The 72,089-nt window shown below is 37.4% G+C and overlaps 1 protein-coding gene across 1 annotated transcript; it reads right to left on the bottom strand.

Moving 5' to 3' along the window:
- Window positions 1-20,559: 20,559 nt before the first annotated feature.
- On the bottom strand, window positions 20,560-67,167 carry rnf2 (ring finger protein 2). Its single transcript, XM_028811368.2, has 7 exons — window positions 67,100-67,167; window positions 55,741-55,840; window positions 52,274-52,434; window positions 35,571-35,786; window positions 30,671-30,943; window positions 28,177-28,348; window positions 20,560-21,761 (listed from the first exon to the last, which is right to left on the bottom strand). Exons 2-7 carry the CDS (start codon window positions 55,825-55,827, stop codon window positions 21,660-21,662), a joined length of 1,011 nt encoding a protein of 336 aa, XP_028667201.1. The 5' UTR covers window positions 55,828-55,840; window positions 67,100-67,167; the 3' UTR covers window positions 20,560-21,659.
- Between the last annotated feature and the right edge of the window lie 4,922 nt (window positions 67,168-72,089).

Below are 72,089 nucleotides of genomic sequence, written 5' to 3'. Positions count from 1 at the left end.
TCGGGTGCTAAACAAGGTGGCACCAGTTGATGCAAAAGTAAAGTGGAGGTCTTTGACAAGTAGTTCTGTCATCCTCTAATTCAGGGTACTATTTAATGCCTCCTTGTGGTGGCCTTGCAATTGTTATATCTGTGTCCTGGAAGTATTAATATTTAATTAAGTATACTATGAAAACAATATATAATACATAAACCTGTATATATCGAGTAAAAAATGAGGGGGATAAATCACTTTCATTTTTGATCTCAGCATCCAAAAATTTAAAGATCACATTAAATTATCAAAACAATTTTTCTCAACCAATACCTGTGATATTTGAAGTGATGCCCTTCATGTGAATACATTTGTTGGGCAAGGTTTTCATCCAGTGCTCTTAAAGGTAACTGCACAGTAGCTCATTGACTTCTGTTTTTTTTTTTTTTAACCTCTGATTATGCAAAACACATTGGTGAAAAATGTATCAACCTATATGAAATTTGTTCTTTTTTAGGAAAGGGTTGGGGGACAAACACTTTTTTGGATACCAGGCCCACGCTAGAAAACCCACCCTTCAAGGTCACCCCCCCAGAGCTGCGAACCCCAAAGTTACATACTGGGTTTCAACTTGCGTTGCTACGTGTCATTTGAAGACATGCTTTAATTGTTTCTACTTTATTTATTCCATGAAATGACTGAAACTGGGCTTTCTTCATCCCCCTCCTTGAACAGAGACTTTTTGTCCATGCAGGAGCATTTACTAGGCCTTATTGAACTGAAGACATAAAAAAGGGGGACTGACTGGCATAGCTAGTAACGAAACGCAGAGCTCAGTCCTTTGCCATCTCTTGGACTCTGTACACTATGGACCAGTCCTGCCTAAATCAACCTGCATCTATGTATTGGCGCAGTGGGAATCAGATACAGGGGCTTCAATTTGGCGGCGCGTAAAATTTTGAAGTTGATGCGGCCTGTGGGCATTGACCAAGGGTTCTATTTTTGTTGTGTAACACATCCTATTCTTTTGCATAGGGCAGTGTTTCCCAAACTTAGTCCTGGGGAACCCCTGTGATTCTTGTTCCAATAGGATTCCTAATCAGTGACAACACCTGATAGCACTGATCTCATTTAATTAGCCATTTTCTTTTTCTTTTATTTGAAATTCAGAAAAGCATAGCAGCATGATATTTACATTTATAAGACATTTAGAAATATTTCTGCTTTTGCTATAGATTTAAATGCTTAACTCTCTTTTGTGGATTTCATTATACTTTGCCCTTTCTCTGTGCAGTTTTCCCCCCTTCTTTGTATCTTAATAATGACAATTTAAAACAAGCAGATCAGACACCCAGGCAAACAACACTCAATAATCCAAGGCTGCAACTAATTTAGAGTCAGACCCACTAATGGCTCTGAGGCTAGGGATCTGCACTGGCAATTGGAAGGTTGCCAGTTCAAATCCCATAAATGCCAATAGGGACTCTGCTCTGTTGGGCCCTTGAGCAAGGCCTTTAACCTGCAATTGCTGAGAACTCTGAGTAGTGAGAAAAGCGCTATATAAATGCAAAGAATTATTATTAAAGAATTAATTAGTAAATAATTGATTAAACAATTAGAAGACCTAGAAAAGTTGAATGAAAATCAAGATGAAAATACTATTAAAAGAAAAAAAATACATTATTCCTATATAACTGCTTAGTACATTTTTTATTTTTAAGCAAACTTAGTTTTCTAATTTCTATATTGCTCCCTAAACACAGAACTTGGGAAATATCAGTTCACTTAATTAGCCCAGGAGTTCAATTAAAAAGCTGGTTGGAACAAAAACCTGCAGCCACAGGGGTTCCCCAGGACCCGTTTGGGAAACACTGGCATGGTGTATATTTAGTCGCGCGACTCTTTAATTGACGCGTTCCTATTGTTTGATAAGTGCAGGACTTGTATATCTTTCCACGCCACAAGCCGCTGAGAATGGGTGTGTCAGGAGTGGGCTATGAAGCCAGATCCTGGTTGTAAAGCCAGCTAAAACCCAGATTAATGAAGAAGAGCACTGCTTTACGTTAGGAATATGGGTTTCACTTGCCAAGTGACACGTTGATTAGGAAGATGAGCAAAACAAATGAAAATCATTATGTGCCTACACCAGAAACTGAACCCAAGTCAGCAGATTGAAATCGCAGTATCCGTCAATAAGGGCGTGCACAAAAAGGCGACCTTCAAAAGGGCGCGATGAATAAAAGCGCACATAAATAAAGGCGATCTTCAAAAGGGCGACCTCAATTGAGCGCCGAATAACTAAAGTATCTATCTATCTATCTATCTACGAGCATAAATAAAGGAGTGCTTCAAAAGGGTGACGTCAATTGGGCGCAGCGAATAAAGGCAAACGCAACAAAATTATTACAGAAAATTTATTAGATAAAGGCAATGATTGAACGTAAAAAAAGGTGAAAGCAAGAATATTAAAACATCCAATTAATGCATGAACTTCTGACGAACTACTTCTAACGCTCTCTATATATCGTTGTTTTCAAAATTACAGAAAATTAGATTAAGGCAATGACTGAACATATTTCGTTGTTTTCAAATTAGATTAAGGCAATGACTGAATGTATAAAATGGTGAAAGCAAGTTACACTTGAAGCTGTAGATTATGTGCAATCCTATATTCAGTGCATTTCCAGATGTGTTTCCCGTTGATAGTTTTCTCCTTTCTGAATGTATAGCCTTCGACTACGAGTAGATCTGCACCTTTGTTGCTCTTCCCATATTCCAGAGCCATTTCAACTAAATTATCTACGAACGCCTTTATTTGCCGGCGCCTTTATTCGGCACTCAATTGAGGTCGTCCTTTTGAAGCTCGCCTATATTTACGGGCGCCTTTATTCGGCACTCAATTGAGGTCGCCCTTTTAAAGGTCGCCTTTATTTACGTGCGCCTTTATTCGCCGCGCCCAATTGAAGTCGCCCTTTTAAAGGTCGCCTTTATTTACGTGCGCCTTTATTCGTCGCGCCCAATTGAAGTCGCCCTTTTGAAGGTCGCCTTTTTGTGCGCGCCCTTATTGAATAGCGCGGCACCAATTTTATGCGCCACGTGTCTATCAATGAAGGCGCTGCGAATAAGCAGCCAACGTCTGCTTCGTATTTGTCCGGGCACAGAACTCGACTAAAACTCCACAAACAGACCCTACAGCGCCCGTCTGCAGCAATATAAACTTGGCGGGGCTCACCTGCTAGATGCTGCTAAGCCAATCATGTGCGTTCTATTCCCCACGTTGCTACCACGTGGTTTTCTTTAAACGTTTAACATCCTTGATGAAGTTGTGTCTGACAAATTGAATCTTTGACGTTTAAGCAAAGCACGGTTATTCTTCAATAGTCCAGGTATGTTCATATTTCAGTCTCGTTATGTTCATGAAATCCTTGTCAAAGGGGCTTTTCCAGAAGGCAAAATGTGGGGGTACCAGTGCTTACAATTAGTTTTGGACTTCAAAGCCAAGTCCTGACTCGACCATTCTTCTTTGCTGGCCGATACTGCCCGTGCCGGCATAGAAGCTTCTGCCCATTATCACGTGTTAAAAAGATTCACGTAATGAAATCCAATCAAATACAATGAATATAGGGACGCGTCAATCGCAAAAAAAAAAAAAAGATTTGCGCGACGATACTGAACCCCCTTTCAAGTGATCACCAGCTGCGCCAATTTGAATATGTTAATGGTGGACAATTTAAAGAATGCTAGTCCATATGTATACAGATGTCATGAGATTAGTAAGGAGGTAATTTAGAGTATCCTTTCCGGCTGTGTCGTTTTATGTCTTCAGTACGTCAGTCTCTAGGAAAACTACCGGGAACACGTGACAATAAGAAAAAGAAAATGAGGGAGAGGAAGGGGAAGAAATTAAAGCTCGACGTCAAATAGAACAAAGTAATACAAAGGAAAAGCAGGTTCGTCGATCTATTGAGGTAATGTGAATGGCTTTAGGGCTTGCACCCTATCCAAGAAATATTTGACCCCACTCCTGAATATTTATTAAAAAATCATAGGTTTATACATTTTTTTTTTTGAAATTGCTTAACATAAAGATCATCAAATAACAAAAATGACCTGATTTAAAATTAGTGTTTGTCGAAAAGAGTAAAATATGGCATATTTTTGCTTGAACAACAATACACTGAGGTTCTGGAAGGCAGCTTTAAGAGTGCTGGATATAAACTGACAACAAATGGCTTCACATTAAGGGCATGACTTTGAGTTTTACAAGTATAATCTGAAAAAGAAAGCTTTTGTTTTTTTCCTGTGACGTTTACGTGTTTTAGGGCAATGAGTTACAAAATGAAAGCCCCTTTTCTCCATTGTGTGATTTTTTTTTTTTCCCCAGAAAAACTGTTTTTGACTGTCGGTTATAGTTTTATTATTTCACACTGGAATTAATTTATATCCGTGTTATACTTTAACGATAATTGAATTATTTGTTTCTAGTATTAAAATTTATGTTAAAAGCAGTTTTTTGAACAGTTGACAAATGCAATGAGCCCTGTTGGTTCATATGTGGGGACATAATGTTTCGTTGATTTGGTCATATGCAGAGGAGAGATACTGAGTATATTGGGAGAAGGGTGCTAAGGATAGAGCTACCAGGCAAGAGAAAAAGAGGAAGGCCTAAGAGAAGGTTTATGGATGTGGTGAAAGAGGACATGCAGGTGATGTTTACTTTCTCTATTGTGTTAATTTTACAAATGATATTTGGTACAAGTTGCACACCCGATTGCTGTGGACTGGTTATTAATTCACAAGACAATGAACATACAGCTGATCACTTTTTTTAAGTGACGCTGTAATATTTGCGGTGTTTTATTTAATGGCAAGACGACCGTTGCCAGTTCTGCACATATTACTTTCATCTGCTCGCACCGATGCTTTTGAAGGCCATATGCATGTGCCAAAGGCACTGGGGTAATCCGAATTTCACAAGGAGATAATTTTCCCAACTCGGGGGGTGGGGGTTGGGTTTGCGTGCTGAACGCCATCTTCTGGAAGCTGTTAATGTGTTAGGACAGCGCACGACTTCTCAGATATCCTGGTGAAGTTAGGAATAATTTCCTGAATCAGGTAAATTGATAAAAATGCCTGAACTCCTACTCCTAAAAGCAGAACCTAGTTTCCGTCAATCTGAGATTTGGTCCGCATTTCTACTCGGATGCTTGATAAATACGGGTACAGGAGATGAGAGTTCAATGACACCAAACTGGCGAAGGTCAAAAGTAAAAGTGTGCAATTAATGATCAAGTCAGCAAAGCACTGCTCTTTTTTTCCCATGGTCACCTGCCGCATTAAAACCATTAACAATTTTACACCTGCACAATTCAGCGTCTTGCATTACACGTTTTCTTTTCCTTTTATTATTTCAAAACTCTGTGTCATTGTTTGCCATCTTGAAAATTACTCGACACATACCTTGAAAAAAATATTCCAAGTTCCTCAGCTTTAACCGTCTTTTGCCATGTTGGAAGGTGCTACGTTAGTTATAATGTACATAATGCAAGACTTTTAGCTTTCTTTCAAAACCTAGAAATGTTTTGCATTTTCATGGTATTTTGTTATGTGAAACACCGTTTTAAATTGTTTTAAATTCAGAGGTTCTCACACCTCATATTGCAGCCCTGTCAAATTGGGGTTGCCAAGCGTTTCATAGTACCACCTGGGCCGGTTCTAGTCAGGCATATATGAGGGGGCAGACAGAAATGTGAAGGGGGCACATGGTGGCGACAGAGGCGGGAAAAGGGTGGGGGTGCTCTGGATAACTGTTTTTGTCATGTAATTGGATTGCACTTTGTCAGGCCTCTACCCTGAGACCTGTCCAACTTGGGTGTCCCACCTGAAGGTTAAGCTTCTGCTAGTGTAGCTCTTAGGGTCACTGAGGCACGCAAACCCCCTGACCACAATAAGGTGGCAATCCCTCAGGAGGAAAACTGAAAAATAAAACAACAAAAAATAAAATATTCCTCATCAGATTATAACAACTAAAAACATGACATTTACCTTAATTGGATGTCCTATATCAAATATAGTCGAACCCAACAATAACACTTCTCACTATTGCCAATATTAACAAAACTAAAAAGGGTAGGCCAAGTTATAAAAAAAAAAAATCAATTCACCAAGTCTTGGAAAAAAAAAAACTGAAAAACAGAATAAAAAAATAAAGAATAAAATATCCATCCAGATCTTTACAACCAACAACATAAAATTTATCTTAATTAGATGGCCTGATTCTCAAATAAATTTGCAAAATAAAGTAAGAATAAAATAAGACCCCTCAATCTAGCCAATATTTACAAAACTGAGAAGGGTTGGCATAGTAATTAAAAAAAAAAAAAAAATTCCCCATGTCTTTTCCTACAATTGTCAAACTAATTTGTAGAACACAACAGATTTAGAACAGATATTTGAACTTTTTTCTTCTTCTTTTGTCTTTTTGTCTTGTTTTAAGCTTGTTTGTTTTGCAAGCAACTGAACTCTGTTTGCAACTGAACAGCTCCACTCTCCTTTCTCCTCAATCCACACTACAACAACAGTCTCCTGTTTCCCTTTGCAAAAATACTTACAAATTCATCCATATCCAAGTTATTTGTTATGGACTTCTCATGGGCCAAGATCACCAAATTCCTCTTTCTTTTATGTAACATGGTGCGACGATAGGGGGTTAGGACCCGTGACAAAGTGGAGAAGGAACTCTCACACGATGCTGAAGACACACCAATTACCAGGGCTGTTACATACAATTTATGCAACTCGGGAAAGGCTTCCTTGAACTCCTGCAGGAGTTTACACACAGTGGACAGGTCTGTTTCCTTTGAACATTTTTTGAGCAGCATCTGTTTTGCCACAAGAACTTCATTTTTCAGACTTACTACATCTGCTACAGTGCCAGCCATCACAGCCAGAGGGTGCAACAGGGTGGGATCTAGAAATGCGCTAGATTTGGGTGCAAGACTAGATATGGCTCTCATTAGGTCAATATTCTTGTGTGAAAATCTAGTTTCCATTTCTGAAATGTCCCTGTCAAGGATGTTGAGCAGGGATCTTTTCAGAGACTGATGGGGGGAAATAGTAGGGTCACCAGAGTCTGTATGGCCCAAAGTTGAGAGCACAACACTTTGACCCAGGTGTTTGCTCATTGTTGTCCTGCTCTTTGTTGGATGTGACTCCTCCTCAGCAGGAGATGACACTCCCCAACAGTCATCCTCACGGATGTTTTTTAAGGAGTCCAGTGCTGCACTAACAACTTCAGAAGCACTGCACAGATCAACTGACTGAGACTGTAGAATAGCATTTGCTGGTTTCAAGACACCAAGCACCCGCACTAAGAACTTTCCAATCTCAAAGAAGTGATGCCTCTTAATTTGGTATGGCAGGCCTGATGCCTCGGTGCACAGGTCAACTGCAGCATCATCATCCTCTGTCATCTCAGATAGGATACTAAGGATTTGTTCTTGATTGTCCACAGTGCACCTTGTCACCTCATAGTAGCTTGTCCATCTGACCTCAAGCAGCCTTTTTAGACAAGGTGCATCATGTTTATTGAGCACATAGTGGTGGTGAAAAAAGTTGTAGAGTGAACTAGATAGGCTAAAAAATCTTTTTGCACACGGCTCACTCTGCATGGCATGCACAACCGCTAAGTGCAGTTGGTGGTTGTAGCAGTGGATGTATGGGACAAATCTGTCAAGCCTCTTTTGGAGCAGAGCTTGTACACCACCTCTAACCCCACTCATCACAGAAGCCCCATCATAACACTGGCTAAGTATACTGTCAGCACTGTAGCCAGCATCAGAAAGGCGTAACAGTATCTCAGAGGGGATGTACTCTGCATCAAGTTGTTGCAAGTCAAGCAACCCAATAAGATGCTAATCTGGCATGGAATTTCTGACAAACCATATTATCACAGACAAATTTTCCACATTGCACCTATCCCTGGTCCCATCACTTTTGAGGCAAAACCCTGCAGAATCAGCACTTTCATATTTTTTCATGACCTCTCCAAGCACCATGTCAGCCAGTGTTTGGATAATTTCATTTTGGATATCCTTGGATGTTGTCATAAGAATGAGTCAGAGACATCATAAAGAGTTGGGGCAGCCACCCGTATAATATGCTCGGCTGCAAAATTGCTTTTCTTTTGTACACGATGTGTATAGTGCAGAGTCCAGAACAGAACTGTCTGTACTGAGGCAAGATGTCAGCTTTAAAGACATGGAAAGGAAATGACGTCAACGTTGCAGGAACTGGGAGTGGCGTCCTCATGTCCGGAAGTGACGTCATCCTTGGGGCCGGCAAGAGGCAGGATTTCCCGGGAAAGGTCTGCAAGGGACTGAGAGAGATAGTCAGTACACTCCGTCGCCCCCTGGCCTGGCGTAGAATTACTAGTGTTTAGGCCCTTCAGCTGTTTCCCATGCGCATGTGTGTGACAATGTGTATTTTGCATTTTTTGGGATACCCTTAGCAATGCCTGCTATCTTCTTATCCTTCTCTAAGGTATATTCCATCAGTTTTAGAAAATACCTGAAGCAATGTCATCATTACCCGCTGCATCATGTCTCAAGGATTCTGCAGTCCCACAGAGCCCCAACTCATTTACACAGAGAAACCTTATAGCACTACCAATACTCTTGACATAGTAATGGTTTTTTTCAAGTTGTGTTTTACCAACCAACATTGAATCCACAGTCCCCCCTGTGGCCTCTCTGCTTTTATGCTCGGTCCAGATGGCTAAAGCATGCACATGGGTGTGGCTGGACACATGCCTCTGTAGCCCCTTGCCTCGATCAAGTGCTGCTTTCCAGTTGTTAAAACCAGTTAAGGTAAAAACTACATCCCTCTCATTAACAGTGCTGCCATATTTCCGACAGGGGAAACAGAAGCATGCGTCCCGCACAACAGAGTACTCCAGCCATGGTCGTGTGCAGTACCAGGCAGGATTGAATGATCTTAATGTTGTACCACCAAATACATGTTTAGGGTAACTACCCAGTATTGGCTGGGATGGTGTATTGCCATTTAAGTCACTGGGTAGCTGAGCGGGTTGCTTTGGGGCAGCAGTTGTTGGCAGAGGTACAGGAGAAGCAGTGCCTGTTGATGCCACAGGAGTAGACATGCTAGTTGCTGTCTCTGATGTACCAGCAGCAGCATCATTGCTACTGCTATTGGTACAGGCAGGAGCAGCACCACACTTTTTAAAAGCTTGGAAAAAAGGATGCACCTCACAGCATTAACTTTCCCTTTGTGAGCTGCTGGAAGCTGGGGTGGAAAGTGAATAAGCTTTACTAAAATCGCTGTGATTACATCAGTATATGAAATGAGAAAACTGTTGAGTGCAGAGTTGAAAGCTGGGGTGGGGCTTTGTGTTGGGGTCTGACAGACACAGGTCCTCCAGTCGGCTCTATGCAGCAGACAGGCTCACAGTGGTGCTTGTGGGATCGAGAAAGAAACACTTCTCTACCAGACTGAAACTGTGAGAAGAACAATGGACTTGTCCCCCATTGACTGTACAAATACAGTATAGATGTATTTTTTAGTTGTTGTTAATTATCTCACGAGTTGCTATTGTTTTGACGACAGAGATTTGCTGCTTCCTCAAAGCCTCCCGCTGTTGCGCAGCTCATTTTGCTCTGCCCTGCCTACTGAGAAACCTGACACCTGTTCATTTGCATACTAACAGTGATTGGATGTTTAGCTGGGGGGAGGGTGAGTGGGGGATCTCTGAGTGCTGTGTGAGCCTGCGCACAAACCGAGCGAACAAGAGGTGAAACATATCTCATTTGTGCCTTTTCCAGTGGATTTTTCAGCTACTGTACTAAATCTTGTCCATATTCAGTTTGTGGGTAATCTATTATTTTCTTTCTCAACTTCTAAAAGTTTGATTTAAGGGGGCAGGACGTTTGTTTAAGGGGGCGTTGCCCCCTCTTGCCCCAGCGTAGAGCCGGCCCCGAGTACAACTAAGTGATTTTTAGGTCGATTTTTGGTTAGAAAAATAATTTTGTTCCTTAAAGCAGTATAGGTCCACAATCACTTACATTGATTGGGTTGGAGCTTTTTGAATGTTAACAGTGTAAGGTGTGACCTGGCACCAGGGACGGCAAATGATGCACGAGAGCGCTCAGTCTATTAGTGAACGTGAGTGCGATTTAGGATTAATATAACATGCATTTGAGGTATTTACCTAGTTAAAAAAATGAAAAGATTGATTTGGTAGCAAGATGCCAATAAACTGATAGACAGGGCACTGAGGAAGCTTACCCATGGCTCATATCATCATGACCAGAAGGCCTCAAACGTGGGGTGAGACTTGTAAATACTTTATAATAAATGTAAAATGTTTATTTATGCAGAATTTAGTTGCATGTTCTTCATGCTGTGACATGAGTGCTATTTGCTTGGTGGTATTCATGTTTATAAGTGTTTAATAGCAATGTATTTTGTTGTAACCATGTCTGTGTTGATTACCAACACTGAGTTCTGTCAGGGAGAGAAGGAAGTCAAAGTCACTTTTGTCGGGGTAAAATGGAAGAGATGAAACCTTGTTTCTTTAACATTTTGTGTTCTTCTGTGCATGGGCCTTCTAAATATTCTTAGGGTTCACTTGATGTGTTATACAGTCTGGGAGTTGGGAGCCTAAATAAGTAATATGTTGGGTGGCCACTTTTTTCTTTTGAAAGTAGAGATGTAACTTGAAGTAGATTGAGGACCTTAGGTGTGTGTTAAGACTTGGGTCAGATTTATTGTCAGAAGTTATACGTTAGTTGGAAGTATGGGACATACAGGCAGGTGTCTGCAATTAATTTTGACAGTTATACTAGCCATGTGAGAATACCTTTGTACTGGTTTTCTAAAGTATTATTAACAACCATGGGCAAATGCATTTCAGGATTACTGGCCCTCTTTGCAGCCTGAGCATATTACTTCATCCGTGTCAGCTCCAGATGTGCAAATAGGAATACATTTTTGTAAATGTAAGTATCGAAAAAGCGGAATGAATTAATGAAAATTAATAGAAGCTGGAAAGTGAGAAATAACTCCCTATAACAGATGGCAGTGTATTGGAGTTAGAGGCGATCCTAAATATGTAGTAAGATGTATTGCCATTATGAATACCACTTACTATTGAGGTAACTGGTTATGAAAAGTGTAATCTAAGGATATGTGTCAGAGGTTCAAAGTTCCTGTGATCTTCTTTTTCTGCAGGAAAAACCCATTCTGGATTAATTATGGTATGAAATTGTGGGATTTAAACCCACCTAACAGTGTGGTAAGCATTTTACCTTGAGCAGTCAAGGACACAGCTGCCATTGTAATAGACTGATAAATGCTTGTGGTTCATCTGAGGGAAATGTTTAAATAGATAGGGACAGGTGGGATTTTAGATAAACAATTTATGTTTGATACTCTGGGTGGGGGGAAAAAAGCCAACCATGAAGAAGTTTTGTTGTTTGTGCAGTACTGGATGGGTTCATGATTTTACAGTAACTGCTTGTTTTTCTAATCAAGGAGTGGCTTAATCAGTTTAAATGTTGAACTAAACATCTACAGTCATGGCCGAAATTATCGGCACCCCTGGAATTTTCTCAGAAAATGCACAATTTCTCCCAGAAAATTGTTGCAATTACAAATGTTTTGGTATACACGTTTATTTACTTTATGTGCATTGGAACAACCCAAAAAACAGAGAAAAAAAGCCAAATCTGACATCATTTCACACAAGACTCAAAAACTGGGCTGGACAAAATTATTGGCACCCTCAACTTAATATTTGGTTGCACGCCCTATGGAAAAAATAACTGAAATCAAGCGCTTCCTATAACCATCAACAAGCTTGTTACACCTCTCAACTGGAATTTCCAACCACTCTTCTTTTGCAAACTGCTCAAGGTCTGTCAGATTTGAAGGGCGCCTTCTCCCAACAACAATTTTGAGATCTCTCCATAAGTGTTCAATCGGATTTAGATTCAGACTCATTGCTGGCCACTTCAGAACTCTCCAGCGCTTTGTCTTCAACTATTTCCGGGTGCTTTTAGAGGTATGTTTGGGGTCATTGTCCTGCTGGAACACCCGTGACCTCTGACGCAGACCCAGCTTTCTGACACTGGGCCCTACATTGCGCCCCAATATCTTTTGGTAGTCTTCAGATTTCATGATGCCTTGCACACAGTCAAGGCATCCAGTGCCAGAGACAGCTAAACATCCCCAAAACATCTTAGAACCTTCACCATGTTTGACTGTAGGTACTGTGTTCTTTTCTTCGTAGGCCTCATTCCGTTTTCTGTAAACAGTAGAATGATGAGCTTTACCAAAAAGCTCTACCTTGGTCTCATCTGTCCACAAGACGTTAGCCCAGAAGGATTTTGGCTTCCTCAAGTACATTTTGGCAAACTCCAGTCTGGCTTTTTTATGTTTCTGTGTCAGCAGTGGGGTCCTCCTGGCTCTCCTGCCATAGCGTTTCATTTCGTTCAGATGTTGACGGATAGTTTGAGCTGACACTGTTGCACCCTGAGTCTGCAGAACAGCTGGAATATGTTTTGAAGTTGATTGCGGCTGTTTATCCACCATTCGGACTATCGTTCGTTGCAGTCTTTTATCAATTTTTCTCTTCCGTCCACGTCCAGGGAGATTAGCTACAGTGCCATGTGTTGTGAACTTCTTGATTATGTTGCGCACAGTGGACAAAGGAACATGAAGATCTCTGGAGATGGACTTGTAGCCTTGAGATTGTTGATATTTTTCCACAATTTTTGTTCTCAAGTCCTCAGACAATTCTCTGCTCTTCTTTCTGTTCTCCATGCTTAGTGTGGCACACTCAGACACACAACAGAATGGTTGAGTCAACTTTTCTCCATTTTAACTGGCTTCAGGTGTGATTGCTATATTGCCAGCACCTGTTTCTTGCCACAGGTGAGTTCAAATGAGCATCATATGAGTTCTGTGTGACATGATGTCAGATTTGGCTTTTTTTCTGTTTTTTGTGTTGGTCCAATGCACATAAAGGAAATAAATGTATGTATACCAAAACATTTGTAATTGCAATAATTTTCTGGGAGAAATGGTGCATTTTCTGGGAAAATTCCAGGGGTGCCGATAATTTCGGCCATGACTGTACACATGCACTAATGCAAGCACCTGGAGAGTGTAAATATGACAACATAAACTGGAAAACCAAGTTTACTATATCTTTAAGTCAGCTGTTGCCATAACAAAAAAACTGAAAAGAGAAAAAGGTTAGTGACTTAAGATGAAGACCTTGACTACTTATTAAGGCAAGTATGGTTTGAATTTTGGGAACTGGGCTAATTATGCAAAACTTAAAATCAGACTGGCTGATTTAAAAGTAACAAAGCCATTAGCCGTAAATACAGATTTTGTATGAAAGGATAGACCTGTCCTGAAGAACAGTGAAGGGGGAGAAAGAGAGTTCAGATGATGCATAGCCATAAACACATCCAACTATTAAGTAAGATTGCTTTTTAGGGGGCTGGGCGGTCTTGTGAACTGGAACTTCTGCAGATTTTTTTTTTTTTCTCCAGCAGTCTGGAGTTTTTTGTTCTGTCCTCCCTGGCCATCGGACCATACTTTTATTCTAAGTTAATTAGTGTTCCATAATTTTAATTCTTATTTATTTTGTCATTTTTTTAATCTTTCTTCATCATGTAAAGCACTTTGAGCTACATTGTTTGTATGAAAATGTGCTATAGAAATAAATGTTGTTTAAACATTGAGAGGGATCAACTGAGGGTGCATATACCAAAAATGTTGAATCTTAAAGATTGATGAGCAGCTTCACAATACATATATGAGCTACTTTTTTGTGCGTTTCCCAAAACCCCTCTTTATTGTCCACTTCACAAGAGAATATAGTACTACTTTGTTAATCTCATACCTGAAGTCCTCTGCAAAGATGCAGCACAAATCAGTGGAAGAACAATTCGATTGACATTTTTTGTACTTTCATGGGATCAAATAAGTTTGTGAAAAGTAATAGGAAGTAAACAGGACATCATAATTTAATAACCAATTAAGAAATTGTATAAGTCTGTATATATAATAAGAAATTTCAAGATGAGCACAAAAGAAATGGACACGCTCCATAGCAAACAAATAAACCAAAAAGAAAAAACTCTTTTTGCTAAAAACAATTTCGTTTTTTCTTTTAGATGAGTAGGGTGTTGTTTTTCGAAGGAATGCAACAACTTTTCCAACAAAGAGAAGAAACAAAAGTGCGATGAGATTGTGAAGAGAATACAATGAGTTCTGGCACATAATGACCTCAATTTTCTCTCTTACAGACACCAACTCCATATTAAAGTCTATATTTGAATGCAATGTCATCAAAGTCTCTGTTGGTGTAATGGTCAGGCATCCCAATACTCTTCTCCGTATAGTGTATGTGAGGAATAATTTTGCAGATGAAAAAGGAAAATGTTCAGAATAAATTTAACACCATATACTGAATGCGCAACAGTAATTCTTTTAGTTAAATGGCAGAAAAATATTTACTTCTAAAAAAAATAATGGACAGTGTGGACATTTATGGAAGTATATTGATTGCTTAATCAATATTTATTATTGTACAAGATACCATAATTCACTCAGTATTACCTATTAAAACTTTAACTTCTGCACGAAGCAGTACTATAACCTTTAGAACTGGCTGCATGTGAAAAGTTTGTTATGCTAAACTGATACAAGGTTTCCAGGTGTTGTGCCAAGAACCGATAAGAAGATCATGTAAGCAAATATGTTTTTGAATTTTTTCTTAATAACAGTGTTATTTTGTATTCCTGTACAGCAATTCTTGACAAACAGATTTAAGGTTCATTCTTTCACTTTATCTGTGTCATCCTTAAACTATCCAAAAAAGCATTGCTTTTCAATCTGCCTTAGTTTTTAGAGAAGCTGCTTTATGCAAAATCAGGGGTGACTTGTGGTTATTTGTAAGCACATCTGTAGTAGTCCTCTATCAACATCTATGGTTAAATTTTGAATGATTGTTACTATTTAGGTGCCACACTCAAATGAGAATACATGTCTGATGGTCAGCTTGTTAAAATGTTTGTAGTGAGTAGAAGCAAAATCCTCCATTGCAAAGGCTACGCCCACAGGGCTTCATCCTAAAACAGTCGCCCCTAATTCCTCCAGTCCATGCACCTTAAAGCAAAGGAGTTTCGGGTAGAAAGCCGTTATCAATTCAGGAGCTCAGTAGTAAAAGGTAACAGAAGCTTAATAATTAATTTGTACATTGTAATGAGCACTGCAACAGAAGAGACAAACACACGCACGCACGCACACACACACACACACACACACACACACACACACACACACACACACACACCTAGACCACTGCAGCTTCTTGGCTCTACACTTGAAAAGTGCTTCTGTCTGCTACAATGTCTTTATTTTGACTTTTGTGTTTTCATTAGGCATAGCAACGGCAAATACAGTTTAGATAAGTATTGTGTTCTATGGATATACTACATGTTAAAACACTACAGCTATATTTTGGCTTTGCATGTTTCCATTTCTAATTGGACAGTAATGTTAACTTCTGTAACCCGACACAGATGGCCACAGAGACACGTATAAAACTAATAAAGGCTTTTATTTTCTTCACCCGTGGGCGCACGTCTTCCCCGTGACCCACAGGCAATACACAGTCCATAAAGCACTACAACACCAACAAAACACTCTCTTCTTCCTTTACCACCACTCCTCTTCAAGCTTCGTCTTCTTCCTCCCAACTCTGGCTCCCAACCAAGCGTCCCAGGGGAGGCATTGAGCTGCCCATGGTTGCTCCCCCGGAACAGATGCAGAAGGGGCGTCCCTGCCGGGCATGGGACCCGGCTGTCCACCACACTTCCTTTAGTTATTTGTTTGGATGTACATTCAGAAAGTGGATGTTGTGCAGCCTCATCTGTGCATCTACTGGTGTAGATCTGTTGATTTGGGTGTTTTGAATAGTGAAATCTGTATCTCTTTTCGTTATCAGCCCTTTTAACATTTAAGGCCACCCTCCTATTCACCTCCTTTTGGCGGGCTGAAACATTGTTTACTTTGATGCATGTTTTGCGGGTCTGTTGTATCATGGTAATGAGAGCACCACTGTCCTTTGTCTGTTGAAAATAATCATCCTTTGAGCACTGGGTTGGTTTAGAAATGTGAAACTCAATGAGCTGTCTTAATCATTCCCACCCAGTTTGAAGCAAAATTCATTCATGTTTGTCTCCAGAAGTACTGTATATTATACATCTGGCTCAGCAAGAATAACTCACTAACCAATGATAAGTCTATGATTCAATGCTTTGTCACCATGCCACCCATGTTTTCTAATTATTTTGACACTTTTTAAGATACAGTAAATTCTAAATAGCTTGTAACTTCATATATTGCATTGTATTGTAACTCTCATTTGGTTTCCAGCATGCCTATGATGGCACTAGATGTAAAAGTTTTTAACACTATTTAACAATCAATTTTATTAAAAACGTTTTTTCTTTCAAACTTCAAAAAAATTAGGATGTTAACTGCATGGTAGCATTAAGCAACAAACTGCAAGTAAACGAATCATTTTGTAAATTATGAAAATTTTAAGTAGATATGAAACAACACAAACTAAAAACAAAGAAATTTGGCTAGCACAACTTAAGTATGGAATTTTTGTTAATTTTACATACACAAAATACTTCTGTCATGTCAACACTACATGGAAAAACAAAGTGGATTAAACAGATAAAGGGAAATATATTCCCATTGGAATACAATAAGTACTAAAATGATATATATTACCAATAATAAACTAGTGTAGATTTTATTTTTCCAGTTTGATATTTTTTTCTTTAAACAAATAAATGTGTTTTCATGTAATACAGTACATGTATCATGCCTTGCAAGCCAATAATATGCCGGGAAATAAGCCACGGAGAACAAAACATCTCTTAACACATACAGGACAAAATATGTAAAATGGCAAAAATAAGAACAGGCCATTTAATTCATTATAGCACATTGCACAGTAGAAAAAGTTCATTTTTTGGCATTTCTACCTTGTGTTTATCTCATCATTACCACTAGCTATACATGTGGCAGTCGGTAGATGGTGAGCAGTGCTTCAAGGCCAGAGGCTGAATGAAGTACGGTGGCTTATGAGATCATTGCATCCATTCTTCTTGGATACAGTTATAAACACATCACATAGCTCAGTTATCCCTATCAAAGAGAATGATTAGTAACCTCCTCTCTACACCATTAAATAGGCTAGATCTATAGTATTTTAATCTGAAAGTATAAAACTATTTAAAAGAATTCTTGAGAATCAAACACTTGTAATATTGGGATGCTATATTAAAATTTAAAGAAATAAACAAAAAAAAGTATACAAAATACGTTGCAGAATTAAAAATAACAAAGTGCATTATACAAAGAAATACAGCAAAAAAAATGCTTTACCAATGTCTTACAGATTATAAAAAAAATGGCTGACTTGCCTCTCGAGTGAATCACCAGGTTAAACTACAGATCACTATTTCTGAATCGCAAATGGTCTGACACATGTGGCACGACACTTAAGTTCTTTGGGCTGTTATCTGACTGCTTAGTCGCATAATGATTTGGTACATAAAATGTCCGTTAATACTTCCACATTACAAATTAGCACAAGATGCTGTCTTTGACTGCAGTTTAAAACAAATTACTATGCGCCTAGACACTAAAAAGTCCAGCTGTATAATGGAAACCTTGATGCATATCAAGAACCTTGTACAGATGATCTAAAGAAAAGGGCACATTTTCCAAATAGTTTCCAGCAGGTAATGTAAAAACCATAAAATATTTAAAACTCGTACTTTATTTACATTCCTCATATATTTGTTTCATGAACAATCGCCGTACTTAGATAACCAGAATGTACTGACAAATTGGCACCACTCCTACCCTAGATTTTTTTTCTTTCTTTCCCATATATTGTTAATATTGTTCCCTAAAGATACAATAGGTACACAGTGTTTTGGTAGTGAGTTAAAAACTTTCATTCCTACAAAGTAAGCCTATCCGAAACCGAATTTAATTTAATCGGATTATCATCTGTTTCTTTAATACAGTTAAACATCAAATGACGTATACCTTTTATCATGAGGTAAACCACCAAAGCATTGCAGACAGATGATATGCTACTGAGTTTATGACATGGAGAGAAAATAAAGCCTTACAGATAAAAAAAGAGCCATCTTCAGAGGGTTCTTCAGTCTCTAGTGCAAGTGACAAGCCTCTATGGGTGTATTCCCAAAAACATCACCGGTGTACCAAAATTGTGGTCAAAGGAGGAGTTAGGAGATATCTGATTGTATATATAAGGGATCAAGAGTGCGTCATCTATATCTGCTAGGTGTTAACCTATATGTAGGTGCACCAGTATTGAGCGTTAGTGCTTGTGAAGATGTTGCTCCTTTATTTAGCTGATTCAGCATTTTTGCCCCTGCAGAAAATAGCTAGGATATTCAGAGTGGAGGCACAGGGGGTTTGTCGATCTGGTACTGGTAAAAGCAATTTCAACTTTGTCCAGCTTATTTAAAGAGTGTAGCGGAGAATCAGGGTTACGAATTATGTAAGGGCCATTAGGAGGCAGCACTGCTAGGCCGTGGTTGACCTATGACCATGCAGTAAGGCAAAGAGGCATATCTACAGCAGGAAAAATGCAATGGAGCACGTAGGGGGAAATAGAAATAAGTGGAGCAAGCTGTTTGGGTCAGGGGAGGAAAGCTGGCTACCCAAAAGCTTGAGAGGGATTTGTACTCCTAAACAACACTTGCTCAGTGCCCTGCAAAAACTGTTTTTATGTGCTGTTGTTGGCCTATCTATTGTATTTAATTAAAAGCCAGTGTATGTGTATATATATATGTATATATATATATATATATATATATAGGGCGGCACGGTGGCGCAGTGGTAGCGCTGCTGCCTCGCAGTTAGGAGACCCGGGTTCGCTTCCCGGGTCCACCCTGCGTGGAGTTTGCATGTTCTCCCCGTGTCTGCGTGGGTTTCCTCCGGGCGCTCCGGTTTCCTCCCACAGTCCAAAGACATGCTGGTTAGGTGGATTGGCGATTCTAAATTGGCCCTAGTGTGTGCTTGGTGTGTGGGTGTGTTTGTGTGTGTCCTGCGGTGGGTTGGCACCCTGCCCGGGATTGGTTCCCTGCCTTGTGCCCTGTGTTGGCTGGGATTGGCTCCAGCAGACCCCCGTGACCCTGTGTTCGGATTCAGCGGGTTGGAAAATGGATGGATGGATATATATATATATATATATATATATATATATATATATATATATATATATATATATATATATATATATATATTTTAACTTCATGTCTGACATCATATTTTTCTGGGTACTAATCACTTTGTATCTGTTACACATTTAAGATTTTTTGTAGTACAGCCAACAAAATGTTTTCATCTTATTGTTTTCACAGAAAATGAGATAATAGAATGTCTAATAAAGTGGGATTCAATGGGGCAAAACAACAGCAAAATTTAAATTGTCCATGAAATAATCATTTTATTTGTCTTACCTAATTTGAAAGTCAAGTATCCAGTCATATGTTCACAACATTTCAAATGCACATTTTTTTAGTATTGGTAAATAAACTATTTCCAGAAAAAGCCTCTTGGGCCCCAACAGTGAAGAGCCTTGAAGATATTAAGCATTGGAATTGAAGACCCATCTCCTTCATCATTCATTGGTCAGCACTCCTGCCCAGTAACATCTCCTTCATTGGCTGCCATGGTGTTTTACCTGATCAGCATTACAAAATGTGGTCTGAGGGAGTTGTATAATTAAAACTTAAAGGAAAGCAAGTGAAAGCATTATCACTCAGTGATAAAATGTCTTGTATATGTGCATATCCAAGATGCCTTAGCAAAAAAAAAATCAATTCATTGTTGCCACTTCACAAATTTGAAATAAAGACGTTGAGGCCTACCACTATGATAAATGTAACAACCAATGAATGATGGAGGAGGAAGGTCTTCAATTCAAATGCTCAATCTCTTTTTGTTTTTGTGTTACCTTCACTATCATACATGAGAGGATTTTGCAGAAATGGTTTAAAAAAAGTTTGGGATGTTGTGAGCGTATGACTGGACACATGTCGTGAGTAATTTTAAATTTTCCCATGTGTGTTCTGATATTGTTTGCTGTTGGTTAATTTTGATTCTCATATGAAGCTTGCTGAATTTTTTTAATCTCCATTCCCCATCAAAACATGAGATTTAAATTTTGTCTCAGTCATCACTACAAACAGTGTGGGCTAAGTAACAGATATCATTTTTGAGTGAAGCATTCCTTTAATATTGTTGCTGGGTGTCCAGTAGGGCAGCTGGTTTTTGCTTCAACAAATGTACTGGAATATGAATCCAATTCTTGCTGTTAAAGTAACAAGACATTTATTTTCCCATGTCTGATCTCTGTCTGCCACATCAAAATCAGCAAAAGTACAGACTGTCTACTTGTCTGTGTATGTTTACTATGCAGGAGTCCTCTTTTAATTTTAGTTGTATTGTATAATTCTGAGCCATTAATTGCTCTTCAGTCTAAAACAAACAAGCAGGCCAAGCCCAGCTGAGTTACCCTGATAACATTTGCATCAGGCTTTGGAGTTCTTAGAATAAAATATTTAGTTTTTTTTTTATTATCTATTACTTATTATGGTCAGATATTACTTGGCTTTGGCTCACAAAACATTAAAACATTCTCATAAATCTAAAACATACTGTACATTAGCAGTAAATAATAGAGAGGAATGACAGGAGAAAAAAGTGATTCAATTAAATGATAATTCCGCTGAAAATTATTTAACTGGCTGCAATGAATACCTGCAGCCCCAGTGAGTCCACAGAAACAAAATGAGGAGCCACAGATGCATTTACATTATATTAGAGCATCCTCTCTCCCTCTTAACACACCTATGTTTATCATAAGCTCTATCTTTATTTTAATCATTAACAATTAGATAGTTCTATATGAATGTATTCTTCTCAAAATCAAAAGAAGAAATTTTTCTACTCCACAATTAGCAGGGATTTTCACATTTTGAGTAAGACACTGACAAATGTCTTATCATTTAGCTGCCTTCTTACTGTATAGGCGGAAGGAAGTGACAAATGAGGCTTTAGTCCATTATATACAATCAATAAAAACATCAAAAAGCTAACAACTGCTTTAGTCCTTTTGATTCTGTATTATTAAAAGGAAGCTGACAAAATGAAAAATGTTCCACCATTTCCATAGTAAAACTTTTCTTGGGAGTTTTGCAGGTCTAAACAACAACAGGGTTCCGGGGGTGGGGTGGGGGGGAACAGAGGAATATCAGAATAAATGAATCCTTTCAGCAAAGCCTCTTAAGAACTGTACAGATTATCAGCATGTATTTATAGGCAAGAAACCCACTTTTTAGAAATTATTTCTGCCAAGGATGTCTGTGAAGCTCCAAAATACAAATTAACCCCCTCAAGCTTGTATATTTAAAAAAGCAGCAACACTTCATCCAGGAAAGAGTGCTTTCTGGAACCAGGTAAATCCAAACAGACACACTGTAAGGGTACAGAAGAGAGTTCTCAGTTCACATTTGGATGTCTTTCCTCTATTTGTGCTCTTTAGTTGGTGCGAAGTACAGCTCCATAGGTTTGTTAACCTTCCAGTATTTTTCACTGACCAGCTCCAGTGAGAAAGAACCATTGAGTACCTGTGGAGAAAAGACAAGAATAATTTTAATAATGTGAATTAGTTTTTTTTTTTTCTCATTTTAGAGCAAATTTCAGACCATGCCACTTTGCCAGGTAATGTTTTGTACATGTGCATACATAAATAGTATCCTGCTGTGATTGCAAAAAGATTAATAAAAGTGATGTACAGCTTATTTTCACCTTGACATTGTTTGTTCCTTTGTTTTTATAAAGTGATCACAATCCACTGGCACATATTTCTAATCTACTCTAGATTTAAGTTAGAAGAAAGCAGCTATTGGTATAATAATCAGGAAATCCTTAATATACCAAAAGATGTTAACCTTAAAAATGTAACAACCAAAATTAACGAGAAAATCATATTTACAGAGTGTAAAGAACAGTACAGACATTGTGTAAGTTAAAATTTTCTTGTAAAGATTTTTTTTTTTAAACACATCAATTTATGATATCTGATTTGACATTGTTCTTTGTTTGGAAGGTTTCTGTTCCTAGATAGGAAATTTATTAAAATGTCACTGAATTGGGCTCCTTTTTCAAAGGACATGTTTATGAAAAAATATTTGAGAAGTTTCACAATAAGGCAATTTCCTGGTAACCTCAAATGTTAAGAGTGGAGAAAAAATGTTTATCTGGCACAAGGAATAAAAAATAAGGTACTGCATATTTGCCCAAATTTTGTAATATGTAGTGTTGGTTACAATACAAGCTAGAACTAGTCACTCATTCAGGCCCAGTGAGAATACTCTGACCAGGAGAATAATGGTTGCCCATATAATCTTGTTATTCCTTGCAATAATCAGATATTTCGCAATGAACATATATTTTACCTGCATAAGAATTTATTCTCCACCATGTTATTTCAGTCTAGGAGAGGATAGTAAGGTAGAAATTAATCTGTTCTTATTATTTTTACTAAACAATTTAAAGATGAGCAAATCACACATATTCAGACTATCCATCATTGTAGAAATTACCGTTTACCCGTTTTGAACAGCAGTTGTGACCGTCTTAGCCAAATGTGTCGTTGCCATATCCATGAGAGATAAAATGAAATAATGGTAAATGGATGAGGCTGGGATCTATACATGTTTCTCAAATGTGTATTTATAGCAGACTTTTATTTTTTTTTTTGTTTTTCAAATCATGAACTGATGTTTAAGATTACTGCATTTTAACATCACTATATTTTCTTACAGACTGTTAATATAGGATAATAAACGTGGAATGAATAATACTGTGATTCTGTATATTTCACACTAGGAAATAGACATTTAATATATTTTTTTAAATAAAATATAAAGCAAAAGTGGTATAAGAAGTACAGGAAAAAATGCTGTCACAATTACAATACATCAGTTTTTGAAAATTTAAATAACCGGTGTCTTTTACATCTGTGTTTCTTACTGTAAAATGTTCCTCTGCTCATATGAAAGAGGTGAAATAAATTAAGGAAATGTGAACCTATGGTAGCCCTGAACTGCAACACATAAAAAATGTAATCAAGCAAAACAAATGTAAAAATATAAACAACGTCAAAATACAAACATAAAATGCAAAAACACCCTAAAAATCTCAGAAACCGTAAATGCTAAAAGAGGTGTGAATCTAAAATAAGCAATACAAAAATTAAGTACACAAACTAAGAAAAAATTATAGCACAAACAAATGAAATAAAGGAAAAAGGACAAATTAAATCTCAAAAAGACTTCACAAGGAATTTACATCACCAGTGCAACTTTTTTATTACTGAAGAAAGAAACAATCTTTATTTTTTATAAAGTCCCCTTTCATAGTGAAGCACATACAGTGACTTGATGAGAACTGCACAGTGAATTGGATCAGAAAAGCTGAACCAGAGGATTTGGGGAGTAAAATCCAATGCCTTAGTCACTATACCACAGTGCCTACTGAAAAGGAGGTAGGCAGGATTAAAGAAGTCTTGTGCTGTGAGTGACTTTCTGCTATGCAGCTTTATTATGAGGAGTTGTTTTAACATTTAACCTAATTATCAGAGTAATGAAATGTTCTTTCAGTTTTATGAACATTCAATAAATCTGTAGTTTGAGGAAAAAATAAAAACAAGGCACTGTAGAACAAAGTGAGCATTTCCCTGCTCTGCTAGGCTCTTCATGGCCTGTTAAGACAGCAAATTTAACAGTGATGCAGAAATCCAGCTGTAACCTGCATTCCTGAGTAAATGTCTGAATTGTAGTTTGTACCAATATCATGTCTGCACTTCATCTGATAACAAAGGTATAAATTTGAGTTGAGCTGACATCTCTGCAAAGGCTCCTTCAGACAAAACGGCATCTAAATGGACATTCATCTTAGGTCTGTGACTGCAAACTGAATCTGCCTGTAAGTGATGGACCAAAAAAGGCTACTGGAAGTGACCTCTATCCAATCATTTGATGTTGCACCTTCCAACAAAACTGACAACATTCATCTTTTCTTTTTCTCTTAGGGGAGCTAAAGGCTGACCCTCTCTTCTCTTCTCTTTGGGGAGCCAAAAAAGCAGACAATACACTCTAAGACCAAGCTCTGTGCCAGTGACTGAGCCCAATTTGAGAAGACTAAGAAACAGCCATTTACTTCAAGAATGGATCTTCAGCACCTACATGCTTGTGGCCGAAAGACTAATGCTGTTCCCCGATGAAGTTGCAAAGGACATAGCAGAGAGCCTAATGGTGAGCTGAGCAAGACAGTAACACGGCACACCATGAACAAAGGACCATTTAAGAAAAGACACTACAATGCAAACAGAGTACTCCACTTGAGCCAGGAGCAACAACACTCCACTCCACTTTGCATTGGACATCTTCATTGAAGACTTAGTATCGTAAAACTGCTTATCTCTGCCAAGATAAATTAGAATTCTAAATAGCCAGTAAACAGCCATTATATTCTGTGTTATGTATCTGTCTTGCATCATCTTGTCTTCTCTCTCTTATATCTGTTTCTTAAAAAGAGTGGGCTTCAGTTACCTTAATACAGTTCAAATGGCTGAAGACCCCCTCCAACGGAAAGAGATAAGGAAAACTAAAGTGGGAGCCTTACCAAATTATTTAATTACCAGCTTTGCCGAAGCCAAAAGTAATAATTTAACCAAGTTAATATTCACTTCTTGTCTTACAGCAGCAAACAAATTTTGTGGGAACCAGCCCATTGTAAAGTATACTGACACAAAGACCTGGGGCCTCATGTATAAACGGTGCGTATGCACAGAAATGTTGCGTACGAACGTTTCCACTCTCAAATCGCGATGTATAAAACCTAAACTTGGCGTAAAGCCACGCACATTTCCACGGTACCTCATACCCTGGTGTACACAATTTCTCCGCTTGGTTTTGCAGACTGGCGGCACCCAGCGTCAAAGCAGTGTTACTGTTCCTGTGTGGTTACACTTTCTTTCTTAGATCCACACTCCTGACGCGGCTTTATAAATACACTGAAACTAACTGCATATTGTTTATTAGTGTAATGCATCTGATTGTAATTAACCTGCAGCAATATAATGGTCCAGGGAACAGCCATAGTATTCCAAATACCATAACTGCTTTAGCATTGTTACTCTCATTGCATCTTCTTCTTCTTTCAGCTGCTCCCGTTAAGGGTTGCCACAGCAGATCATCTTTATCCATATTACTCTCACTGCACCACTCGGAGTATTTATATCACTGTATCTGAGTGGGGAATCACATCAGCAGCTGATTGGAAAGAGAATTATCGATATACAGCATGAAGCAGACGCTGCCTCAGCCACGGCAAAACGGTTCAAAGCCTTTCCTGTATCAAGTCGAAGTTCAGAAAAAGTTTCATCCCAAGAACTATAAACGCACTCAATCAGTCCATCAAGTGCTCCTTGTAGAAGTGTTTGTACTTATAAGTATAATTACCTCACTGTAAACTTGCACTACAGTTATAATATTGCACAACCTGAGCCACTTTATAAAGTGCATATTTATATATGATGACAATATCATTTTTAAGATGAAATGCAGAAAAATATGTTGATTATATTATACAGATAAAACTTTAACTTCATTTAAATAATCTGTATTGTTAATAATTAAACATGTGAGGACATGGTGCCGCAGCGCTAGCTAGTTCAGGGATTGTTCCTGCATTGCATTGTATTCTAGTTGGTGCTGACACGATACTGGAAGGATAGATGGATAGAACAATTAAAATCGTACTACGAAGATATTTCAATGTTCCTTAAAAGTTTTGAAGAATTGGCGTTCTAAGCTTACAGATGGCTTCACGTCTATTACAGAGCTGATTGTGTGGCGATTGGGTATTTGGAGAAAGAAAAGTAAGGACAGGAATTGGGGGTTAGTACGTTTGAAAGAGACAGTACTTCTGTAATAAATTATTTCATTGAAGGTCGCACATGGCGCAGCAAGCCTCTTGCGTGAGACATGAACAAGCACTGTGCCACCGTGTTCCCATGTTTAATAACATGTTTTCATTCCTATCATCATGAAAAAGATATCACGTATACATCTCAGTATTTTAATTATTCAGAGAGCTGTAATATCACGAATGCAATGGATTATGTGTCCTGTCGGAGAAAGAGAAAGCCCGTTTAAGAAGCAGGTAGTGATTCACACACCGAGCACAAAGAAGATCAAATACAGAACAAACCATTTAACGTGCTACTTTAGTTACGATGGGATTTGAGAAACTAGTAAATTAAACGATTTTAAGATGAAGTTTATGATGTTCTGCTTTAATGACAAAATAAACTACGTGATTAAAGTGGAAATTTCGAGATTAAAGTTGACATTTTGTGCTTTTTTGTCTGTACCCTAATAAGCTTTCATATGACACTCAGACGGTGGGCTACGACTTGCCTTTTCACGGCGACTTTGATATGTGACTTTTTTTATTTCGGGCACTGTACGACTTTGTGAACTTGAGCTTTCGAGTTTCTCCGACACTCTGTCACTTGATCAACTTCCTTTTGTTGTTTATATCACTGTTTAAACCAACAGATAGTAAGTTTTTCCTTTGCCTCCATTTGGTATTCGCTGAAATTCTTATATTTTCCCCCGTGCTTTTCCCATTGTCTTTTCACAGAAGGCTGAGCTTAAGGGCTATTTATATTGATTTGCATATTCAAAGAGATGTAATTCTGGGAGGAGTTGGGGAGGGACATAAGGCGCGTGCACGTGCGTTACTTTTCACTCTGATCGGGATTTATGTAGCGGAAGAACGTGAAAGTTTGCATATGTACAGATTCCTGCATCTGGATTTTTCTGTGCGTACGCACATTCCCGCTTTTGTGCTTACGCCATGTTATAGTGTGAGTTCTATGCATGGCGTTATACATGAGGCCCCTGGTCATTTCTGAACTGTGGATAAAACTCCTTGAGGATGTAAGCAAAACATGCATTTCTTGGCATTTTTTAGGTGTTGTTTCCTTATGAGAGCAGTGTATACTAAAAATACATCCATTTTTTTATAATTCTTCATGCTGTGAGGGTTATGGTGGTAAATTGCTTAACAGGTAAATGTCAATTCAATTCACACAGTATATGGTTCCAGTTTTTTCATAAGAAGTACTTAAGTGTTTTTAGGTGGGACAGGTAATCAATCTCTTTTACATGAACTTATATTTTATACTCAAGTCTCCTGAGAGAGCTGGACCAGATACAAAAGGGGTGTCTCTTTTTAAAGTGCTTAAAATGCCTCCATGACAGTGATCACCCACAGGCCTGTGCTCTTTTGGATTGCTACCCAAGAAACCTCATTTCTAACACTAATACCTGTACTCCCATTCACTTTATTACTCACAGGTCGTGGCCCTATGTGGGAAGAGGATATGGACCAACTTGGTTCTTTTTGAGATGGGAATACTTAATAACAATCTACCACTAGCAATGCTATTTCATCAGGTTATTCTTTACTTATTAAGCCCTCTGATATATTTCACACATTTCCCAATGTGAGCACTTAAGTCTCCAAGTAAAACTATTTGGTTAGCATCAAGTACCTTCTGGGCACTCTGTAAGGTGTTTGGTATTTAAACTCAAACAATGTTACGCTTACAATGAGTAACCAAGAAGCAAATTCAAGTGGCCTCACTCAAGTGTCTGTAAGCATCTCTAAATCGAATAGAACTTAAGCTGAGTGATTAACATAAATAAATAAATAAATAAAATATAAAGTTCTGATTATCTAATTGACATATGGCCAGATGAGAGTTGATGAGAGGAGGGGAAAAAATAAACCAATGGGTTGTGCATGGCTGGGTATAATGAGAAATGTCAAAATTTTGAGGACTTGGACTAACTGGTCACCTGCTAAAAACAAAAGCTCACTGAATCATATGAACTTCCACTATCAATATTACTCACTACCAGCCAAGCTCTATCAGGGAAACATTCAATGCCAGACTGTACTCACCGTAAATTGGCCGCTGGAAGTGGGAATGTAGATTGTGTATTGTTTCTCACTTGCAGCATCCATATTGATGGGATTAGCATCTCCATTTTTTCGCAGTTCTTCAAGAGCAAGACGGACTGCCAAGTATTTCGAAAGATGGTCTACTGTGGCATTCCCAGATGTCTTAATGTACCTTACAAGTTGAATTTGAAAAATAAAAAAAAATGCTTAGAAAATGTACATCCATTTTCATGAGGAAGAAAAATGTCATGCAAAATTGTATAGTTATATTCTCCAAAACAACTGCAGTCAGAAATGTAATTACTTTAATTTCATATTTTTTACTATGAAATACACATGGACCTTCAATGAACATTTTACTTGCAACTAGTTTGCCTGGGACAAATAGGCAGGTGGAAGCTGAACCATTCCTAGCAACTCTCCCTTCTCTTTTTCTGTAGGTTGAAGTAAAGTCAATTATCAAGTCTGAAGGCTTCTGTTACTTTTTGAATACTGGTTGTGATGCCCAGCAGGAGAATCACTGCATATTCAATGAATGAATCATGCAGTTTCAGTTTGAACAATTCCTCCATCTAGGCGTGCATGTTGGTAAAAAATGTATCCAAACCACTTCAAAGGCTTTAATTCAGTTTAAAAGGTGCTTCCACTAAGCATATCCTCAGAGGGGTTTTTTTTCTTATCAAACACATTTATTGTACTTTTTTCAGAAATTTTTTTCTTCTTTCACTTGGATGTTGCAAAGTACAATTTGTAAATTTGGTAAAAAGTTTGATTTTTTTTTTTATTATTGATCTTTGAAGCACCAAAAAGCAAACATTGTGAAAAGGAGTGGTGACTTTACTTTCTGTACCCACTGATGTAAACATGCACCTACACAAGCATCAATATACAGTATGTTCTTTTTATATAATCGGACCACAAAATACATAAACTGACAATTCAGAGTGGCAGATCAATCTGACATTAAGTCTTTGGAATCTGGGGTGAAATTTGAGAGATGTGGGTAAAATCTTGTACGAGTTAAGGGAGAAATTACAGATCTTGCAAATCCAGCACTCCAGCAATAAAAAAAAATGAAGGTGGGGATGAAACACTGTAAGGTGGCAATTCTTTTAGTTGCACAAGCAGTGCTGATAATACGTAACTGCAGGGAGGAAATGTATCTCCAACATAAAACAAAAAAAAATTTCCATGACCATAGTCTGGATTAAGCAGGTGAGAAAATGTCAGTGAAAGGCAGGTCATGTCATCAACTTTAGTACTGTTTTTTTTGGAATGAATCAGGATATGTAAGTATTTTATTCTTAATGTAATATGTGCATTTTCCAAATTGACTGTATTTGAAAGATGTCATGAAAGCTGCCCACCTAGACCACAAAACGTGTAGGTAGTTAACTGGATAATTAGATAATGTTTAAGGTAACACTTGAGACAAGGTCACACACTAAATCTTTTACTACAGGAACATATCCTTAAATGAAGACTCTGGTACAATGCTGGCTAACCTGAAATTACCTGGTTTGACTGTAAAGCTTCATATGTCTCCCCAGTGAAAGGACTTTACAAAAGGCGTATGCTGTAAGTTTTAAGTTTGCTTCACATGTGTTCTTTTGCTTTATTGGCCACAGCTGTAAGCCACTTGTATAAATGCACTTAATCTTTATTTAATGCAAGTTCACAGTGCAAATGAATGCATTGCATGACTACTAGAATAACAAACTTATCATTTAGTTAACTCTAACTGAACATGCTGAATTGCTACAAATCCTCTGTCCATTTGTTTGTTTGATCTAGTACTTCACGCTGGTGCTGTTTTTTTGTGTTTAGTATCTGAATAGAACTGTTATTTTTTTATTATAAATTAGGTATATTTGGAAGACAATAAACAAATGAAAAAAGACATCTTGTTACCACTGGGTAGTTGAATGTGTACTTGGAATGCCCAGGTTGATCAGAGTTTGACTGATGGGTGGCGAGGATTAAAGAGATGGAAAGTGAGAAAGACAGCGAGTATGCTGCATATACAGAGGTGCAATTTTAGAAATAATGGGTAGCTATAATTTTGTTATTCTGTTTTGTACCTTCACTTGCTTCATATGTCCATCCCTTTGTGTTTAAAAATTTAAATGGCTTTTGCCTTTTGACCATATTCTGGGAGCCATCACTCCAAACATGATTCATTTGACTGTTAATGCTGAGATTATCAAATTGTCAGTCAGTCTGATCACTCAATCAAGTATTTACAGATTTTACAACTTTTTAAACATTTTAATCTTGCTTATACAAACTGTTCTTTCTTTTTCTCTGAATGTTAATCATTTTATGTTTATTTTCTAAAGACTAACCAGATGCAAATGATTTGCCAGGTTTACAAAGAATGACAGACTATCAAAACCACTTTGCTTTCAAGTAAACTATGTACTGATTAGGTTTGTTTTAAAGATGAGTAGAAATACCTTAGTGTTCTTTAAATTAAACAATCTAACATTCTTACCTGGTCTGTGCAGTATCATCTTTCTCCATTAGTGTTGGATGAGGCCGAAATACTAGTTCAATTTCACTAGCTCCATCAAGTGCCATATCTCCATTTCCGTTTTCTGTGGTGTTGTCCATGTCAAGGCCAGAGTCGTCTGAAGTCTTGGTTCTTTTAATACTGGGTCCTGCTTCCTGGTTGCTGTGCACTGAGGCATTACTACAGTGAGAACTGTCACCATTATCTTCTGCACCACTTCCATTTTCAATCTGGTGCTTCTTACCTCTCTGCAGTCTACAAAAAACATTGAGAATAGTAATTACATCACTTTACTAAATCAAAAATATTATATTTCTTAACTAGCAAAAGGAATTTACATGCATTTCAAATAACCTTCATTTATTAGGTTTTGCTTTTTTTTAACAATGTGGTTAAAATAACTAGCAACTTGTTTTTTGCTTTATGCCCTTCCCCACCATAACCTATCATCTATGGGGGAGGAGCAAAACCTTTAGATTCGTCAAAAATTTCAATGTCTGGTTTAATGGATCTTGATGTTTTAGGGTTCCCTTATACTGAAAACATTGATATGTCGATGATGGGTGTGTGTGTCTGTCTGTGTGTCAGTTTCTTGAGGATGGTCTAGAGCTAAAACGGCTAGACAGAAAAATACCAAACTCGAAACTTAAGCCTGTTATGAAATGACAATGTGCTGATTAGTTTTTGAGCATAATTGTGCAAGAGAAAGAGGCGCTCTAGAAGAACCCTCAAATACTGTAATTCTACGTAATTTATTTATTATGAATTCTTCTCGTCAATTGCTATTGTCATGACCTATTTTATGATCAGAAAGATCAGCATTAGAGAGTTAAATAATTACTGAAATGTTATAGAATAGTTCAGGTGACTTGGTTCCTACAGCCCAAAGCCTACTGATACTCACGTCCAATTTTTTTAGATTTAAGCAGTACATTAAACCTTGCTGGAGGATGTCCATTGCAGTTTAATATCAGTTTATTCTTATATGCAGCACTTTGTCTTACAATATCACATCATGGAAATTGCAAATTTTTGTAAAAAAGAAAAAAAAAAGCACAAAATAATTAGCATAAAAGCATTATGCAATATGTACACAGTTTTTGGACATTTTCACATTAAATTAGGTTTTTAATACACCTAGACATTATTAAGTAATTTGAATAGTATCTTGTGATAGCTTAGTTACATTTAATTTATCCGAGAAGAAAAAAAGTTAGTATTACCTAATTACCATTTTTGTATTTTATGTATTACATACAAAATGTATAAAACTATAAAAATCTGTTTTATATGATGGCAATTGAGAGTTGGGGGTTAATATTTATTAACTGTATTGAAAAGGTTCATAATTGGTTCCTGGAGAATAGAGCATATAACCAACTAACAGTACATATTGACCCAATTTATTTGCATACATGAATACTTGCACGGTATCTTACAGTAAGGCTTCATATCAAGTTGACTTTAGTGTGCCTTACTGTACATTGACATATACACAGTCTTGAAAAAATTTTCAGTCCCCAAAACTATTTTCACATTTTTATTGTCTTCTAAAGTTGTAATACAGTAAATTTTAAAGTAAGAATTTTTCCATCTGTTCTACAATCCACGTATACCATGTCAAATCAAAAGAAACAAAGAATTTTGAACAAGAATTAAAAAGTATTCATATCCTTTATAAATAGAAGGCAAACTTTGCTCAGGTGAAGGGCACTACTTTATCAGCTCACCCAGTTTGGTGACTTTTTCTAAGGAAATTGATAACCTGTTTTCAATTAATTCAGGAGGATAAATATCCTTCTTTCTCACTGAGGTAAACAGTACAGTATAAATATTCCACAGAGCAAACCAGAATGAAAACAATAGAGCTTAAAACAAGCCATAAATATAATTATAGAGAAGCACAAATTTAGGGAAGTGTACAGGACCACCTCCAATACACTAAACATTCCTCATAACTCAAAGGAGCTCATCATAAAAATGTGGAAAAAATATGAAACAGCCACACTGCCTCTGTCAGATGTCCCTTCTAACCTTAGTCACTGAACAAAAATGGCACTTGTCAAGACAGGGTACTACGATTCCAGATGGGTGGCAGAAGTCAATGACTATGATTAGAAAGATTACAATATGCAAGCTTTTCAGGTAGCTCAGGCCCCTTCTTCAGGCAAGTTTTTAGTTAGACAATAAAAGGTGTAATTTTCCTTGACTTCTCATTACCTCCATAATGGCTAATATGGTACAACACTAGTACTAAAGATGATTTACTGTAATAGCTGTGAGAGGTGGCTCAACCATGTACTGAACGGGGGATAAAAATGCACAAATTATTGACACTTAAGTTTTTGGAATTACATTTTTTTAATAGTTTTATAATTTAGTCTTTTGGAAAGAACTGTGAAAAACAGTGTTTGAGAATTTTTATTTGTAAATCAGCCAAAATGATCAAGATCTCAGGTTGTGACAATCATTTATGTGGAAAAAGGGCTGGGGCCATATACTTTTTCAAGGCATTGAATCTTTTCTAACTATTTCTGGGACAGTACAGAAATGTGAATATCTAAAGACTTAATTCATGAAGCTACACTTTTAACTGCAGAATAAACCAGAGATCCATGCTATTCTAATAATGTTAGGCACAGGCCAGTACAATTTCTCCATTTTATAAGTGAAACCCAATGTGATCAAAAGCTTGCATCTCTAACTGATCGCTTTTGATTGCTTCATGTGCTTTGAAAGTGCAGATAGTTAGCTTTCATATGCAGTCAAGCTTCATTTCCTGCAGTAAGAAAAATAAGCTTTTGAATTTGCTTAGCTGTTTTCTCTCAACAAGGAGACCAGGGTTCACATTATGGATGCTCCCTGTGTAGAACTTGCCTGTGTTTGTGTGGATTTCCTCTGGGTGTTCCCATTTCCTCCCACAGTCCAAAGTCCTGCAGGTTAGGTGATGCTAAAATTGCCCCCCATCCCCCCCACGTGTGTGTGTGCGTGTGTGTGTGTGTGAGTGTGTGTTTAGTGGCGATGGCCCTGGACCGTTTCCAGGAACTGCTTCTTCATTATGCCAAATGCTTGTTGGGATAGGCTCCAGCCAACTTCCCCTTGATGCTACTCTGGACAAGCAAGTTTAGAAAATGGATGACTAAATGGATTTGCTTAGTCGATACTTGTGAGGATTGTTCAGCAATTGCTGCCTTTTGCTTGGCAACTGAAATAGTGTTGGCTTAAATTTTTTACTTATCTTTCCAATCACATGATAAAATGCTGCAGTGTAAGAAAAGCATTTGTTACTTATGTTTATATATAAACAAGCCCTGTTAACATTACATTGTATGTATAACTTATGAAGATGTTTGCATATTTTGTTGGTCTAATTTTTGCTATCATCTACTCTGCAGAGGAATCTTGTTTTCTTTGGTAATCACTATGTTTTTCCTTCATAACTGGGTTGCAAAGCCTGTATGAAGCTGGATCTGGGGCAATTGATGTTTTTTATGACTGGAGAACTGTAGAACACCAGCCCAATTTATTTAAGTCTGGTACCAGAAGCATCCAGTGTTACTCTGGGGTGTGAACAGTCAAAGCAGTTTGAAACCAAATTCCAACCTTATTGTAAACACAAAGGGGATTAAGTGACCGTGTTCATCAAAACCATAATGGCATGATCTTGTTACAAATAAAGTGGTTCACAAATATTAAAGATGATCCGTCTAAAATCTCTATATTGTACAAGTTGTTTCACAGCTTAAAAAGATTTAAAACTATTATGCATCACAAGAAATCCAAAAAACAGGCTGTTTTTTTACTCTCCTGTGATGCTCGTCTACTGAGATTTAGATTTACAAAATAAGGAGGGAGCATATCACTTTCCTTGTCTGTAAACGTCTGCTTGCTTGATATAAGAGTGAGGTGTTCCCCTAATTAAATATCCAAAACCATCATGCACTCAGCTTTCTAATGATAGTGTTTCTCCTTGTATGTAGTTTGGTACTTGATGTGTGACTTAAAGGAAGTCTGGCATCATTGTCTGATTACCTTGGAGAAATGAGCATGCTTTGTCTAGATTGAATTCATATAGTTTTCAAATGTGTTATTTTCCTCTACAAAAGGAAATAAGGAATTCGGTATCATTTTACATAACCATGGCAGAACTTCTTGGGCCTCTTGCGCTTTCATTCAAAAACTGCAACTGTGTCTGCAGTAAACTTCCACTAGTTAGTGGACACTGAACAGATTTTCCTTATTGATATTTGGCCTTTTTATATTTAAAGTTTTCTTTCTTCTGCTTTTTTTGTTGATGCTGTTGTTCTTAAGATCCAATTATTTATTATGATCCTTCTCTTTGGTTTTCTTTAATCTGTAAGTGCAGCATTTTGAATTAAACATAATGGAGATATACTTAATTACAGTAATTCATCAAAAAGTAATCAAAATAAATCCAGGTTGTGTTAGTTCACAAAAGTGCTTCAAAATGCATAGTATATTTGACAGCTCACAACCATTTTGTCCCAGATGTTTTTAAAAACATTTTGACAGCCATTTTGTCCCAGATATTTCTAATACGTTGTTTTTTTATATCAGGTTTTCTGACACACATTACCATAAAAATGTATTCAAATGTATATATTTGGTAAATGTGTTATGTAATTTGGACATATGATGTGTATTTGTGTATCCACCATATATAGATATTTTGAATGACAGACTTTGGGGTTTTTTTTATATATGGAATGTGCAATGCAAATAAGGAAAGAGTAAAGTTACTGTGAATTAAATCAAAGTAGCAGAAAATGTCCATAAATGGGACTGGGGAGTGAATGAAGAAATGTAAACTGTAATAAACATATAAGGAAATAAAAAGGAAAAACCAAAGCATCCATCTAACCGGTTCATAGCCTGTATTTTCAGGCCCTCTTCGATGCTGTGACTCAGAGCTTGCTGGTTGTTGTGTTTGCTGATACGTGCCAGGACACGTTCTTGATGGGCCTCATACTCATCCCGACTTGGATAAATCTTACTTATTAGAGCATCAAAATTTGGATCAGGCCTCAGAGATCGCTTTGAAACCAACTTTTTTCGACATGTTGGACACTCCTTATTTCTGTTAAGAAAAAAAAAACTTGGTTATAATAAACAGGTTTATTGGCAAACAATATCACTTTTAATACATATTTAACTTATAAAAAATACAAACTTACAAGCATCGCTTACTGGTAAAATGAACTAACCATTACAAAGTGATGTTATCCCAGTATTACTAAAGCAAGCTAAATATAGTCATTGAGCAAATTTGCTTTTATTCTACAGCTATGCTTTCTTTTTTTCTACTAGAGGTGAAGATTTATGGCAACTCCACCGAAAGTTCACTAATCAAAAGACCGTTCTCACTAGAGCCCACCCTCTCAGCTTTGATGGGCAAAAATGATAATTTAAGCAAAAACATTTTGTGATGCAGTTAGTAACTGATACTCTAATATCTTGTTTTTTATTTATTGTCACATTTCTTAATGGTGTAACCCAAAAATTCTTGGAATCGGTCAATAACACAACAGTAGCATGTAGTTATAGACTATGCTACTAGGTATGATATGCTTATTGTCTTGTTAATTCGCTGAGAGGCATTTTGCTGAGATGATCGAGTATATATTCCTGACATGACTTCTGCGATACATGTTGTTGTTTTTTTTGTTTTTTCCTTCTCCAAGCCAAAAAAAAGTGTCAGGTTACTGAACATCAAAACAATGATGATCATGTTTTTTACAGATTGATAGACTTGTTAATTAACAGTTTGCCTGTTAACAGACTGATAATCATCAACATTACACTGAAATGCTGAGGTGTCTGCAGAAAAGCATCAGGGGAAAAAAAAACATCCGAAGAAGTGGCACATGCAAAACTGCAGTTTGCACCATAGACAATGAAACTGCATGCACTGCATCAAAGACTTTTTGACCTAAAACAAATGTGGTTGTTGCTTTGCACCCTCGAATTAGTCAGATCTCGCTCCCTGTGACTTCTTTTTGTTCCCAAAATTAAAACTGAGACTGAAGGGAAAACAATTTACTATCGTGGAAGAAACCCATAAAAAAGATACAGCAGGCCCTAGCCATGATAACAAATGAGGAGTACAAGAAATATTTTCAGGAATGATAGAAGTGCTGGGACAGGTGTATTACGTCTCAAAGTGGGTATTTTGATGGTGAATAAAATGGAATTGCTGTAAGTTGTAGAATAGTTTTGTTTTATTTATTTAATAACAATTCCATTAATTTTTGGGTCTCCCCTAAGGCATGTATATTTTGAATATTGAATTTTTTCTGAACTATTCCTCCATAGTAAAGGGTCCTGTTCCCTGCGCATGTATCTTATATATAAATTACGGCACTATGAATCTTTATTCACAGTAGCTCACACATAAAAGAAGTAGTATTTGTAATGAAGATTCATATTTTCTCCTCATTATTTATTTGTGATACATTTATTTAGAGCAACTTACAAATCTGTAAAAAGCACCTTCTTTTTTGGGAATGATTAAGTTAATAATAACTAACAAAAGTATAAAGTAAAGCAGATTGAGCACAGGCTACAGTTAGTTCCATGTCTAAATGGAAGGATAAAAAAAAATCACAGCAGGTAGACAATAGAGCATGTTGGACTCAACTTCAAGGCAGGAAGCCAGTGCAGTAGGCGAGAGCAGGTGGTCAAGGACTGACGTGTGAAACTAAACTAATCTGCCTTTCCTCTATAGAGCTGAAGCAAAATATTATACCTTATTACTTCAGGTAATGGGAGTGGCTCTTTGGCACAATAGTAGCATTGGTGCCTGGCAAAAAGTAGGCTGGGGTTAAAATCCAGTGTGCTACCAGCATGATGTTTGCATGGCATCCCCTTGTTCACATGGGTTTCCTAAAGGGGGTCTGGTTTCATAGTCCAAAGACATGCAGATTAGGTGGATTGGTGATGCTAAAATGGCCCCTGATATGTGTGTGTGTGTGGTCAACCTACGCTGGGGTGATGTCCCACCCAGGCATTATTCCTGTTTTGCATCAGAATAATGCTGAAAGATGAATGGACTTAAGGCAATGCGTGCTATATCAGTACTTGGCTAAACAACAGACTGTATGTAAAACTGTGTGCTGGCAAAGGTGCAGTGCACTGCCAGAAGGACTGTTTAAAAAGGTGATGTTGTAATAACAAAAAAAAGCAAGTCAGAAATATAGCAGTTGTTTTCCAATGTCTTTAATGTGGGGGAAAAAAGATGCCTAACAGTTCTAACATAAAACAGCAGTAAATCAGAGATACAAGGGTGCTAGAATGAATTTGATGATGCCTTTAGTTCCAAGAGCAAAGTGGAGGGGGTAGGAAAATCTGTTCCAAAATACTCTGTGAATGTTGTGTGTTTAAGAGACAAAAGGCTATCTGTTTTACTAATGATTGACAGCAGAAGCTAACCACTCAGAAATGTGAAAAGGCTGATGTATGTTGGCAATAGCATAATAATGTGTGTGTCCGTGTTTGCCCTGTCATTAACTGGTGCCCTTGTGCTCTGTGCTTTCTGGGTAACTTCTGCACAGTTATACTTGGGGTACAACATTTTAGGCAATTCTGACAATCCCAAATACTTAGACAAGTGTGGTAAACTTCTACAGGTGTTTCTTCCATGTCTAATATACAGTCCTACCTTGCAAATTCTTCAAAGGCGGCAAATACAGAAACCATAATCTCTTATTTCTTAAACAGCTTTTCTTACAACTTGGCTTTGCACAAAAAATAATTTAAAGTCATTTTTAGTTATTTATTACTTAGTAATAAATAATGAAAATGACTAGAAAAAGATAATATAATAATCAGTAACACATAATAAAAAGTAATCGTAATTATTCCTTGATTGACTGGTAGATTTTCCTGCTTTGTCCATTGCTGCAAGAATTTGCTTCAGACCCTTGCAATCCAATATTGGATTGTATTTGATAACTTATGTATAGGTATTTGAAAACAACTGAAAAATAGAAGCAAATAGCTAAACACATTTTTTTTTTTCCAAAACACAATTATGCTTATTACTGGCAGCTCAAAAAGTTATTATTAAAAATGGCATTTATAATCAACTCTGCCTCCTCTTGCAATAAAAAGTCAAGATGTACTTTAACATTAAGCTCCTTTGTCATCTTGAGTGCTTTCTCCTCAATTTAGCATATCTCTGCAATTTCAGTTTAGTTTCAACAGCTTATCAGTAAACTGTACTAGACAATGATTTACAGATAAAATATTTATCAGTATTGTACACTTCCATGCATATGTTGAAGGATGTGTGCAAGTTGGTAAAATGTCATCTGATGTTGCCATCCTGATTGACAGCAATCAATTTGAAAGTGATGGTAAGCTGAGGACAGTCATGTCCAGTATAAACTGAATATTTAATTTTCAGACATTGAACAGTCAGGCTTTCAAAGTATGTTGTGGCAATCACCATTCATTCTGGCTGGTGAGATATATGAAGATGCAGGTGTCTTTTATCCTGCCAATAGCTGACAGTCTTGTGTTTATGTGCTTCTTTATGCTTATTATTTGAACATGTTTCAATGTATTCAACAAACATTACTGTCAGAAGCAATGGATTATTTTACACAAATTTTTAAGTGTATTCACAAATCCTAACAGTAGCTTTGACTGTCAAGTATGTGCACTCTATTACACCAGCAGCCAATGCAACACTGCTACTCCACTGAACTCCATAACCCTGTAAAATTCACCCTGTAGATTCAGTACAAGTGGCAGTATTGAGTTTGTATCTGCGATGAAAAGAACTAAGGTGACCAGCACAGACAGACATTTGTTTTATTCCTCCCTTAAGATTCTCCTTTACCTCTGATAGTTGTCAAAGACAATAGTTTAACAATTGAAAAAGCTTTAGGAGTAGAGAATGACACTTTCCAGTTTATGTTCTAATATGAAAATACTCACAATGTATATTGCTTATACAAACAGAGGCTTCTGAGCTACAGTATTATATAGTAATTTGATTAAAACAATTAAATTTAGACCAAACCCAAACCTGAATATTTTTGAATGAAAAGGATATCCCCATTAAATAACATTAAAAATAATTTCCTGTATTCAGATATAGCAAAATCAAAGAAAGCTTGATTACAGAAGAGGTATGTACTACATCAAACTGGATTTATTAAAGGTAGACAAACCTTTGATGACTGTTTTGATCTTGTGATATTCTAATAGGAAGCAATTTTTCTACTGTTCTTCTAAAACATTTGCCATTTTCATTATATTTCAGAAATTAAAATTAAATCATTCACTAGCAGGATTTTTCTGTAGGCTACAATGTCAAGAAAGTCCCAAGGGAGTATTCTTATATGAAAAGACCCCGATTTGATGCCTGGCATAGAGTTTTAATGAATATGTATCTTCATTAGCTTGCTCAAACATAACAAGCATTAGCAGGCATTGTTCAATAGACAGCTTTTCATAAAATTCCACAGGATGGACATTTGGACCTGGAGTGTTCCCACTTTTGAGCATCTTTGATTTTAACAAGTCTAATTGGTTTTTCAATCTGTTTTATGAGCAGTTTAACTTGCAGCAAGTCTGTTTTTACTCTGTGTATAGAGACGTATACTATTCCTTATGTGCTTTTACTTTCACCAATTTTGATAGACAATTTTCATTATCAGCAGACATTATGTTCCTGAAAAATCAAGAAATGCAGAAAACACAGATTCCGAAGCATTGATCCTATGGGAAAAATAGGGTAAGGTTCCAAAATATTGGGTTGGGGAGAGGACCAGCAGGGGGAGATGGGGTCAGGCGGATACACCGTCTCCCTGCTCTCTGCCCTCGAGGCTTGGTGATGATCCTGCCACAGGTTCATCTGTGAAAACCTTGTTATGGCTTTTACTTCCTCTGTAGTCAAGTTCAACCGCCTTTTAGGTACTCCCCCAGAGGGGGAGATTGACCACAGCTTTGATTTTGGTGAGAGTAGTCCATGGGTATCACGAAATGGGTTACACTTTTGTAATATCGAATAAGCAAATCCAGAAACAGGATAATGAGGATTTACTATAGTCTTGTGCTCCACACTTTCTTATTGTGCATTATGCTAAAATTTTACTAGACTTTTTAATGCTTCTAGTATGAGTTTTGTGACTCATAAATGCTCTGTTTCTGATCACAATCATAAATTCTGTTTGAAAAGATAACTTTTCGTAGAGTTTATCATTAATTGAGTTTGCATATTCTTGGTCAGCGTCAGTTATAGAAATCTCATTACTTCTGATATTTTTAGAGTTTGCTGTTTATTTCATGTGATACATATGATGTGTTGTGTCCCCTCAGATATACTTTCAGCATTTTCCAATTTATTCTCCAAATACCTCTGAGCATGTACTAGTCTTGATCAAAAACATAAATTTGTGTAGAAATTAATTTAATAAAATCTTCATCTGTTATGGTTTAGCAAGGGCTTTTTGTTTTTTTGGGAATTTACAGAATTTTATCCCTTTTGTCTATGCAGGTAACAAGGCTGAATTTCAGGATTAGGTATACTTTGTTTCCAGGTCTCACTAGAGTTTTATAAAAATACTTGCCATTATAAACTTATGGCAACAGCTATTGTCAATTAACACAAAATTATTAGCTATTAATTCTTTACAATCCAAATTTGAAGAATGTTTGTTAATCATAATTTTTTGTTTAGTTTCTTAAACATCATAATGTCTATTAGGATCTAATATCTTGGTAACTATCAATCTAACTTGAGCTTTTATATTGAAATTAGTCTTCTGCAAAATTAATATATCTGACCACAATTAGATTAATATAAAAAAAATGTACTCAGATTTATGATTGAGAGATTTAACATTCCAGTTCACAAAGGTCAATGTATGTATAAAAATTTGTACAGTTTTTGTATTTTAGAATTCATCTTTTGAAATAAAAGAAGAAAAATAAAAGCTCTTAAAAATTTTTAATTTGGCTAAATTCTTAATTCCCTCATCCAACCTTGCCATAAATAATGCATTTAGCAAAATCCCTCAGTAAGAATGTGGGTAATGAATAAGTTGTATATAACCTGTTTGTTCTCTTGCTTCTCTGATCGAGGGTCTGAAGGCTCTGATCGGGATGCTCGAGAGACTGAATGAGGAGTCTGAGTGTCTGGGCTTGCGAGTGTCCTGGATAAAAACCAAGATCCAGGCCTTTAATGACCTCTTGGACACAGCCATCAGCAGTGTGTCTGTTTGCGGAGAGAGTGTCAACCTTGTTGAGAGGTTTACTTACCTTGGCAGTGACATTCATGTCTCTGGTGACTCTTCCTATGAAGTCAGTAGACAGATTGGGAGAGCATGGGGGGGTCATGAGGTTGCTGGAAGGGGGTGTGTGGTGCTCCCGATATCTATGCAAAAGGACGAAGGTCTAAGTCTTTAGAGTCCTGGTGCTTCCTGTCTTGCTATATGGTTGCGAGACATGGACGCTATCCAATGACCTAAGAGGAAGACTGGACTCCATTGGTACTGTGTCTCTTTGGAGAATCATTGGGTACTGTTGTTTTGACTTTGTGTCGAATGAGCGGTTGCTCATGGAGTCCCGAATGAGGCACATTACCTGCATTGTGAGGGAGCGTCACCTATGGCACTAATGGTTTCCCCAAGGGTGATCTGGCTTGTAAGATCTTCATTGTTGGGGACCCGAGTGGCTGGACCAGGCCAAGGGGTTGCCCACGTAACACCTGGCTGCGACAGAGGGTCATTTCCGGAGGGTGGGACTGGACCGCGTGTCTGCCTGGGGGGTTGCAAACTGGGATCCCGAGTTGTTTCGTCGTGTAGTGGGTGTGGCAACGCACTGTACCAGTGCATGCTCCCCAACTTGACTTGTTCTCTTGCCTCGCCAAATGATGCTAAGACCAAACCCTTCTGAGTCCCTATCCACTGACATATTCTGAAACACAGCATACCCAAAAGACATAGTTTTGTTTTGACAGCCATGAGTAGTGAACTGTTAAAAATAACACACACTTATTATCGTTTAATACACTCAACCTTTGTTGCATTTTGTTGAACTTTTTTTTTTTGTGCCTACTATAAGGATATATGAAAACTTTTTTGAGAATTTGAAAAAATATATTGTTTTGTGTTGATATTGCCTTGTGGGGTGAAAAGTGGATACTGTTACAGTCAACCCTAAAGATACTCTGATGAAGACGCACAACTACCTTGATACCAGTCAAAAGTAAGAAAGTAATTTAAAGTTTGGCAATTTTGCTGAGATATCTTAGAAAAATGAATAGAAATTGGATAGACTCCAATTATTCTCCAATATAAACTGCAGCCTTTTGTGGTTTATTAAATGCACAAGGCTATATTACAATTGTAATTTTAATTTGATTAATTGTGCTATATAATTTGATTAATTGTGTGATAAATCATAACTTATATTATTGTGCTTGACAAAGACTATTTTCACATTCAACAGCTACTGTATGTTTAACAAAGCCCTTAAAGTCTCAAGGTCTTCTCAGGTGGTGAAAATGACTGCCCTACTGCTCAACTATTGCTGCATTCACATGCTGTCAGACTATTTGGAGCAATAACTTTGACATTTCGCCTTACCGCTTCAGTCTCGTTTCCGGTCAGGCTATTCAGAGAAATGTAAGGTCACACTGCTTATCGGTTACTTGGTCTACAAAAAATTTAAGCAATTAAAGATAAAGAACATTTTTCCTGGAAATAAAGAGCAAAATAAATGCATTAAATATGTATCAATTTGCCCCAAATACAATTCGAACAAAAAAATGTCATTTGTGTTTGATCAGGTTTTATGATTTATTTTATTTGACTAAAGTGACAGGTTAGAATTACATTGCAACTCTGATATTTTGGGTAGCTTTTTCCAACTTGTAGCTCTGAGGTCATGGAATTTCTGACTCAGAAACTCTGATTTACTGTTTGTGCAAGAGCACAAAAGCACAGCATTTGTTGTCATAATTTTTATGAGACAAACTTGTGTAAACACATGTACATTCCATTAGATTCATTTAAACATATGTTTATCCCCCATCTTCTGAAGCTAGCTATCTAGCTATTTGGAAATTTTAATTCAATGTTATGTGAAGCTTTTCAGATTCTACACCTTTGAATTGATACTATAACACTGAGAAGTCACACCAAATCGAACAATATTCAGAAAATGACAGTACAATTTCAATCACTAAGAAAATGCTATGTTAGCAATAGCTGGGGTGCATCAGCTTTATTTGTGTGCACTAAGGGGGGAAAAAAATCAATGACTTTAGATATATTATGTCTCATTAATAGAACAGTCATAGATACTGCATTTATATATTTCTAATCCTAAAAGACCTGTCCATGGAAAAATGAATATCTGATTCATGAATTCTGTTTGCATACATTTTTATAATATTGGTTTGATCATAAAACAGGGAACACCAGGCAGGAATCATTATGGATGGGACACTAATCCATCACATTGTACACTCAATGTCAGAAACACTCTCATAGTATCCATTTCAGAACATGAAGAAAACTGATGTACACCATAGTGAAGGCAACCTAGCTGCAAATCTAAACCTGGTCTAAACACACTGAGGTACAAGGAGGAAAATGAAGCCATCCATCTTCAGCTATACAGACTTGAAATTCCTCATGTAAGCCTGAATTGCTATATCCTCTAAGAGCTCTAGAATTGCTGTTTTCTTTAATTATTTATTTTCTGAGTAGTCCATATACATCATACCACTACAGCAAATTTGCTAACAGCAATAATAATTCATTAGAAGATTTAAACATTGATTAAACTGACAAATAAACATGTTGCAATAAAGTGATACATTGTAATGTGTTATATAAGTAGTCTATTTAACATTAATCATATGCAAACTAAAAAGATTCAGTATTTTCATTTAAAAGGTCTTATGTACATTTTACTCTCAAATTCATACGGTAGCTACTCTATAACAAAAGGGTAATGCATTTCTTAGATTCATCTTTGGAATCTTGGCTATAGTACACAAAGGCGTGTTGGTTTACCTGAAAATGTGTAATTGTCATTGGTGCTTATGTAATAGTTAGAAACTGATAAAGAGTTTTAATATAATGGAGTTTGAAATTGCCAGATTTTCACCATGCAAAACAATAACGCATACTCTAGCAGGCCATATTCATTGCTTTGGGAAAACAATGAACATGTTTCAAGTATCTATTGAGTCTTCCAGCCCAGAAATTGTATACTGTGGATTGTCACTAATTCAAAGTCCCTAAAGAAATTGTATCACATTCTGTTGTGAACTCTCCCATAAAGAAAATAAAATGTTTGGCTGGTATATGCCTATAGGACAGGACAAACCCAAGTTACAATAATAAGCCCTTTTCACACTTGTACTCCAGCTGGGATTATAATGACCTTTTTTGCAACCCAAGTGGTAACCTGGCAGTGTTAAATTTCAAATTGCATTTTAAAAAACAAATTTACTCTCTACTAAATAAGTGCATGTGGTATTTCAACTAGTGCAGTAAACGGAGAAAATAGACTCCTAATTTTAAAATGATTGCTTACTGATTGTTTCCAGTGTATTATTAGTAGGACACAAGTACAACTATTAATGATATGATCTATTAGGGAAAAAAGGCTACAACATAAACTAAAAACAAAAATTTTATTACATGCAGAAGTAAAATTGGTTGGTGCCCACCCAATATTTGGACAGAGACAACTTTTTTCTAATTTTGGTTCTGTACATTACCATAATGAATTTTAAATGAAACAACTCAGATGCAGTTGAAGTGCAGACTTTCAGCTTTAATTCAGTGGGGTGAACAAAACGATTGCATAAAAATGTGAGGCAACTAAAGCATTTTTTTAATACAATCCCTTCATTTTAAGGGAGCGGTCAAAGGAGCTCTCCATACAGGTGAAAGAAGCCATCCTTAAGCTGCGAAAACAGAAAAAACCCATCCAAGAAATTGCTACAATATTACGAGTGGCAAAATCTACAGTTTGGTACATCCTGAGAAAGAAAGCAAGCACTGGTGAACTCAGCAACACAAAAAGACCTGGGGCCTCATGTATAAACGGTGCGTACGCACAGAAATGTTGCGTACGAACCTTTCCACGCTCAAATCGCGATGTATAAAACCTAAACTTGGCGTAAAGCCACGCACATTTCCACGGTAACTCATTCCTTGGCGTACGCAATTTATCCGCCCAGTTTTGCAGACTGGCGGCACCCAGCGTCAAAGCAGTGCTACTGTTCCTGTGTGGTTACTCTTTCTTAGATCCACATCCATGGCGGCGGCTTTATCAAATACACTGAAATTAACCGCATATCGTTCATAAATTTAATGCATCTGATTGTAATTAACCTGTAACAATATAATGGTCCACAGAATGGTCAAACTACTGTTCCTGTGTGCTCATCCTTTCTTTCTTAGCTCCACATTCCTGACACGGCTTTATAAATATACTAAAATTAACTGCATATTGTTTATTAGTGTAATACATCTGATTGTAATTAACCTGCTGCAATATAATGGGCCAGGGAATAGCCATAGTATTCCAAATACCAGAACTGCTTTAGCGTTGTTACGCTCACTGCATCTTGTTCTTCTTTTTGCTGTTCCCGTTAAGGGTTGCCACTGCGGATCATTTTTTTCCATATTACTCTCACTGCACCACTCGGAGTATTTATATCACTGTATCTGAGTGTGAATCACAGCAGCAGATGATCGGAAAGAGAATTATCGGTATACAGTTTCAAGTACACACTACCTCAACCACGGCAAAAAGCGTCAAAGCCTTTCCTGTACGGACCTCGCGTTTCAGAAACAGTTTCATCCCAAGAACTATAAACGCACTCAATCACCTCACTGTAAACTTGCACTACAGTTATAATATCGCACAACCTGCGCTACTTTATAAAGCGCGTATGATGACAATATCATTTTTAAGATGAAATGCAGCAAAATATGTTGCTTATAGTATACAGATAAAACTTTAACTTCATTTAAATAATCTGTATTGCTAATAATTAAACATGTGAGGACACGGTGCCGCAGCGCTAGCTAGTTCACGGATAGCTCCTGCCTTGCGCTGTATTATTGCTGGTGCTGACGCGACACTGGAAGGATAGACGAACAGAATAATTAAACATGTACTACGAAGATATTTCAATGTTCCTTAAAAGTTTTGAGGAATCGGCGTTCTAAGCTTACAAATGGCTTCACGTCTATTACAGAGCTGATTGTGTGGCGATTGGAGAAAGAAAAGTATGGACAGGAATTGGAGGTTAGTACGTTTGAAAGAGACAGTACTTCTGTAATAAATTATTTCATCGAAGGTCACACATGGTGCAACAAGCCTCTTGCGTGAGATATGAACAATCACTGCGCCACCGTGTTCCCATGTTTAATAACATGCTTTCATTCCTATCATCATGAAAATGATATCACGTATACATCTCAGTATTTTAATTATTCAGAGAGCTGTAATATCTCGAATGTAATGCATTCTGTGTCCTGTCGGAGAAAGAGAAAGAACGGAAGCACGTAGTGATTCACACACACAGAGCACATAGAAGATCAAACACAGAAAAAAGCATTTAACATGCTACTTGAGAAACTAGTAAAATAAACGATTTTAAGAAATTTCGAGATTAAAGTTGACATTTCGTGCTTTTTTCCTACTGTGTGCCTATGTTTTTTGTTTGTACCCTAATACGCTTTCATATGACACTCAGACGGTGGGCTACAACTCGCCTTTTCACAGCGACTTTGATATGTGATTTCTTTTTTATTTCGGGCACTGTGCGACTTTGTGAATTTGATCTTTCGAGTTTTTCCGACACACTGTCACTCGATCAACTTTCTTTTGTTGATTATACCACTGTTTAAACCAACAAATAGCATGTTTTTCCTTTGCCTCCACTTGGTATTCGCTGAAATTCTTATATTTCCCCCTGTGCTTTTCCCATTGTCTTTTCACAGAAGGCTATTTATATTGATTTGCATATTCAAAGAGGCGTAATTCTGGGAGGAGTTGGGGCGGGACAGAAGGCGCGTGCACGTGCGTTACTTTTCACGCAAATCGGGATTTATGTAGTGGAAGAACGTGAAAGTATGCGTGCGCACAGATTCCTGCATCTGGATTTTTCTGTGCGTACGCACAATCCCGCTTTTGTGCTTACGCCATGTTATAGTGTGAGTTCTACGCACGGCGTTATACATGAGGCCCCTGGACATCCACGGAAGACAACAGTGGTGGATGATCGCAGAATCATTTCCATGGTGAAGAAAAACCCCTTCACAACAGCCAACCAAGTGAACAACACTCTCCAGGGAGTAGGCGTATCGATATCCAAGTCTACCATAAAGAGAAGACTGCATGAAAGTAAATACAGAGGGTGCACTGCAAGGTGTAAGCCACTCATAAGCCTCAAGAACAGAAAGGCTAGATTGGACTTTGCTAAAGAACATCTAAAAAAGCCAGCACAGTTCTGGAAAAGCATTCTTTGGACAGATGAAACCAAGATCAACCTCTACCAGAATGATGGCAAGAAAAAAGTATGGAGGAGGCGTGGAACAGCTCATTATCCATGTCAAGAGGCAGGGCCTGTTAAAGCCCATTGCTGCACTTCCTGTGTGGTTTTGGGCTATACAAAAATAAACTGTATTGTACTAGGGTGTTGTGTTAGCCATTATGGATGTAATGAGAAGTCAAGCAAAATGACACCTTTTATTGGATAACTAAAAACACTACAATATGCAAGCTTTCGAGGAAACTCCGGCCCCTTCGTCATGTAATGTAATGTAAGTAAATGTAAAGGAAGTAAAAATGTTAAGTTTGAATACATGATGGGAGGTCTGAAAATCAAAAGTACACCTTATGAGACAAATTTAGGAGTCGTGTAGACCAGGGGTAGGCAACGTCGGTCCTGGAGTGCCACAGTATGTGCAGGTTTTTGTTCCAACCCAGTTCCTTAACGAGAACTCAATTATTGCTGATGAAGCACATATTGCTTAAGTGACATTTTAATGCTTCATTTTAGTGGTCTCGCTTGTTAAGGTTCTCCAACCTTAATTGCTTATTTCAATCTTAAACTGCTGCATTCAGTGTTTTAATTGCTCCTTATTAGCAATAAGATGTAAAAGACAAAGCAGCCAGCAGTTCTCCAGCTAGCTTTTTTCCAATTACATCTGTGTGTGTTCATCATGCACGGTTTGATTTAATAAAACACTTAATAGAAAAATGTGACAGACTGAAAATGATCTGTTTTAGGCTTCAAATCATTTGGATGATATCCTTGGAAAGGAAAAAAATCTATGATAAAAAAAAAAGCCTTACATTGCACAGACTAACAAGCCATAAAATTAAATAAGGTCTGAGATTGGCAATGATTGGTTTCTAATTAAGCAATTGGGTTGAATGAAAACCTGTAGCCACTGCGGCTCACCAGGACCGACATTGCCTACCCCTGTTTTACATCTTATTACTAATAAGGAGCAATTAAAACACTGAATGCAGCAGTTTAAGATTGAAATAAGCAATTAAGGTTGGAGAACCTTAACAAGCGAGACCACTAAAATGAAGCATTAAAATGTCACTTAAGCAATATGTGCTTCATCAGCAATAATTGAGTTCTCGTTAAGGAACTAGGTTGGAACAAAAACCTGCACATACTGTGGCACTCCAGGACCGACGTTGCCTACCCCTGGTGTAGACTATCAACTGCCAGACAGTGTTCAGAAGCCATCAAGAAGGCTAACAAAATGTTGAAGCCATTAAAAAGGCTAACAAAATGTTAACTACAAGTAGGTTATGCACTGCCTTTTCTGGAGTATTGTGTACATTTGTGGTCTCCAGGCTACAAAAAGGGACACACTGTAGCAGCGATAGAAAACATTCAAAGAAGAGCAACAAGGCTGATTCCAGTGCTACAGTGTATGGATTATGAGGAAAGATTAAAAGAGCTGAGCATCTGAGTTTAAGCAAAAGGAGATTAAGAGACAATATGATTGAAATATTCAAAATTATGAAAGGAATTAGTGCAGTGGATCAAGACTGTTACTTTAAAAGGAGTTCAACCAGAACACAGGGTCAAAGCTGAAAACTTGTTAAGGGTAAATTTCACACAAACATTAGGATGTTTCTCTTTATGCTGAGAACCAATGGCACATGCAATAAGCTACCCAGTAGTGTGGCTGACAGTGAGACTTTAGGGACTTTCAGAAATAGACTCGATGTTGTTTTAGAAGATAGATTGTCTAGATAGTCTAGATTGTGCTAATGTTCTAAAAAGAGCAACACTGTTTTCAAGACATAATACAGCAGATGAAAATGAGAACCTAAAGCAAGCAGCTGAAAGTTCTAAAATTATTCAGTTGCAAAATAAATCTTTCCAGGACATATATTAAACACTGATCTTGATTCTTCCAACAACATTTCAGGAGGATCTTAGAGAGGAGAGGTTGGGAGTATGTGCTGATACAGCTCGTTGCTGCACCCATCACACAACAAACCACCCAGATTTGGGACCCAAGTATAGCCTGTGCAATGGATGACACCTCAGGACCACACTGGAACAGTTTGAGTGTTTTGTTTTTTTTTTTTTAATGTTGGCTGGAGTTCCAATCCTGCCACCAACCCTGAAGCTTCCCTGCAAGTTGGAGGATCAGCTTGCAGGGCTGGATGCTGATTAACGTCATACCCAATTGCTGGTTAAGGGCCTTGGTCAAGGGCCCAATGGAGTAGAGTCACTTCTGCCTTTTGCTGGATTCTAACCCATAGAAACAGGAGTATGATAAATAAATCGAAATGTAGAAAAGAGCTGTAGAGAATAAGGAATAGTAACATCTAAAGTATAAGAAAGACCTACCCTAAGAAATGGCAGAAAAACAGGACCAGAAGATATGAAAAGGGAACTGGGAACTTAAAGAAAACAACTTACAAAACTGGATCAAAGGATGAACACATTAAAAGGCATTTCATGGGGTTTGTGTGCATTCTATGAACAATTTTATACTGGCAAAATTAATTGGGAATTTTGAAGTCATTTTTGACTGCATTGAAAAAAATTTTATCCCAGTTCAAGAAAGAGGAGAATGGCAATTCTGAATCACAGTGAGACAGAAAGAGGTTGCTAGCCTGTGTCACAAAGATGGGTGTACAACACAGGAAATTTAGATATAAAAATAGATGTAGAAACAAAGTTGTGAAAGGGGTGAGATGAAATAGGGGAATGTAAAGAGCTTCTGCTCTGTTTTTGATTAGCTTTAGCTGTAGAGGAAATAAAAATGTAGATGAAGACACTGAAAATTTGGAGCAAAGATCATGGAATCATAGGATGACCCTTTTCCCCAAAAAGGTTGTTGAATGCATGGACACCTAGAGTGGACCAGTGTGGAAATGAGATGAGATGCTCACCAATATTCAGGCTAAATTGTGCAAGATAGGAATCTGAGTCCAACATCTCTGCACAAAACCCAAGTATGACTTAAATGGTTTTTTATGGTTCTTTTATGTTAATGTTTTGCATACTGCAATTATTGCTATGTATTATGTTCCCCAACTACATAAAGTCATTTGTGATATAAAATTAAAAAACAAGAAGTTAAAAAAATTAAACATGTAATAGAGCAGGACACCTGGTTTAAAAAACCAATAAAGACAAGAACTCTAATTACTTGCTTCCCAAACTTTTTACCAAACCAAGGGTATTGAAAGCTTTTGACTATTGCATAAAATCAGAAACTGGAAACCTACTTTTACAACAACCATCATCTACTGTGTTTCTCAGACCAGTCACCCTTCAGGGGGAAGACTTTGAAGTGGGTGCAGAGCTAAGTATCTAGGGGTTCACATGAACAACAAACTGGACTGGTCTGACAACACAGTGACGATGGACAAGAGGGGCCAGAGCAGTCTGTACTTAATAAGGAGACTCCGGTCTTTTGATCTATGCAAGAAGCTTCTGGAAATGTTCTACCAGTCCTGCAGTAACCTGGGGAAGCAACTTGAGTTCAAAAGCTCAATGCCCTGGCATACTTACCAGGAAAGCCTGCCCTATTACAGGGTGAACCGTGGACACACTGGAAGCTCTTGTGAAAAACAGGATGATGACCAAATTGGGTTCCAACATGAAAAATCCCCTTCAGCTTCTCCAGGAGGTGCTCTCTTAGAGCACTTTTATCCATAGGCTCATTCCACCAAAGTGTACTAAGAAGGTCTGCAGTCTGCTATTAGGCAATTCAATGCTTCCACTCAATATACTTATTAAGCTTGTTTTTATTTATTTATCGACTGATTGATTAATCGGCTGTATCATCTGCCCTGTGAGTCGTAATCCTTGTGGTTTTTTTTTTTGTTTGTTTCCTCTGCTGTATCCATCTGAATGTTCCCATGGGATTAATAAAGTTTATCTAATCTAATATTCCTTAACTGGAGAAATGCAGAAACTAAAAACATACATTTACATATTTTAAACAATCAGAATTTATGGCACATTTGTCTTGTACAATGTGCCTTTGACGGTATAGAAATACATTAAATCTAGAACGAATGACGTACCCGCTTCGCAAAGCTGTGATGATACAGTCAGCACAGAAACGGTGCAAGCACTCTTTTGTGGTCATGGTATTTTTTAACATATCCAGGCAAATGGGACACATCAGCTCACTGTGCAAGCTTCTAGGAGACACTGCAATTTCCAATCCATCTGTAATGGCTTCCTGCCAAAAAAAAAAGTTTAGTGAAGAAAATGTGTTTAACTCAATTTAGAAAAAATGTTTAATTCAACAGCAGGCTGCTGATTTATCTTGACAATCTGTGTAAAACAACCAGTAAAATACCAGAAAGTATAGAAATAATAAAAACAAAACTCGGATGTGACAACACTGTGATATACTTAGTATTTTATGTCCAGGGCCAAATGGCAAAAGAGAGGAAAAGTGGAACCTGGAATGATTGTAGAAGGTTTTATTTAAATTCTAGTGTTCCCAGGCCAGCACGTTCCTCTATGGGCAATAATGAGGTTTATAAATGACAAAACATCCTAATGACAAATACATCCAACTGCGCACAATTCGAAAGGAACAACCCAGAAGCATTTTGTAAGCCACAGTATCTTTTTACAAACATTTTGGCTCTACGATTCTCTTATTATTTCAGATTACTTTATAAATAATCTATCAGGACTGAGGGGCAGTAAAACAACAACAGAGGCAGACGCAAAAACTGTTGTTATTGCACAAAACTCAAACTTACTCTGAAACAATCTCATAAAGTCACTTGAAAATAACTATTTCAATAAATGGGTAAAAAATACTAAATCATTAAAATTGAAAAAAACATATTAAAAAAAGCAATTACAGACACCCATAAAAATCTACAAAAAGGGATCAGTTCAACACTCTAAAGTGTTTAGCCCTGGTATCTTGGAAAAAAATCCTAATCTCTGTTCCTCCCTCTGTAAACTTAAGACAGAAAACTGGCTTCTCCCTGGTGAAAACAGAACTAAGAACCTACCCACAAAAAAGTTACCCTGTAGCAATGCTAAGTCTCTACTCATGCATGCAAGCTTCAGTTGACCTCTCCAGATACCAGACTGCAATGACCTCTGCACATCTCCAACTTTTATCATGTGCCAGAATGCCTCTGGCTGGAGTCTACCATCCCCCATCCTGGTTATATGCCCAACCTCAACCCTATCTATGTGAGCTGCATGCCTAGCTGGCACCCTGTTGTCCATATCATCTGCCGTCTACACCGCTCAGCTGCTTTCAAAACTCTTCACAAGCTAGTTTGCTTCACTGCAGCACAGCACTTTAACAACCTTGCATACACCACGAAAGCACACCAAGAGGAAGCTGACGAGTGGTGGGTATGCATGTACATTTGAAGGTCCATTAAATGGATACGCCTATCACATCATCCACTCTAAACATAACCCCCACGACACAAGGACAGAAATACTGGGCCTCTCCCCGTATGCATTTGAAAAACTAGTCAGTGCATATTATACAACAGTACATTTTAAAAGTGACAGTGCTATCCAAATCCCCTAATAAAAATTAAAATAAGCTTCCTTTAAAACACTATTCTGTGAGGTACACCTCACAGTATTGGAACGATAGACAAAAGTGAAAGCACACCTATTGGTTTTCAAGAGTTTAGCCAAAAGCATTCACATATTTGTTAAGTTCCATAGGGACTAACTGAGCTGTTACAGTGGCAACGGGACTCAATGGGGTCCACCAAAGAATGATTTAGTTTGTTCACTTAGAAGACCAAAACCCTGTAGGCTCAATGGGAGAGAAACCAAGACACTTGGGCATGACAAAAAACACCCATGAAAGACCTCTAGAGCACTTAGATGTTTCTACAAAGTAGAACCTCTGCCACACCACTGCACTCTGCCTGCAGTCAGACAAGCCCTTGCAGTGCACCTGCAGAGTCATAAATATATTATGTAATATCTGTATCTGCCCTTCTAATCAACTGACCTTAGTCAAGTGGTTAATTGTTACAAAGTAAAAGGCAGAATCGTCTTGGGAAGTAACATAATTTTTGTTGTTGCCCTTTATGTGCTTCTGTAACAGTATTTAAACCACTTGGCCAGTCTTATCTGACTCAATAGCAAAAGTTGCTCATACCTCTCTGCCTCCATGGTTATCTCCTTCCAAGATACACTGGAGAGTAAGAACTGTGGTGGTGCTGGAGCCACCCAATGAAGTAGTTTTAGAAAAGGCATGGCCTGAAATGAATAGTACAAGTAGAACACTGCATCAGGCGAAAGCAGAAAGCCCTATGTGTGCTGTGTTGAGCCAGACTGAAGAATCTGGGATCCCACCCTCCTCTTCAGACTATGCCAGGTCTTCTTTGTTAGTGTGCAAAACAGTATAGCACCCTTGGCAGTGCAAAATGAAATTGCAGTTTATTCGGCTGGCCAACTTATTCAAGATGAAACAGTGGCATGATGATTTCCTAATGCATACCTAAAATGCTGTTATCTCAGCAAACGGGTCAAGTAGCCTTAGACATTATTTCACAGTGACCACATTTTGTAATACATGATAGCTTGTTGTATTGAGTGGTGGATAAATAAGGTGAAAAACATCACCAGCTAGTAGTTTGCATCAGTACCAAAATTCAATATATAACTGGATCATAGACGTTTTTATGGGAGGTTTAATGCACTCTAGAATTTTATAACGGATTTTTCTGGCCTGGGATCAACGAGGAAGTTCGGTACCATTGCACATCCTGTTCAGATTGTCAGGTGCACCAGATCCATCAATATTTTCACTGTACCAGACTTTTTGATAGATATCCCACTTGAACGCATGGCAATAGATCTCATGGGTCCTTGAGGTACCTCATGTGAGGTCATCAGTATATACTGTATTATTGTTGTATGCACCACCAGATATTCCAATGCTATCCCACTTTGAGTAACCAACTTAAAGCCATTGGTCTGGGGAGCTTGAAGGGGTGTTTGCACAGATCAAGGCACACCCTTCATGCCAGGCATGATCAAACAGACAGCTAAACGTCTATGCACCAAGCAGATCAATGCATCTATTTAGCATCTGAAAACAGATGTGTTGGTAGCATGTTTGTTTTAATCAGACTATCAAACAGATGCTTTGCAAAATTGTACAGCAAGATGAGCAGGATTGGTATCCAGTAATCCTCTGGGTGCTGTTTGCCTATCATGATACAGTACCACATACTGTAAGTCTACAGGGTTTCAGCATTTGACCAGGTAAATTTTTCGAATATTTACATTTTTTGTCATAATAAAAAGGATTATTATGATCACTAAAATGCATGTCTTGCAGAATAGTGCTATTCACTAATAAGAAGTGGAGTTCTAAGGAGGAATCTGTCTTGGAACCAAACAACACATGAACCATTTACAGGCACAACTTTACCATACATTGGGCTTATCTATATTGTCACTTCTAAAAAAATATATATATATACATACTGTATATCAAAGAATACATTAGACTGCACAAAGGAATAAAGCTTACCTGGGGCGTCCTTTGTAACTCATATAAACTGAGTTCCCACGTCTTACTTAGAGGCTGGATCCCATTAGACTGCACAGTCTGAGTCATAATTTCAAAAATGCTGATGAAGCGTAAAGCCAGAAAGCCATGAAAAAAAAAAGATTTAAAATTAAAAAATATACATGGCATTAAAGAAATCATAGTAATTAATGTAGCAATTCTCTCCTCATTTTAGTACAAAATACTATTTGAACAAAGTATTTTCCAAAATATCAAAGATATATGCTTGCGTCTTTTTAGTGTGTTTCAGTTTAACTTTTTTTGGCCATGAACACTTTTTAGTAAATCTACATGTTTTTGGCCTTTCTGTTCATTTGGGCTCTTGGGTGTAATTTCCAAAACTTTAATCAGCTGTGTGGTTAAAGCACAGATAAAACAATGCAAACAGCAGATTTTTAAAACTTTGCTTATAAATGTCAACAATCACCTATTGTATCTTGCACAACTTCACTTTCACACACACTTCCTTATATTGACACTGTGCTCCGTATTTATTTGCAGATATAAATAAGATTTTTTTTTTTTTTTAAGCAAAGGTTCATAATACTGGCAAATGCCTCCATTGTACTTAACAGTGGCTGGTCCTAACATGGCAATCAGCACTCAAGTTCTGCTTTCTTCCACTTATTATAAGGAAGCCAGTTTGAAATCACTGGCAGCTAAGATTTGTGTGAAATATATGTGATGTGAAGCAGCCCAGGAACATGTTATGCTGATTTCTTTGTTGTATCTTACCTCTATTATAACAAGTATTAATTCTATTGCACTTCTTTTTATCTCCCACTTTCTCACGACATGCACTTTTGACTGTTGTGCATTCTAGCCTCTGAATTATTAGCATGTTATGGTAGAGCACTAAAGTGTGTAACTTTACCCTTGGAACACTTTATTCTCAAGGAAGTATGGAATATCAAGTTCTTCTTTTAAACTGTTAAGGTCTGGAAAAAAGGACAGAAAGTCAGTGTGAATGATGAATATGATGCTATCTCTTTACCTGATGAAACTTGCCCCATACAAAAGGAAACTTTCCAATGTCATCAGTTTATATCAGTTTATGTAAAATAACATCCTCCTCCTTTTTACATTCCTGACTTGAATCGCTAAAAATTTGCAGTATGAACACTATCCACTGAACCACCTGACCACACTGTTTCAACAAGTAAAATGGAAATAGCTTGATTAAATCTAAACAGAAAATGTATTAATATGTTTCTTTTACTGGATTGCATGCAGCACACTATTCTGCTTGGCTGTGTGATTGAGACCTGCGTACCGGTATATTTCCTTTTTTTGCTTACATCTAATGCTGTTGGAATAATAATAACGCAAGTTATTTTTATTGAAGTTAAATAAGAATTACAATATGTTACTTGTTACTTTATAAAGTAATCTCTCTATGTAATATATGTTACTTTTAAAGCATTACCCACAATGCTGCTCCCGAAATTGTGCTGTGAACCTAAGTACCGTACATTCAGCTCATCAACTTAAATTGATCTATTTCTTAAACAGTGGCCTCCTTTGGGTAACATTTTTTTTTCTCAAAATAACATGAAAAAGTATTGCATTTTTTTGGTTTGAAAAATTACATATTTATTAAATCTGATCTTTTCAATGTAAAATGTGCAAAACACTAAAAGTACAAAGTCAGAAGTGTGGAAAGTATAATAATGATACAAATAATAATAATGAATAATAATAAAAATAATGCTAATACCATATATACTGTCAAATTGTGTTGTTTGTGTGATATATCTTGAAGGATGGTGAAATACACAATCCAACATCACAGTCGGGACAATAGTAGCATGATACCTTGCGGATTTCCTTTCCAGACTGATCAACTTTTGAACCACACACATAACATGTGCAGTTGACATGAGCGTCACTTTTGGATTCATCAGAATCACTTTCGATTTCACTATCCGTTTCAATTTCACTGCCTGAAGACAGATTCACTTTTTCATCACTGTCAAAAGCGTGCAACATATGGGCTGCTGAAAAACGTTTCTTACAACATGTCGTTATGAGGCTAGGGGAAGACGTGTCTGCACTGTTGCCTGGGTAACACTCTGGCCTGTCACTTGTGCAAGACACACCTACATCGTTTTCCGAGCGACACTAGGCACTAATGCTATTGCAGCCCAAGTAATCCACAGGTCTGACGCTTATGCAAAACGCATTTAAACAGTCGCCTGAGTGATGCTTGAGACTAACACTTTTACCACTGATTTTAAAGTCCCAGTGACGCTAGGGTCTAACAGTAAGGAGGTTAAGATAGATTATTTGAAAAAAGAGAAGGAATAATGTGATCACCCAAGCATTTGCCTCAGAATATTTGTCTTTGTGGGCACTTACACCATTTTCTACGTGTGGCTGCTAGACACATATGCGAAGTAAAGACATGCGTAGCCTACTATGAAATTCTTAAGTGTAACTGGGTTACTCTCAGAGATACCTATGTATGTTATCCTGGTTTCTCAAACACCAATATCCTAGTTTCTCTAACCGAAACAAAAGCATACAAGCAATTTTTGAACACTGGTTTCTATACAGTATTGAGTTATTAAAATGCATGTAAATGCACTCACTGTTTTAGAGAGCTTGTTTTATTTATACATCTTTGTGTATATTTGAACATTATTATTTACAGTATTAACAATGCTTTGTAAACAAAAACATTATCAAGCAAATAAAGCCTGGTTTATAAATACATGGTTTAAGTCTGCAAACTAATTCTGCAAATTTTGATCAACCATAGCATATCCCAGTTTTTACAGTATCTATACATACTGGACTGCACTGAACATCTGTCCCATAAATTTCTATCACTTGCTTAGGGGTTTTTCTCTTTATACTTGCAGCTTCTAGAATTAAGATGCTAGAGGGTGTGAGAGAAACATTCAGAAATTAGTAGGGTGGCATCCTGAACAAATGTGTATGGCTTATATCACAATATTTGTGGTTGTTTAGTATAAAGTCGATAGGATTCTGTCTGCTTTTTTTTTGTTTTTTTTCAACAAGACCTTTAATAAGGTCTTCCTTATTTACAGTAATTGTAAAAGTTCAAACATAAAATCTCATCATGAGAGGCTCTTCTAAAGTACAAGTTAAGGGAGGTTACATTAAAGTTATTTAACTCACTGTTAAGGCCTGTACTGGTATACTGTGTACAGTTTTGGTCTTCATATTACAAAAAAGATGTAGCAGTGCTAGAGAAAGTCCAGAGGAGAGTGGCTAGCCTAATTCTGGGACTGAGAGGATGAGCTATGAGGAGAGACTGGAAGAGTTAAACCATTTCAGTTTAAGCAAGCAGAGATTAAGTGGAGATATGATTGAAGTGTTTAAAAGTATGAAGGGAATTAGTGCAGTGGATCTCAGCTGTTACTTTAAAATCAATTTTTGGTACTTATGTGTTAAAACCCTGCCACAGGCAAGAGAAAAAAACTCATCTTTTTTTACATTTTTTTTTATTTACAAAACAAAAACAAGAATATGTGAAAACTGATATTTAATTACTTTTGAAACATTACTTTTGTCGCAAAGTTTTAATGTTGTTAAGTATAACATCGAAAGGGTCATTGCAGTTGGAGGTTCTACGCATGAGTGAATGGAGAAGCGCTATCTGGGTTGAGTGGTTAGGTTATAACACATAAGTACCCAATTTTTCAACAAAACACACAGGAACATGGCTAGAAACCTGTTAAGGGCAGATTTCACACAAATGTTATACAGATTTTGTTCAAGAAAGACTCACAGATACGTGGAATAAATTACCAAGTAATGTCGTCAAGACTAGGACTTTAGGGTCCTTCAAATCTCATGTTATTTTAAACACTAGACGTGAATATGATGGATGAGCTAGCTGGACTGAATTGCCTGTTCTCAAAATATCAGGGTGGCTGTAATCAGTGCATTTGTTCTTACATTGCAAATGGAAAAGCTCACAGCTATTTCATTGTCTTCACAAATTTCTATAGATGAATGGTAGCTATGATTTACAGTCTGTTTAAATTGCTCTTCAATATTTTAACAATCCTTATGCCTCAGTTAATACAATCCTATGGCCTGTGATTTTTTTTTTTTTAAGAATCTCCATACAGCATAAGCAACATCAACCCACATAAAGTTGTTTTGGCAAAAAAAAGTTAATACCTTGATATATTTTGAATTATAAATGTATCTAAAATGAAACTTGTTTCTCACTATGTGAGAAAAAACAGCTCCTGTTAAACAGATTGAGAGGAATCTGTTATATCGTAGGTGTGGTCTAATTCCCCCTACCCAGCAGATATTATTAAATTACCAGTAACGGCGCACTGCACGATAACGTGCAGTGAATACACTTGACTTGATCATTCCTAGTTTTCATCCTCTTTCTCTGTACGTTTAGCATTCGTTTGCTCAGAGGTTGATGTGCTTGCTGCTTCCTGAGCAGCTCTTCTTTACTCCACCCTAGTGGCCCGCTGCTTCTCGTTTCGTCGGCATCTTTTCGCGTTAAAACTGATTAAGTTAGTTTTTGTGTTGCAATTACTTAGTACGTTTTCTTTAATTTTTCACTTAATCTGGCACTTAAGTCTTCAATCTGCCTCAAGAATGATTAGCGAAGGTGGTAGGGAATGAGAACGGCGGCTGTACGCATGCGCCACATGGCCGCCCTGCTGCGCGCTGCCAAGAGTTGATTGTACAATAAAATAAAATAAAAAGAAAGCGCATAGTAGACGTCACGTAGTATATGTGTACCAAATTTCAAGTCAATAGGTGAAATGGTTTGCGAGCTACAGGTGATTTAAAATCCTGGACAGACAAACGAACAGCCACGGTAGCGTATTATAGAAGAAGATATTATTAACATTTTGTCATTTTTAGTATGAACAGGATTGTGATGCTGGATCCTAAAGTACATTTTGACAAAAACTCACTAGAAACGTGCATTTCAAACTGGATAGAATTACACGTTTTAAAGCAAGAAGGATGGGAAAGACACAAAGAAAATATAAGACTCATTTATGTCCAGAAAAGTGTTTGAGTATTGCTGGCATGGTAGTGTAGTGGTTTGTGTTTCTGCCTAACTGCTGCAACAGAATATGTTCTAATCCTGACCTGGGGCCTCATGCATAATGCCGTACGTAGCATTCACACTAAAACATGTTGGAAGGACAAATGAGGAAATGTGAGTACACACAAAAAATCCAGATGCATAAATCTGTGCATTCTCCAACTTCCACGTTCTTCTGCTCCATAAATCCCAGTCAGAGTGAAAAGTAACGCACGTGCACGCGCCTGCTGCCACTTCCCAAACTCCTCCCAGAATTATGCCTCTTTGAATATGCAAATCAATATAAATAGCCCTTAAGCTCAACATTCTGTGAAAAGGCAATGGCAAAAGCTTGGGGGGAAATAAAAGAATTTCAGCGAATACCAAGTGGAGGCAAGGAAAAACGTACTATTTGTTGATTTACAGTGGTATAAACAACAAAAGGAAGTTGATCGAGTGACATAGAGTGTTGGAGAAACTCGAAAGCTCAAGTTAACAGTGCACAGTGCCTGAAATAAAAAAGAAGTCAGATATCAAAGTTGCCGTGAAAAGGCGAGTCATAGCCCACCGTCTGAGTGTCATATGAAAGCTTATTAGGGTACAGAGAAAAAAAATAGGCACACAGTGGGGGGAAAAAAGCACAAAATGTCAACTTTAATCTCGAAATTTCCACTTTAATCACAGTTTATTTTGTCATTAAAGCAGAACATCATAAACTTCATCTTACAATAGTTCAATTTACTAGTTTCTCAAATTCCATCGTAACTACTAAAGTAAAAACGTTATGCTTTGTTTTGTATTTGATCTTCTATGTGCTCTATGTGCGTGAATCACTATGTGCTCCTTAAACAGGCTTTCTCTTCCTCCGACAGGACACAGAATCCATTACATTTGTGATATTACAGCTCTCTGAATAATTAAAATACTAAGATGTATACTTGATATCATTTTCACGATGATTGGAGTTAAAGCATGTTATTAAACATGGGAACACAGTGGCGCAGTGATTGTTCCTGCCTCACGCAAGATGCTTGCTGCACCATTTATTGCAACAGTACTGTCTCTTTCAAATGTACTAAACCCCAATTCCTGTCTTTACTTTTCTTTCTCCAAATACCCAATCACCACACAATCAGCTCTGTAATAGATGTTAAGCCATCTGTAAGCTTAGAATGCTGATTCTTTAAAACTTTTAAGGAACACTGAAATATCTTCGTAGTACATGTTTAATTATTCTATCCATCTATCCTTCCAGTGTCGCGCCAGCCCCAGCAAGAATACAGTGTAAGGCAGGAACAATCCGTGAACTGAGCGCCCTCGCTAGCGCTGCGGTACCGTGTCCACACATGTTTAATTATTAACAATATAGATTATTTAAATAAAGTGAAGTTTTATCTGTATAATATAGTAAGCATTTTGCTGCATCAGTGTGCGGTAAAATTATTTCTAGGAGTTATTTTACATATGTCAGACCATTTTCGCACAGAATAGTTATCATGGAGTGAAGTTTTTCTGTTCGGTTAAATAATGATGTGCAGGGGAGTCATATGTCATCATATGTAAATACGCGCTTTATAAAGTGGCTCAGGTTGTGCAATATCATAACTGTATCGCAAGTTTACAGTGAGGTAATTGTACTTATAAGTACAAAGCGTTCTACAAGGAGCACTTGATGGACTGATTGAGTGTGTCTATAGTTCTTGGGATGAAACTGTTTCTGAACCACGAGCAAAGGCTCTGAAGCATTTGCCGTATGAGAGCAGTTCAATAGACAGCATGGCTGAGGCAGTGTGTGCTTGATGCTGTGTACCAATAATTCTCTTTCCAATCAGCTGCTGTAGAGCTGTGATTCCCCACTCAGATACAGTGATATAAATATTCCGAGTGGTGCAGTGAGAGTATTATGGAAAAAGATGATCCGCTGTGGCAAACCCTAACGGGAGCAGCTGAAAGAAGAAGAAGAAGGTGCAGTGAGAGTAACAACGCTAAAGCAGCTATGGTATTTAGAATAGTTTGACCATTCTGTTGACTATTATATTGTTACAGGTTAATTACAATCAGTTGCATTAAACTAATAAACAATATGCGGTTAATTTCAGTGTATTTATAAAGCCGTGTCAGGGATGTGGATCTAAAAAAGAAAGGGAAACCACACTCGAACAGTAGCACTGCTTTGACGCTGGGTGCCACCAGTGTACAAAACCGAACAGAGAACTTGCGTACGCCAAGCATTTAGCTACCATGAAAATGTGCATGGCTTTACGGCAAGTTTAGGTTTTACACATCGCGATTTGAGCATGGAAACGGGCTTACGCAACATTTATGTGCATACGCACTGTTTATACATGAGGCCCCTGGTCACTATCTGTGTGGCCTTTGCACATTTGTGTGAGCTTTACTCTGGTTGCCTACATACCCAAAGAACAGAAGATAGTTAACTGGTGTGAGTTCGCCCTGCATTGGTTCCTACTTTACTCTCAAAACTACTTGAGAACTTATTCTACTGTGATCCTGAGAATAGAAATATAGCTATTTAATGAAAATTTAATGCTTTATATAGAGTATTATTTTATCATATGTGCTCTTAAATGGAAAGTTGAGATTAACAGCACTGTTGTATTAGATTATAAATTGACAGCCAACTTCAAGGTAACAAAAGGTTTACTATGTATCAAAAAGAATCATAAATAAAAATGTGTTGGTCTCACTGGGGCACATTGGCACAATACAGAAAAAAAATTATTTCCTATACTTCAGCATTATTCTCTCATCTTCTTTAATTCTAATTAGCAGCTTTTCATTTACTAATAGAAAGGTCCCTCTAATGTCTTCATTTGGGAACTCATTAAGAGTATTTCAGGTACTGAGCATATCTAATAATAATAATACATTTTATTTATATAGCGCCTTTCCCATGCTCATGGCCCATGCTCTGAATGTAAACAAAAGCAACACTATGTAGCTAAATCACTACCTGACAATGTGTTTACAAATAAAATTTGATTCCTGCTGTTGCATGTGCTAAATTCTCAATCATATAGAAATTTTTTATTTGTTTGTTCTAAGGAGTTAAGCTCAATGACAGAATAGTTTGGAACCATTTTTTTAGTTATATACAGTATCTTTGTGGCAAATATTTTTTAATTTTATGGCAATGTGTCTGTCTACATCCAGATGACAAGTATCTTACCAGTAACTCCGGGCTCAATTGAATACAGTTTGGATTATGAAAAACGAATGAGCCATCTAATAATGAGATTTTACCTTGTTCACACTACATTACTGTTAGCACTTAAAACCACATCACTGAATGATATTTACACAAATTAATTTTCTAAGGTTACACATGGTGTCAACTTGAAATTTAAAAATAAAATTAATCGAATATTATCAAAAGATCATTGTCAATGTCTAATCAGCTGTGGACATGCACAACCTATTATTGGTTTATTCGGCTGTATGAAGTACTAGCGTGTTGTACCGTTATGGATGTAGTGAGAAGTCAAACAAAATGACACCTTTTATTGGCTAACTAAAAAGATTACAATAGGCAAGCTTTCCAGGCAACTCAGGCCCCTTCTTGACATCTTGCCTAAAGAAGTGGCCTGAGTTGCCTCGAAAGCTTGCCTATTGTAATCTTTTTAGTTAGCCAATAAAAGGTGTCATTCTGCTTTACGAAGATTTTTTTCCCATATTCTGCTCACAGCATAATTATTATGTACCACAAATTGCATTGACTGAAAGTCTTGTACTCTTTTTAAAGTGCTGAAAATAAACTAACTTGAATGAAATTTGTGGATTCTGTGTTGCAAAGTGACACAAAGGTTGGCAGTACTGCTTAACAGCTCCACAGTAGTAGGTGAAATCCTTAATTTGTAACTATTGTTATGGAGTTTCCACACTCTTCTGGTATTGTAATGTCCTCCCACATCCCAAGGATGCACAGGTTAGATTAACTGGCTACTCTAAATTGGATCAGGGTGAAATATTATGCCCTATAAAGGGCTTCTTCCTTCCGTGAGCCTGAACCTGCCATACTATTCTCTGACTCCCTGCAAACATGCACTAAAATTAGTGGGCCTGGAAAATTAATGCATAGTTTCATGGATTCCATTACTCTTCTTGGTATCAGACTGTGGCACAAGGTGCCTGCTATATGACCAAGCTCTTAACTCCTACCTATGGAAAGTGATATTGAAAATATTAGGAGCCTTGTGGTTCTACAAGACTGGAATCTACTTCTTATAACATTTTCAGCATGTATTTATGATATTGTAAGATTTCCGGAGGATGAGGGCAGCCACCTAGCCTAGGTTATCAAAAATGTAACTTTCTCTGTTACAACTTAATGTTGACCTCCCACCCACTGAGATTTATTTTCTCCACCAATGCTACCAGCAAAATATTTAATTTTTATCTTCTCCACTGTCAACTGATCACATCACAACTATAATATTAAAAGTTTTTTATTATCATTATTATGTTAATCCTTCTATTTTCTTGTGTTTATACAGAAACACACAAGTTGAGTTAAAGACTTTATTTGTATGTATGTTGCAATTGAATTTCACTGTATTAGCATATTATAGTTTTCACCCTGTGTCAAAACTAGTAAGCCTGCAGTCCTTTAAGAGTGTTGTACATGGAAGTGACTGGATGAACTTTTTGTTAAATGTTTGATTGTTACTATGACAACATGTCTTTTTCAGTGGCGCGTCAGACCTTGCTACTAGAGTATACAGCATTCAACTGAAACCCTGTCTATAGTACTTACCGGTGTGTTGTTATTGAGATTTCCAAAAGCCCACTTCTCACTACTCTAAAAGACATGCTCAGCAACTACCTACAAATGTTCATTTAGCACTGTATGTTAGTCTGTACAGTGCTTTTTTTGTCATATATGCAATTGTTTTCTAAATGTTACAGGACTACAATTTGTTGTACAATCATTAACAGCAATTATAAATATGCTGCATAAGTAGAGAAAGGCTTAATTAAAAAGGTCAATAAAATCAAATACATGCATGAGAACACTGGGTCATACTGTTAATCTATCAATGTAAACAGTACAAAGTTCCAAAACACAAACCTGTATCTTATAATTAAAGCAAGAAACAGATTGAACTTAATGAACCTCAAGAGAAAGAAAGCGAGATGCAGGACCAGGGATTTATACTGCCAGTGATTAGACTCAAAAAGCTGTGATGACATGTGAGGGAGGCTTTCAAATTACCAGAGAAGCAAATGCCCTCCGCTACACAAAGTAAAATAAACAGGTGCCTGTAAAGTGATTTTTATTGTGAAAACGCAAGATCTTTTATAAGTTCTAAAAGAAAATTTTGTGTTCAAGGGCGTGTATACGATTTGCTACTCATTTAATTTGCAGCACTTTTTTTGCCGCTACCTTAATGGGGCAATTTTCATTAACTATCTCACCTAATATCTGTGTATGATTAGGTAGCGGCTGCATTTCTTGATTCAGTTTTATTTTAACTCCATTGCATAAAAATAATCGATTAAAGGCGCTATACAGTGAAGACCAAGTCATAATTAGGATTCCTCTATTGTGTTTAAGGATAATCAGACACTGGTAAATATGTACCTGCAATTATTTCGATCACCGTAACATCCTTTCAGACACCTCCAGCCGTCATGCAAAGCATCCACAGATCGCCGAGAGAGAGAGTCCATATCCAACACTTACTGGTTGTACAATATGTAACATGCGTCTGGTTGATTTACAGCCTAAAGGCAAGTGACAGCCCACCTCCTATCCTCGAACAGATGTACAACACAAAACTAACAATATGTTGCATTACAACACTGATAATTGCTATAAACAAACAAGATGTCACTTCTGACAGTGAAGGTTTCCTTTAAAAAAATAAAAACAAAACACGCGACCACCATGGTTTCTACAGCTAGGTTTTTCGCTGCTCTTTGTGTGCTTTTACCTGACAGCCAAAAGGCAATGTAATCGCAGCGACAGATGTGCACGCGTACACGAGTACACACACACACACCCTAAACATCTGTCACAAAAATATACGTCGAATCTTCAACAACAAAACACCAATCGCTCTGTATTCCAACGTGCTCTTTTGTGTTTTTCTCCCATCTTTTGAAGCTGCTCTTAATAACACCGCGGCCGAGGCTCACTGATATTCTTCATATTTCTCACGATCGCCTTTATTAATGTATTAATTCTAATCACGGCATCTAGGGTGTGGACCTGACATTATAATAGCATAACTACTGTTTTATGTTCTTTAATGCACTTACAGTTTGTCTATTTGTATCCACGGCACTTCATAAAAGCGTCCCTGAACACTGCAATCGCAATATGGCGAGTTGCGGAGGCGCAAAGGAGTCTGGGAAACGTAGGGCGATATGCATACGAGCTCCCTGGCATAAAAGTATCGACTAACTACTAGAGTAAAGGCTGGACTTGCCGTCCCGAACATTTTTTATCAGCGTTTAGCAATGTACGAGTGGTTCGTATAGCTGATGTAATATATTTTTGTCTAAATAAAAAGCTTTGAGCGTTGTTGATTGAAAATAAATGTTGTATGGTTTTTGAAGTCTTTTCTTCGGAGTATATAAAACGTAAAAAAAAAATCATTCAGCTTACACCTGACGTTTCTGTTTTCCCTTTGGTATACAAGTAAATCTGCACCTAACAAGCATTGCATATGAGGGCTCAGCACACCTACCGTTGCACCTGAGGTTTTTTCGAAGTCCGTTTTTTTTCTTCTGCTTTAAATATACCCAATCGTAACCAAAAAGGGCATTACTAGAAACAAAGTCTTGGTATCATCGTGCTTGTACTTAACTGACAAAGCACCATTTGAAAAAACACTATATATAAATAAAACCTTGCTTAATATTTCCCCGTCGTATTTCGCAATTTTTCATGCCTGAAAAACTTACAGAGAAGAATGGAATTCTAACCAAACCTCTAGATTGGAAGCTATTTACATACTTCAGTTAGTTTCTTTCCAAGCTTTACAGTAATAGAAATGCCAAGACAAATTCTTAAAATCATTGTTAAATATCAAGTGATTTTTGCAAGAAACCGACTATGATCTATTACAATCACTGCGTTCTATCTGTATGGAAGAGAACAGTTTAAATTAGTTTATGGAGTTAATATTAAACAAAAAAGCTTCAGAAAGTTCATAACTCACTTGTGCTCAACAGATTGTTTTAATAGTACAGTACATATAATCAGTGTTTGTACAAAATTATTTTACTGGATATATTTAGGAACTTTATTCAACTTGTCATTTGCAAAGCAGCAGGTTCATTTTTGCGCATCTCCTTATACTATCGCTGCTCCATTTTCACATTTGGTGGCTTCAGGAACGATGCTTCTCCTGTTGATTCTGGATCAAACTGATTCACCCCATAAGATTCATCATTAATATAATGATCCTGGACGGAGATTCATTTTGATCTGTTTCTTTGGCGATAAAACCGAATCTTGCTTCTTAATCAGTTTTGGAAACGGTGCGTCCCCAACACAAGTCCATTTTAAAGTACTGGGTACATATGAAATGGCGGAAATCCGTGGGATTGTACAGCGAGTTCGATTAAATCGTCCTTCCTTCTTTCTATAAATTGTATAGGAGAATGACTCCCCTGCACATCATCATTTAACTGAACAAAAAAAAACTTCGCTCCATGACAACTGTTCTGCGCGAAAATGGTCTGACATATGTAAAATAACTCCTACAAATAATTTTACCGCACACTGATACACTTACTTAGGTACAATTCAGGTCGGTTGTCTGCATTGTATCTTTCTGGAGAAAGCACGCTTAACTAGACGACGAATGCGTTGTTTTAGGCAGTAGATATGATTGACGCCTGTTTTGCATGATGTCACGCCCCCTTTCAAACAAAAACATCCTAATTAACATAGCGCGACGGCTTTATCCAGAAGTATCCGCTATTTTAACTTATACAAAAATAAAGTACTGTGTAAATAGTAAAATATAAATAAATAAAATTGAATCGATACAAATAAAAAACATAAAATGTCTTCAGCGAGGGTGTTATCAAAGTTTAAACGTCAGCAGCTTTCTTGGGTGTTAAATAGAAGTTTTGAAGTTTTTAAATATAGTTTCTATATTTTATATTCCAAAATAATGCAAATCATATGAAATGAGGAGTTTGCTTTATATTAATTGCATGACAATATTTTTATCAGGCTACAACAGATTCAGGTTGTTTGTAAAAGGGTTCTAGATGGGCTGGAACTGATCTCAACAGAAATGAGCACAAAGCTGGGACCATCCCTGGACATGACTTTGGCACCACACTCACATGCATATTCCCACATGCCAAGTAGTCTAACATTTCTCCAGCGTGTTAGGAGATACAGCAGAATGGCACAGTATGAGAATGTGTGAATTTCACACATGAGGCTGCAGAACTAAGTTTCACTGTGTTGTCCTGAACTGGGAAAATGAACAGAAAATGTTGGATCTTTAAAAGTTTCATGTACTTCCTGTTGCTTTTTGGACACTTTCTTCTTGTAACTGGCCTTGAAGCTGGCTGTACCAGCAATATCTTTGAGCAATATGTTCTACCCTGCCCATCTAATATTTGTTTCCAAGAACAAAGTTATTTGCTTTGCATTCACACTTTGGTCCCCCCAAATATTACTTTTCAAATGACATAAGGAAACCTGAAAAACTGCTACAAAGTGTTCAAGAAAGAACTATAAAGGTGGCCTTACTTGCACACTGATTAACCTCTTAGGTGATGGGTGTATGGATATTTACACACATTAAAAGATAAGAAGGAAATTACCAGAGGGTTAATTGTTATCTGGGGTGAGCAGGATGATTGGTTGTACCTTTTATGTTCAAACTGGGCCGCATTAGGAAGCCTGAACACTACTAATCTTTGCATCTCAGCTTCTGCTCAATACCCGTTTGACCCTTTTTATGCATAAAAAGGTGAAATATTTAACAAAATAAAGCCAAGACAAGCTGAGTGTTTCAAAGAATTATGCACAATAATAGTGCTTTGTGTAAAGGTTTATTTATCTATATGGGTACACAAGTCTGAAACAAGTCAATGACCATTGTCTCACTCTGGCCAAGAATGCCATTCTCAGATAAGCACAGATTCCACATTCAAAGTCAGTGTTTCAGGCAGTTCCAGGAACTTCCTAAAAATGAAAATAGAATAAGGCTATTAATTCTACAGTAGTGGGAAAGTGTCATTTTTCTTTAGATTGACTATATATACAGTATTTAGTTAAATGTTGTCATCCAGGACAGACTACACAAGACGCTCTTGTAGGGGATGATCTTCCGATTCTATGTGTAGTTGCAGTGAATGGAAGAAGGTCAAGGGTCTATATTCCAAATAATTGCAGTGAACAATCAAGTAACATCAAAAGTGTATACCAGAAAGAAAGATTGGAAAGTCCAGAATCTCAAAATGAATGATAGGTTGGTATGGAATTGTACATAAGCATGACAAACTCAAAAAGTCCTCCTGAGTTGAGCACCGTCAACCATGAGTCTGAGAGAGAGAGAGCTACAGCCTTTATGCTAGCAGAGCAAGACGTGCTGTTGGCAGCATGTGATGATTATTGGCACATCTTCCAAAAGAGGTGCAATACAGCAACGGATGTCAAGAAAAGGGAGAGAGTGTGGAGGAATATTGCTGACAGAGTTAATTCTTAAGACAGTTGATCACTATGAAAATATTGTATAGAAAATGACTGTATATTAATGACCCAAAAGATGGAAGAATGGACTTAATAATACATTTTATTCATATAGCACCTTTCCCATGCTCAAGGCACTTAGCACTCTGATAATGCTGGTGGTTGTTGTTTTTTAAAAGAACTGTTAGTGCCTTCATAGTCGAACCTGCTGTCTCCTTCTTTGGCCGTTCTGAAATTCACTTTAGTTATTCTGTGGATCTGCATACTCCCAGCTGTCTCACCCTGACCCTGCCCATATATGCAGCCAGCTCTGCCTCAAACCACTCACTTGGGGCTAGTGGTAACTTCATCTTTCACACTTTCCCCAGCTTCACGAGCAGATCCAAAGTCAGGATTCTTGCTGAGTATCACTGGTAGCCACGCACCCAGCACAACCTGCTTCAGCAACAGAAAAGCACTTGTCTAGAATTGCTCTATCTATGCCTCCTTTCCACACTTTCAGGAGCTAATATGGTGGACTTCCCCAGGTAGTGCCATCACTTCTAATAGTCTGTGATTACCTAAGAAACGTACGTCTTCCTGGTCCTGACCAATGCTACATTCACGTGCTATCGGAGTAACAGAAAAAATGAGTTTGCAAGATGAGACGAAAAGGCCTCTTTCCTTCAAGGGCCCTTGGGCACACACTCAGAACACTCTGATTATAGATCCGCCCCTGCCTAACATACACATTTGGACTTTGGCCTGTATCTGCACATCAATGCTGTCGATGGAATTCCTGTACATGTAGTTTCCTTTATTCACCCTTTGTGCTTTGATATGGATGTGTGCTCCATCTGCACAGCCAATTACATTGTGAAACCCTGTAACACATTTACATTTATTCATTTAGCAGATGCTTTTATCCAAGACAACATGTAAGAGGTGAAGCACAGCTAAGTAATATTAGGGTGTGAGTATACAAGTGCCACACAGCAAGGTACCTGCATGAGTAAAAGCAATATTGTTGCCTTATTCCATTACAGAACTCTGAATCGAAAGCTCATCAATAAGGTAATAGGGTATTAGAGTGATCAGAAGTGTGTCTTTAAAAGTTGAGGGACTCAGTAGGCACAATGTAACTAGGTAGATTTTTTCATAAGCAGATGTATTATTAGTAATTGTTGCTCAATAATGTCCAAGATGTTTAAATGAGATTGACCTACTTGCAATTCTGTGGAGTTCCTTTTTGATAATGGTTAGTGATTTCTGTGCTGAGAAGACAACATTTGTGCAAAGGCCGCTTCAAAGTTAAGCGCAGTTTTCCAATTGCCCTGTATGCTGTTGCTTTGCTAATAAGTTTGAAATCTGCCTGAACAAAATCAGTGTCAACAAAAAGCAATGCTGTGTTGCATAGAGCAAATAATTTTATAGGAGGTTGTTTAAATAAATTAAGGCCTCCAAGTAAAATGGTAACGTTCATGCAGACACTCCTTTGGGCATGCCAGAATGGGTGTTCAAGGTCTGATCATCCTTCTCTTTGCTTTGTGTTGATTGAGCATTCCAGGAAGGGAAACGTCATTTTCAACATTAATTGATTGTTTA

The sequence above is a fragment of the Erpetoichthys calabaricus genome, chromosome 10 (assembly GCF_900747795.2).
Source record: "Erpetoichthys calabaricus chromosome 10, fErpCal1.3, whole genome shotgun sequence".
Taxonomy (NCBI): domain Eukaryota; kingdom Metazoa; phylum Chordata; class Cladistia; order Polypteriformes; family Polypteridae; genus Erpetoichthys; species Erpetoichthys calabaricus.
The sequence above is the reverse complement of the archived record's forward strand: the minus strand, read 5'-3'. Positions and strand labels throughout refer to the sequence as shown.

What these genes read in the sequence shown, in the direction of transcription:
- rnf2 (XM_028811368.2), bottom strand. Translation starts at nt 55,827, where the DNA reads ATGACTCAGACTGTGCAGTCTAATGGGATCCAGCCTCTAAGTAAGACG. An exon ending in GATGATACTGCACAGACCAG is followed by an intron (nt 28,349 to 30,670) that starts GTAAGAATGTTA and finishes TCAACTTGTAAG; the next exon opens with GTACATTAAGACATCTGGGA. An exon ending in CTTCCAGCGGCCAATTTACG is followed by an intron (nt 21,762 to 28,176) that starts GTGAGTACAGTC and finishes TTTTCTCCACAG; the next exon opens with GTACTCAATGGTTCTTTCTC.